General features: G+C 32.7%; 3 protein-coding genes across 7 annotated transcripts; 2 read left to right on the forward strand and 1 right to left on the reverse strand.

The window, feature by feature from the left end:
- Positions 1-7,918: 7,918 nt before the first annotated feature.
- Positions 7,919-22,568, reverse strand: LOC127730283 (cilia- and flagella-associated protein 77-like). 5 transcript variants are annotated; one of them, XM_052238590.1, is made up of 7 exons: positions 22,363-22,568; positions 15,805-15,910; positions 14,560-14,803; positions 14,137-14,239; positions 11,182-11,208; positions 9,258-9,368; positions 7,919-8,799 (listed from the first exon to the last, which is right to left on the reverse strand). In XM_052238590.1, exons 1-7 carry the CDS (start codon positions 22,456-22,458, stop codon positions 8,671-8,673), a joined length of 816 nt encoding a protein of 271 aa, XP_052094550.1. In that variant the 5' UTR covers positions 22,459-22,568; the 3' UTR covers positions 7,919-8,670. The 5 variants fall into 5 exon arrangements, with proteins under 5 accessions (XP_052094550.1, XP_052094551.1, XP_052094553.1 ...); XM_052238591.1 differs by lacking the exon at positions 11,182-11,208 and adding an exon at positions 13,633-13,653; XM_052238593.1 differs by lacking the exon at positions 11,182-11,208 and adding an exon at positions 13,738-13,755.
- A 7,687-nt stretch (positions 22,569-30,255) lies between these two features.
- On the forward strand, positions 30,256-40,827 carry LOC127730284 (D-beta-hydroxybutyrate dehydrogenase, mitochondrial-like). The gene is made up of 6 exons (XM_052238595.1): positions 30,256-30,522; positions 34,369-34,563; positions 36,267-36,419; positions 38,029-38,222; positions 38,933-39,184; positions 40,606-40,827. Exons 1-6 carry the CDS (start codon positions 30,327-30,329, stop codon positions 40,705-40,707), a joined length of 1,092 nt encoding a protein of 363 aa, XP_052094555.1. The 5' UTR covers positions 30,256-30,326; the 3' UTR covers positions 40,708-40,827.
- Positions 40,828-58,902: 18,075 nt separating this feature from the next.
- Positions 58,903-70,152, forward strand: LOC127730285 (D-beta-hydroxybutyrate dehydrogenase, mitochondrial-like). Its single transcript, XM_052238596.1, has 6 exons — positions 58,903-59,190; positions 63,386-63,580; positions 65,725-65,877; positions 67,600-67,793; positions 68,689-68,940; positions 69,960-70,152. The coding sequence occupies exons 1-6, from the start codon at positions 58,995-58,997 to the stop codon at positions 70,059-70,061; spliced, it is 1,092 nt and encodes a 363-aa protein (XP_052094556.1). The 5' UTR covers positions 58,903-58,994; the 3' UTR covers positions 70,062-70,152.
- The last annotated feature ends 1,937 nt before the right edge of the window (positions 70,153-72,089 follow it).

The raw sequence follows: 72,089 nt of genomic DNA on the forward strand, positions 1-72,089 counted from the left end.
ATGATATTTCTGTTAAAATATTTTCTAAGGCCGGAAATACAGTGGTCGGAAAGCAGAAAGATAATCAAACACTGAAAACGATTTTTCTGTAAAAAAATCTAATTTCATTAATAGATACTACCAGACTAAGAGAATATTCATTGTTAAGGTAAAACTGAGACTGAATTTATTCCTAATATTTATAGAATATAATTAAAATTGTAATGTATATGTGCATTATGTCTCACAGGTTTGCATGGTTTGATCAGTCATTACATTTATGAAAATTATATGTAACGTATGAGCACCAATGAGCAGGGATGCGTACCCAAAGTTAGCTAAATATCTAAATTTTAAACGGTCGTGAATGAAAAAATACTTGCGTGGTTTCAATTCACAAGGATTTTAAATCCTCGCATCTCACAACAAATTCGTAAGGGTTCCGCGGAACCCAGTGTCTCGCCTACTTTTTCTGTTAATCGCAGGCTCAACAAAAATGAGGAAGTAAATCAATAAAAATATTCCTCTTGATACTATCTTTTGATTGTAAAAAGCTTCTGTCCAAGTTTGGTAAAAATCCAGGATAGTTTAATTATGAATCTAATAAATGTTTAAAAACTTTAACTGCAGACTAAATGTAATGTTAACTGGAAGAAAACAAAATTTCCTTCTAGATACTAGCATTTGATCATAAACAAGCTTCTGTCCAAGTTTGGTACAAATCCAAAATAGTATAAGAAAGTTATTAAAATTTTAAAAACTTTTAACCACAGAGTGAATATGTTGTTTCCTGGCAGAAAATCTAAGTCCATTTAAAAGTAAAATACGGAAAAAATAGATTTATTTTTTTTACAAAATTTCCTTCTAGATACTAGCTTTTGATCATAAACAAGCTTCTGTCCAAGTTTGGTATAAATCCAAAATAGTATAAGAAAGTTATTAAAATTTTAAAAACTTTAACCACAGAGTGAATGTGTTGTTTCCTGGCAGAAAATCTAAGTCCATTTAAAAGTAAAATACGGAAAAAATGGATATATTTTTTTACAAAATTTCCTTCTATATACTATCTTATGATCATAAACAAGCTTCTGTCCAAGTTTGGTAGAAATCCAGGATAGTTTAAGAAAGTTATTAAAATTTTAAAAACTTTAACCACCGAGAGTGAATGTAATATTTCCCGGCAGAAAAACTAAGTCCATTTATAAGTAAAATACGGAAAAAATGGATTTTTATTTTTACAAAATTTACTTCTGGATATTATCTTATGATCATAAACAAGCTTCTGTCCAAGTTTGGTAGAAATCCAGGATAGTTTAAGAAAGTTATTAAAATTTCAAAAACTTTAACCACAGAGTGAATATTTGTGGACGCCGCCGCCGCCGACGACGACGACGACGACGACGACGCCAACGGAATGTAGGATCGCTATGTCTCGCTTTTTCGACTCAAGTCGAAGGCTCGACAAAAACGTAATTAAAATTTACAATAATCATAACAAAATTTAATTACTATCATAATGTTAATTTTTTTTTTCATTTTTTTGTTTCTTTTATTAGTTCAACCTTATAGAATCTAAATATTTATACTATGGTACAGTTTTGAAAATTGTATTCATTGTGTTGGTCAGGGTTTCATGTCGATCCGGCCCCACGTCGATCCGGCCCCACGTCGATCCGGCCCAAGTCGATCCGTCCCACGTCGATCCGGCCCAACGTCGATCCGGCCCATATTTAAAGTCGATCCGGCCCCAATAAAAAAATATATTTATAAGGATTAAAAATAAAGATATATATTAATTGTAATTCATAAATGTTTATGAATTTTATTATAATGTAAAAGGTGTACGGTAAAAAAAATGGCCTTTGACAAATATATTCTTTAGATGAGTATAAAACAAGTAGGTTGATTATGTTTTCATTACAAGTTTTCAAGATTATTGGGTATAATTATAATAAAAACGTATATAACAGAATTTAGTACAATCAACAGACATCAACGTTAATCAGCAGTAATTAGCATTTTCTTTCAATTGACTGTGATCTTAACAAGTCTTTCATCCTGTGCAATAACAAATAGTTACATACACAACGGTACAAGGCGATCCCCAAGCTGATACATACAAACTTTGTTTTTGTTTTAAGTTCTTAAACTTCTCAAATTGAGAAATGTTGTTTGATTTGCCGAATCCTTTCTATAAAAAAGGAGACAGAATGCGTTTGCTTTTAATTTCACAATGGCTTTTCCTTGTGTGGTATGTGACCAACATGGTAGACCTCGGCAGCATGCACTTCAGTGTGAGCAATGTTCAAAGTGGCAACACCGTCTCTGTAATACCGGTAAGTTTCTATTTTCACTTTTTGCTTAAATATAATCAAACTGTAATTTTGTATATAAATCTTAAATATTTTTTTTTGTTTTCATCATTAAACCATTAATATGAAAAAAAAGTATATAGTTTTGTTTTAAATCTGGGAATATTAATTTGCGTGTTTTCAGGTGTAAAATGGTAAAAAGCTTATAAATTCTAAATAAAGATTGCTTTATTTATTCTTATTTGACTTTTGTACAAAACTGAGTATTTAGATTAATAAAATATTTTAAAGAAAATAGTAAAGCGTACTATAGCTATCCGTTTAAATATTTGAATTATATATTTGCATCATATATTTGTATTATATATATTCATGATATTTGCAGAAGCAGCACCTGAACCTGAACCAGAAGCAGTAAGTTAATAGAATTGTCTTAGACAAATACTACTAAGTTATATATATTGTATTTAAATCAACTATTCTCCTTGAAAAGAAAATCATATTATGTTGTTAACATCTTTATATTTAGCAAGGGAATAATTTAATCATTAAAAGTAAGTGCTATAAGGTTGTCATGTATACTTTGAATGTACCGTATCTTTTTGTATTTGAAGTGGTATAATACAGAATAATAAATTATGAAATTAAGAAGAAGACACTGACAGCGACTGATTTAATTAACACTGAGTGAACTGTATGGCTTGTATTATGTTAGTTCATATGTGGCTACAATCTATATGTTTATATAACATTTATTTATTAAATGCTTAATGAGTATTCTTTATGTTTAGAATAATATAGTGCGTTTGTTCTTGGTGAGCTAATCAAATTGAACCATTATAGTGCTGTACTGCGTATGATAGTAACTATATATGTTATTGTAGTGCTGCAAAAGAGGGACGAAAGATACCAGAGGGACAGTCAAACTCATAGATCGAAAACAAACTGACAACGCCATGGCCAAATAGTACAGATGACACAACATAGAAAACTAAAGCCTAAGCAACACGAACCCCACCAAAAACTGGGGGTGATCTCAGGTGCTCCGGAAGGGTAAGCAGATCCTGCTCCACATGTGGCACCCGTCGTGTTGATTATGTTATTACAAATCCGGTAAATAGTCTAATTCGGTAAGTCACATTCGTGAAAAGGGAAGGGTATTGTAGTTACGACATAAGGAACATATCCGATATCATCTGTGAAACGGTTATTCCATAACGGTCAACCAACTCGTGATGGCGTCCGTAAAATTTACGAAGTGATGATTTCAACTTCACCATTTGGAACTCTTGGCTTAAGTGTGACCCCTTTTATATTATGTAAGCGACAGTGTAACTGTCAGTGTAAATGATTTAAAAGTTATATATATTTATGTGAGTGTCAGAGATAGTGTGTTTGTTAGTGTGTACGAATTTATTGTTATATTATAGTAGTGCTGATATTATATTTTAGAGAGTGAAAATGTGCATTCAGTGTACGGTAATTATTTTGTTATTATCTTGCAATAAAGAATAATGGATACTCATATAACTTGTTTTTTTTTTATCTACACAGAACTATTCAAAATATTGTCAACTTTAAAAAAATATATTAACTATATTCGATATTACAAAAAAACAACATGTGTTATTGAAGCCTCTGATGTTACCTGAAAAAAAAAATACAATTAATTATTATAACACATAACACCAAAAAAAAAGATCAAACTATAAAGACCTTGCTGATTACGTAACTTTAATCAACCAGGATTTGATTGAATTAAGTGATTACGAGTGGCATTACCTTAGTTCACAATCATCAGACAATTGTTGAATAAACAAACCAATTATAGATTAATGATTTGATTAAACAAGTCATTATATGATGAGTTAAATTTTATAGGTTCCATTGGACTGTAAATATTTATTTAGCTATTCTGTGTGTGAATTAAATAAAATAAAAATCGCCATGACATTCAAAGTTATCATGGAAAATAACTTCATATTAATATGTTGAAGCTGCTATACAAACAGACACAACCACACTCAGTTTCGTATCGATTTAAATTAATTCTTTGACTGGTACACCAATACTTCACTTACCTGTTGTCATCCATCATCGATACTTTTTGCAAAATCAATTTATACTGTTAAAAATCCTCCAAAGTCAATATAGTTTATTCATATTTTATTATGGGGCCGGATCAACTTTGGGCCGGATCGACGTGGGCCGGATCGACTTGGGACGGATCGACTTTGGACCGGATCGACTTGGGGCCGGATCGGTTTGGGGACGGAACGACCGGATTCCTTGGTCAGCTACCCTACATGTCTTGATTCATTCATATTATACATCACCCTGTTCACACGCACACTATCGGTTTCCGTTCACAAAAATTCCGGATAAAATGTCAATGAATCCGGAGTCAAAACAATTGAGGTAGGTAGTTTGACATCCGAATTCAACTATTAGATTAATATATGTGATGACGCAAATGCGTATTCTTATCCAGAGTATCAGTGCGTATGCTTTCTATTTACTATTTCTTGCGCAAAAACACCACGTTCATGCATAAATATTATTTTCACTCGCGAATGCGAATTTTCGCTTTTCTTATCTAAATTCAGGACACGGCAATAAGAGCTTGCCATGTGACTTTCAAGCACGGTCATCATTGCTTAGGGGACGACCATTTGATATTCTGGGGGGGGGGCCAGGAGGATTTGTTTTGGATCGGTTATTTATTTTTGTAAACTAAGAGGACAGATTATCTATTTTCTGCACTATTGAAGCAAGATTTTTCATTTTCATTTAAGCAAGGGACGGATTATTTATTTTCACAACTATATTTATAATATTCGAAAACATACAATTTTTAAATTATTTGTTTATTATAAATAATTCATGTATAGTCAAGTCATTATGTACCATTTAATCAGAATTAATTATCATCCTCTGCAGAAATGAATCTTCTATATTCCCCAATGCATATACATGTATTGCATACATAAACAGTATTACAGTTAGGTTGTAACTAAGGCTCTTTTAAAAGTATTGGCAAACATGTTTCGCCGAGCGGAGCGAGGCAAAATTTTTTTTGAAGGGTTTTTGAACCGCTGAAGGCCAAAGAAGCTATAGAACAAATGATGCAAAATCATGCCTTCTGGGTGTTCCCCAGACCCTTTCTTAAACTTAAAATGCAAGTTCTGTTTTAATAATTTTATGACAATATTTTGGTCTCAAAGCAAAATCACGTTATAGATTCAGTGTAAGACTGAAGTTTCTAGGGACAACATCAAAAGACAAATATGCATGATAAAGCAAAAATGTAATTCACATAGTTGAGTCTGTGGCTGCTGTGTTTTTTTAAACTCATGATCAAGTTAATAATAAAATTACTAAATTACAAAATGAATGCAACACTAACAGAATACAGAAGGGCAATCAATGAACAAAAGACAAATAAATAAGAAACATTGATCCCGAAAAATCAGGGGCTACGTCTGAGGGAGAACAGAATTTGCTTCTTGCAAACACTCACGGTGAACACAATTTGATATGGAGACAAGCGTTTGGTTTTGAAATTTCCTACATGAGGCATTTGTCTCAATGTAGTTACGGCCCTGATTTAATAAAAGTGAGGTAAGTGTTCCCGAGACAATTAACCTCAAGTTAAATGAAACCAATTTTCTGACATTTCAAGTATATTTAAATAATATTTATACTTTAATTATTAAAAGATATGGGAAGTGATTCCCGATTTTTTTTGGAAAAAAGATGAATTTATGAAGAATCTGGTGCCATCTCATACTTTCGATTAGACCTGCTGAGTTATTTATTTTCAATACAATGCAAGTCCGGTAATTTATTTTCAAACTACCACAGAACAAACCATTTATTTTTGTGATTATCAAGGCTGAGTTATTTATTTTCAAAATCCTCCTGCCCCCCCCCCCCCCCCCCCCCCCAGAATATCAAATGGTCGTCCCCTTACTGTATTCTGACCTCTAGCTGTTTCTCTTTTGTTTTCTTTTTTGAGTCACTGTCCTTTTATAAACTTTGACATTTTCGAAATGCCAAGGATTTTCTACCCAAGGAATAGATTACTTAACTTCATACTTTATTTGGCCTTTTTAACTATTTTTATTCGAGCGTCACTGATGATTCTTTGTAGACTTAACTCGCGTCTGGCGTACAACATGTTAATCCTGGTATTTTTTTTATATCTACATAAAATTAAAATTGAGAATGGAAATGGGAAATGTGTCAAAGAGACAACAACCCGACCATAGAGCAGACAACAGCCGAAGGCCACCAATGGGTCTTCAATGCATCGAGAAACTCCCGCACCCGGAGGCGTCCTTCAGCTGGCCCCTAACAAATATGTATACTAGTTCAGTGATAATGGAGGTCATACTAAACTCCAAATTATACACAGGAAACTAAAATTAAAAATGATACAAGACTAACAAAGGCCAGAGGCTCCTGACTTGGGACAGGCGCAAAAATGCGGCGGGGTTAAACATGTTTTTTGAGATCTCAACCCTCCCCCTATACCTCTAGCCAATGTAGTAAAAACAAACGCACAACAGTATGTCTTTTTATATAAATTGGTTCTTTTGAGAGTATGTTGAGGTATTCATAAAACTTCTGAAAATAAGATATTCTTCAAAACCAAGTTTTTCTGTAAAATATTTGGATTGATTTAAGTAAAATCAGGAAATCCTTAAAATTTGAGATCTTTTATGAGACCAAAATAAGTCTATATAAGAGGTCCAAATGAAGCTGGTGTGTAACTCTCAAGAAGAATATATGAATCCTTCTTATAAGTTGCATGCCACAGGATTTCACTTCACATGAAAAATGGACTTTAAATTTATCTGTACAACATCTACCATGAGAACAGACAACTTCAATAACGAGTTGAGAATATGAAGGCATCCATGCAGGAAACAAAATATAAAGATGTGATACATAAAATAAATGCATCCAGATTATGAAGCAAACGGAGTGCTTAAATTTATATTGCGATTGGTTTGTGCTTTTTGCACTATACATCCGGTTTGTAGAAAGCCAGTGGGATTTGCAATAGGATTATAAAAAAATGATGAACAATCCCAAGTAATAAATGAAATAGTCGAGCTTTAAAATGTATATTCAAATAGTAGCTGTATATACACTTATCTATTCACACCTATCCAACATTGCTTTCAACTGACTTGTGCAAGAATGTACACACTATTACATATTTTTAATAAAGGTAGTTTAACTTCATCATTATCTCCTTCTATTCACAGTCAATTATTTCAATTCAAAAGCAAACAAAAATTCAGCAACAATCTTTTGGTGACCCGGCAGTCAGCGGTCTTAGGTTCACGTGTTGCTTTTCTTTTTTTTTTAAAAGTAGTTTCAGAGAAGAAGATTTTTGTAAAAGTTAACGGATGTCGTACGCCAAGTGATGAGTAAAGCTCACTTGGCCCGTTGGGCCAGATGAGCTAAAAAAGGAATTATTTTAAATTATAAAGAAAATGCAGAAAGTACAACTCCTGAATAGTCCGTCACTTTCATTGATGGACAGTGGTGTGATACTAGTGGTAAATAATTATGATATACTCCTAATCAGTTTGGTATAAATATCAAAATAACTCTCAATTCTTCACCATTTATTGATTAGTCAACATAAATGTGTTGCAATAAATAAACTATATTTTTTTAAAAACAATGGTGTTTATATTCACGATCAATTTTTTTGTGCCCATTCTAGCTGAAGTGAAGTAAAACAATATGGCATTCTCAGAACACAAATTGGAATGTATATTTATTCCAATGGGCTTATCATATCAATGAATAAGTATTTTATTCACAAAAACTTCTCTTTTACATAATTCTAGTTACCCTTGAACTGTGGATGAAATACATATTAACAGTACCTGTTACAGCATATTAGGGTGAAATTCATATGCATGTATATAAAGAGAAAGTACATATATTACATGGATTTAATTCAAGAAATGGTACATAAGTAGAGTATGCATCAACTTTATAAAATGAATGCACAATCCCAACCTGATGCATCCGAAATGACAAAAAGTGATGCAAAAAGTCAAACTATTAGCATAATATGTTTAAAAGTGCATACATTCCACAATACAGCAATATATATATATATAAAGAGAGCAATTTAAAATTACTTAGTACAAATAGAATAATTTAAAATCAAAGATTTACAATTTGCATACACAATACATAAAATAATTCAATAAGTTAAAAATACTGTTTTTTTTATAAAAGAAGACACAATTTTGGTTGGTACATATAGAAATTACATTGTGAACAAATTTATCACGTCTGAGATGTTTTAGTTATATCACAGGTGGCATTGATTTTAGAAAAAATATCTTTAGTTACAAGCAGGTTCATATACACCATGTCCAAGTTCTCCCTGTCTGGCTATTTGGTCTGACTGGAAGTTTCCATAGGCTGAACGTCTAGCTCCACCAGTTCTGAATGTCTGTAGAGATGGTTTGGCCTAAAGAAAACAGTAAATATAAAATTATCCTTTATCTAACAAATGAGACACAAATGTATTTAATGTCTTCCTAAATAAGATAAGAAAGAGAGGCAAAAGATACTAATGGGATATTCAAACTCACAAGTCGAAAACAAACTGACAATACCAGGGCAAAAAAAAAAAAAAACAACAAACAAATAAATAAAGTAAGTGAAGACTACCACCCTTAACTGAGAATGATTTTTCTTTTATTCAGAATCTCGTGCAAATCTGTTGAGGTTTTTGAACAAAATATGTTGTGGACAATTAAACCTGGGATATGAAAACAAATCACACCCAATATTATGCTTGATGCCAAATTTCATGATTTTGCAGTTCCTATGAAAAATACAATGACAATTTCATGGGACAGACAGACAAAAAAGACACACCAACAAAGCAGAGGTATAATGAAATTGTTTGGCCAATTGACATACCTTGTCTTTAAATCTTGGAAGTTGCCACAGAGGAGCATCATCTACAGGATTTTGATAGGTTCTTAGTAAAGAAGCTCTGGTTTCATAAACACAATTTGGATTTCTCCTCAGCTGAAATAAGAACACAATAGGTTTTAGTACATGGGAAAAAACAAATCAAATAAAACAATACATATATAAACAAAATACATTTTGCCATTTGGCAGAGTCACTAATAATAAACAATCCTGAATGCAATGGAAAAACTCTTTTTTTTTTCTTACCTAAAGTTATCAGAGGAGGATACTTGGAATTATAATAATTGTTGTGTTGTTAAGAGTTTAATTTACCATTAGGTGTTTTTTTTTTCTCTGCACTGCTGTCTTGAGATGAAAATTGAACTAAAAATACTTATACCTTGATATGATCTTTGTGACTGCCCTAAGTCAATCCATATATGAATGATTATATCATTTTATATTTCTTGTATTTCTAATATGGTGTTCATATTTAAGTACCCCTCTTTTATAGTTTCTTTAAACTCTTTATTGAAGTTTTCCTTTATTTAGAACCTTACTGTCAGAATGTTTATAACTGTTTCCTTTCAGTGCTAATTTAAATTTCAGTTGTTTTGTTGGATGTATTCATATAAACATTTGACCTTTATCTTTCTCTCATAATCCTCTGTCCCAAATCATTTACTCGAACTTTATTTCAATATACAAATTTATAATCTTTTATACATAAAAATTTCAGATTAAGTGTCAGAGGATTCTTTTCTGCTTTTTAAATGTAGAAAAAAAATATTCATTATTCGTATCTGCTATTATGTTTACTATTAAAACAATCAAAACAATTTAAATGTATATTTTTACATCAAGACAGAGACATATAAAGGTATGGTCAGGGTTCAGAAACAAAGAAATTAGGGTATATCTATATAGATATTTAACTACAAAGAAATTAAGGTATATCTATATAGATATTCAGAAACAAAGCAGATCATGCATATTTTTTTTACTTATTTGAGTGATTCTAATCCTAAAAGAATTTAACAGAAAAACAGAATATTTAACATTTTTGTCTGGACTAAAAAAAAACTAAGTAATCTATGTAATTTTCCTATAAACATATTCTTCTTGTCTACTTATGAAAAGTACAGGACAACTGTACAGTTGAACACATTCACTGTTTTTAAAGGAATAGATATCATTCAAGTATCAAATGTTTCATGTAAGTATAAATGGGTCAATTATATGTTATACTGCTTTTCCCTTGTAAACAAACATATACTGATAATAGTTCTCAGTAAATTGTGGCTAGCACAAATATCGAGTCAAGTTGATGTGTCATCATAAAAGCTGTAATGCAATTGTTTTGAAATGAGTGCAGATAAGCAGTCAGATGAGAATATGAAAATTTTAGTCTATTGAACTTTTGATACTTTTCTTTCGAATTGTATTTTATCATTTTCTAGTTGATTTCCCCCTTTCCTTGATCTTTTTTTCACAGTACGGTGTAATGTATTCTATAGAACAGAAAAGTTTTTCCAAGCTGACCTCTGTCCATCAAAAGCATGCAAAATGGACACTTGCTTAAATAAAAAAAAGTTCATGCATCCAGGGAATTGAGAGATGTAGAGCCTCTCTACATTGAGGACTCTTGTAGCAATTTTTTTTCACCCAATAAAAAATCTAAACATTTCATACAATTGAGAGTTCTTCATGAAAATCAATTAGAAAAAAACCTTTGAAGTTTTTGTTTGGAAAAAATATGTGATTTGTATGAAAAAGAAAGAAATGTTATTAAGTTTTTGCCCATGACTTATACATCTATGAAATATATCTAAGGTACATATTTATGCAATACACAATAGTAATTCATGCATTATTACAGGCATTCTAAGTTTGCCAGGTCTTATTATTTGTGCAATTTATCACATTACCCTCAATTCTTTCAAATGTTGTCTTTTCTGTTGACAAAGTAATTTAAAAAATGTAAGTAATTTGTGAAGAATTCACTACAAAATAAACTTTTTTCCAGTACTACAAACATAAATTATAAAAATGTGATTCATTCAGTAAGAACATAGTGAATTTATACATGTGCTAATGTATAAGAATCAAAAGAATTCATCACTTTTAATTATACACATACCACAAACAAATACAGGGAAAAGAATCAAACAGTTTAAGATGTACATACAAGGTAGGTAATTAATTTTGGAAGTTATGGATTAAAGATTGGTAAAGAGTTGTCTCCTCTCAAGCTGAAAAAACCTATATCACTTTCATTTCATTCTTCTCTTAAACTGTGAACATGGTGAACATTACAAATTAGATACAAAATGGAAAAATACTCAAACTGAACTGTATAAATCTGTTCAAAATTATTTTCAAACAAACCATTTCATAAATATATAAATAATTAAATGAATAAAAAGAAATCCACTGGCATCTTGTTATGAACATTTGATTCTTAGCATATGATATCAGTGGTTGATATAGAGAACAAGTTAAAGGCACTGAGCTTCAGAAAACATCAACACCCAATTTTTTCCTTGTAATTTGAGGATAAAATTCCATAATAATTTCTATGTTATGAAATCCTGGATCCCTAGTCTGGGGATTTCATTAATTTCAAGGAGATAAAACCAAACTGACCAAAATTATTGATTCTGCCTCTGAAACTATAAATATTTTTTGAGAACTTTTTTAAAATATGTTCAACCAAACATGCAATTAATTCCTTATAAAAGCTACCAAAAACATCCCTTCAAAGCCAAAATAAAGCTCCATTCAAAATTTTATGAAAGACTGAACTGCATCAAAGGAAAGATACTCCTAGTTCCACCTGATATTTATTAATTCATGTATATAGCCAATTACCTGGCCTGTTACCTTTGTTAATATGTTAATTGCAAAAAAGTAAGGTAAAGTCTTAGAATTTATGCTTACATGTAGTGCATATTTAAATTATCCAAAAGTGAAGTTTTAAGAATCGTAAAATTTTATATCTAGATGAAAATATATTACTGAAGAAAAAATCAAAATGGTAACTGTACAGCATTTTTGGTTTGAGTCATTTACGTCAAAATAAGAATAATATATTTTTAAAACATGTAGACAGAATTGTTAGTGATGTAACTTCCAACTGATCACATTCATTGAAAAAATCCCTAAAATCATGTTTACTCACTAATTGAAAAATTTTGATTTATTTAATCTGAATTAACGCTGATTTCGATTTCTGATAACCATTTACTGTTAATTCCTAGATTTTCATCACAATCACAACATTTATTTAAACAGGCCAGGAAACTATGAAAAATTCACGTTTGGGACCTCAGAATAGGAAAATCACACAGGTGTGATCAGTTTTGTAGATGGAAGCAGACCTTTATAAAAATTCAATTATCAAATAATGCTTAAAACTGGAAAAATCTTCTTCTTTTGTAGCTATTAATATCATACTATCTAAAACAAGCATATTAAATGTTTGTTTAATTCAAATTTTCAATCTTAAGTTCTGTAAAAGATTAATTTTTAGATTAGATATGACAGAATTAATTTTAGAGCCAAATTTAGGCCTTCCTGGTCCTATTTCTTTCTTATGCCTTACAAAATTTCGTAGTTTTTATCTCTTCTGTAATGAGCAATCAAGAGCCTTTATTGAAATATATTTTGATTGAAGGTTTCTTATCAAGTCTTGATATCATTCAAATATCTTATCAAGAATGACTTTTGTTATTAAAAATATCTTTAATTTCATCAACAAAAACTATTAATTAAGTGAGCAAGCTTTAGTAATTTGCTATGTTAATTATATCATTATTTCAGTTTTTGCAATAAAGTGGCCAGATTATCTCATTTTTTCACAAAAAAAAAACAATTTAGAAAATATTCAGTATTTAAAACTGATTGTGATTTAAAGTAGTTTTGAATTGGAATTACAAATTTTAAAAGCAAGCTGATGCAAAGACTTACATATAATTAGTTACTCCTTTAAATTGATATTGAGGAAATCAGATGATTGCATTTAAAAAAAAAAGGCCACTGATCCGAATTTCAAATACCATAATATTAGAAAAAATGTCAACCTCCTACTTTCATTATGTAGTATTACTAATTAAACAATAAACAATTTTCAAATAAGAATAAATATTATCTTCTTTTTTTTAATTGATAATTGAAATACCCCACTCCAAAAAAAAGAAGAGTGAAGACCAGAGAATGATGAAGATCTAGGAATATATTTATTTCATGGTTTATAAAATAAAATAATAATTTGAAATTTTTGCTGTAAGTCACCATAATGATGCTCTAAACTATTAAGGCTGAAATTGACGTACAAAGGAGACACATGTTTATCACATCTGTGATGTATTAACACTCACTGTTCCAGAACTGCATCCACTCTGAACATAAGAACATTAGATATGTGTATAAATTCCATCAAACAAAATCATGATATCAAAGCTATTAATGTTTTATGACCATACCTGATAACCATCTTCTACCTGCTAAAAACCTTGTCTTATAATTAATTTGAAAACTATAGGGTCAATAGTACTATTGACTCAATACTTCATTTCCTTATTGCTATATTTTGTAGCTTTTAACATACTAATATCTTTTGAAATTTTATCAGAAGCAAATTCTTGAAAACATGAATTTTTATATACATGTATCAACTAAAATAACTTTCAATTTAAAAAGTTTGCATGCATGTATTCTGCTGAAGATAAACATTCGTTGGGGGTAACCTAGGCTAAATCAAATTGGCCATATAAACTCATTCAATAACAGTTGTGACAGTAATAAAATTTTCAAAACATTTCTGCTTTTTTAGTAATTTTTATAATCTAGCTATCAGCCAATATTTCCTGTGTACTATATACCTTTGTTTCTTCATGTCTTTTTGATACTTCTAGTTTACGCCTGTCTTGTAACCATTTATCCTGGTATTTGTGTTCTAATAAATCAAAAATTGGTGTTGAAGGTCTGAAAAAATAAAATAGCCATAAATATCAAACACAAAAAAATAATGTATCTGTGTAACTCTTGTCATCAGACAGGGACAGAAATAAAAGGTACTTTTGGCTATTCCTGCGATGAAAAGGTTTTATACAGGACAAGCTATATCCAAAGTCAACTTGCCGAATATTAAAGCTAATTTCTTTGAGAGTTAAAGTAAATTTCAGTGATCTCAATATAAAAATTAGAAACTTGAGATGGGCATGCAATCACTAGACCATTGAATATTAGTTCCAAACTTTTAAGTACTAATCCTATTTTTTCATTTTAATATTTTTATGTTATACCTTGTTGAAATACCAAACACCATAGAAGGAGGTATCCGCCGAGTTCTCGTTCTTGTTTTCTCATCACCAGCTGTCTTCCTTCTGACATCATGTGTTGCTCTGAATTCATAATTTTCATTGGCAGTTACCAAACCAGTTTGAACAGCAGCTCTGTTTAGAGCCATGAAATCTCTCTCTGATTTTTTATCTTTACTTTTAAATGGTAGTGTTGTTGTTGAAAGATTTCTCGGCCAGCCATGTAAAGCTAAATTAACAAAACAAAAACATAATGTTAGTAACATTTTTACAAAAATCCAAGATAATAAAAAGAATACATATTCTGAAACAAGGTTGAACTACATGAACTAGGTCTCAGAACTTTTTTAAAGAACAGTCTTCAAATGAGCAATTGCTTTTGAATAATTTCTGATATAAATTTTGGGGAATCAACAACAATTCAAATTTTATATAAAAAGGGAGATACATGTATATAAATGTATAATGATAAGACTTAATCATATATACATGTACATGTTTGCTCACATTTAAGAAAAAAATATCCCAATAACCAAATGACCTCCATCTACATCCAATTCTAAGAATAAGGGAATACATACAATGTAGATATGACATACAACAACTGCTGAATATATTCCTAACTTGGGACAGGCCTATGAAAATGTGGCCGGGCAAAACTTGTATTTTTGGTATTTAGACCTTCCCCAAGTTCTCCCTTTTTATTCAAATCTGTACATATATGTGTATGTTATCAAATCTAAGAGAGTAACTCAGTTACACTTTCCCTTAATATTCTCATTTTTCATTTCAGACTAAAATTTAATTATAATGTAAAAATTTCCTTCACATTCCCTGATTTGCTATTGATGATGTCAGAATTAAGAATTAAATTATTATTTAACAATCTCTATATGCTTGCATGATGTTTTCTCAAAGGAAAAGCACTGTATATCATTAAATAAAAGATTATAAGAAAAAAAAGAATAAACCACTGTATCTTGTGGGCAGGTGGGATACAATATGTCTCCACTTTTGACAGTTTAATTTATAAAACTGTCTATATGCATGTACACATATATCATGTATATATATATTTCTATTTATGTAAATTTATAAGACAATAAATTTTGAAAAGTTCTTCCTGAATTTTATTTTTTGACCACACAAGGAATAAAGATAAGTTACCTCCAGGTGTTGAAAACACTAACAAAACAAAGTATGTACATAATCAGTTAGTTGTATAATTACCATCATCAGCCCCACCAAATCGTTCTTCATTGGGTCTACCAAACACAAAACTCCCATCTTTTGGGACCTGAGTATATGCCCTGTTCTTTGGTCTTCCAAGTTCGTTCTGAAAGTTAAAGTCAAATACATTCAATATGTAGATTATATAAGAATTAAAAGAGATTATTAAAAAAGGGGGTATGGAAATATCTATATCACCTATGAAACCTAAAAAATACCTGAGTATGTACTATTCATCTGATGGATACATGTATTTGCAACATGCAATGTTAAATTACAAAGAATGCTAATTTGTTTGAAAATTGATCTTTTAGCATAACAACTTCCCAAATAGTGAATCATTAGTGTCCCTTTTGTGATTATATATCAGTTAAAATTTTCAGATCATCAATGTCTTATTAACAACTTAAGTCTGTAATACATGACATTAAAAATGTTGAAAACAACATTCCTTTAACACATTTGTTCTCAACTCAGCTATTTTTATACGCTATACAGATATTTTGAATTACTGGACCTAAAAAGGTAGAATTTTTACATTCATCTTAAAATGTGACCATAGTTAAAATACTTGTACTGGTAAACACCAATTATTGTTTAATCTTTTTGAGTATGTGGCTTGTATTGGACATGTCGGCTACAATATATTTCATGGAAAAAGTTCAAAAATGGAGATATTTCCTGCATGATTACTATATTTTGGACTTGGTTAAGAATATTTATAGATTATCGTTTGTCATCTCAACGCTTTTTCTAGCTTGAGCCTGTACAGCGAAAGTGAGAAAAGCAATGAGTTGAGATGACCATTGATAATCTGTTTAACGCTATTTTACCTATGCATCGTTGTTCATTTCATTGACAATGGCACATGCACCCTTTGTTTCTAGCGATAATTTTTCATATCACTCTACTGTGCTGAGAAAGGAAATTATCAGTCAGTATTAGGTCCGAGGACACAGTTATCGTCCTTCGATGTCTACAAATATAGTCCCTAGTGTGGACAGTGTATAACATGCAAATTTTTTTCATACACTTTCCAAATTTATTTATTTATATTTAATGCATGAAATATTAAGTAAGGGGATGAAATTACATGTTAAAAAAATTTGGGTGCTGAATCTTTATGTTAAGTAGTGATTAGGTCCAGTTTAAAAAGGTCAAAAATTAGTATGTCTGAAGCTGTCAAACTGAATTTTAGACCCCCTTAACATAGAATTGTCAATATTTTGAGTTAGAGCTGGTAGACTTTTCTATAATTTTGATATTATTTGTCCCTATAGTAGTACACTACACTGTAAAAATCTTTTTGAGATAGAGCAGGTGAGATTTTTTTAATTTGACTTTATTGTCTAAAAGAAATGCACTACGAAATAACTGTGTTCTCTGGCCTAAGAGATGAATTCAGGAAATGTAGATTCTGTACTTTGGCAACGTCCCTGAATAGTTTGCTGGTTTCAATTTGTCAAACTCAATAAAAGTAAAGGATTTACATCTTTATTTGAAAGAAATTCTGTTAAAATGTCCCATTTTGACATTATACGGCTAAAATAAGCATTTTGAAGCAGTTTCCATTTTAAGCCTAAGAGGCATGCTGACTTTCTATCTGACAGCTTTTTATGCTTTGATATTTGTGTTTCTATGATTAATTCAAATTCTATTAACCATTTGTAAACTCTGAATATAGAGAAAAGTAGATTATCACAGAAAAAATGTGCAAAATGTGTTGTATTTAGGCCCTGGTAGAACGGCCTGTTTAATGTATGTTCAATGTGAAGAGCTTTGTACATAGAATGTGTTGTCCATCATAAAAATTTCACTAAATCTGTAAAAAAAGCACTTGACAATGATCTGTGCACCTTATCCATTTCATATACTGCCTTTATTTTCTTCTGTAGGATAGTATGTGGTTCAAATATATGCCAGTTGAGACTAAAACTACATGCAAGTTTTCCATTGAAAAGTGAAAAAACTGTGCATCAGACCATACTGTCTGCAAAAAAAGTTGAATGCAAGAGACCTTTTGCAATTAGACTTCTTGTATCATGACATCTTAGCATAGAAATGAGCAAAAAGTAACAAATTTTCATTTCTTATAGCTTCTGTATGCATTTTTATATGTAAATATGTGCTACGGCCTAAATTGAAACTAAATAATGATCAGTCTTACATAGCCTAAGATCATTTTATACTCATTTGGTATGCTTTTTGTAACTTTTCTTTCCATTTAAAGTACATTTAATATATATGAAAGAATAATTTATGGTAAAAAACTTCAAAAACTTCAAATTGGTTGAAAAAAAATGCATGTTTATGTAAGGCTCCCCTTAATTTGAAAATCTCTATTTTCAGGCACAGGCTCATATAAATTTGACTTTTGAATAATTGTAACAAATCTGATAAACCAAATGAGTGGTCAGTTGCTTTTAATACTTAATATATTATATTTAAGAGCATTTCAAAAGCAAATTTTTGCAATATTTAAATTTTTTAAGCCCAAATCTTGATAGTTGAAATTATTTGATTTAAACGTCAAAATTAAACATTCAAATTTCAATATTAAAATTGCCATAGTTTCTATAATATATATCCTATGGCCATGAAACTTGGCAAACTATCTTATAATTGCCTAAGCTTAGGTCATGCAAAGTTTAATTAGAATTGGTCAAGTCTTTCTATACTATTAGGTCCGAGGACACAGTTATCGTCCTTCAATTTTCGTTGTCTACAAATTTAGTCCCTAGTGTGGACAGTGTATAACTTGCAAATTTTTTTCATACACTTTCCAAATTTATTTATTTATATTTAATGCATGAAATATTAAGGGGATGAAATTACATGTTAAAAAAATTTGGGTGCTGAATCTTTATGTTAAGTAGTGATTAGGTCCAGTTTAAAAAGGTCAAAAATTAGTATGTCTGAAGCTGTCAAACTGAATTTTAGACCCCCTTAACATAGAGTTGTCAATATTTTGAGTTAGAGCTGGTAGACTTTTCTATAATTTTGATATTATTTGTCCCAATAGTAGTACACTACACTATAAAAATCTTTTTGAGATAGAGCAGGTGCGATTTTTTTAATTTGACTTTATTGTCTAAAAGAAATGCACTACGAAATAACTGTGTTCTCGGGCCAGTAAGATCAAAGGAAAATTTCATAAAATAGCGACAATTCAGTTTATTCAATATCTTTAAAATATAATGCTGCTTATTAAGGGGAGATTGACAATAAAGATTGCAAATACATTTAGCTCACATGCCATGGTTCTTTACCATGTGAGCTAAACCATGCTACCTGTAACATTACATTTAGTCTCTATATACATTGTACATGTACTCAAGTATACAATTGTGATTTGGTATTTATCATCTCTATTGAATATTGGATGAAAAAAGACTGAAAACTTAAATATTAGTACAAATCTCAAGTGTTTGTTGTGCATTGTTAGTTAACTTGTTGTAATGTTTACTTTGAAATATTACAGTTAAAATACTCGATTTGTGCACTAAATATAAACACATTCATTCACTTCAAATCTCTTTAATGTCTCAAATACCATACTGATTTAAATTTTCAAATAAATTAGCAAATGATGACACATAAAAAAAGTAAAATAACAAAAATACTGAACTCCAAGGAAAATTCAAAATGGAAAGTCCCTTATCATTTGGAAAAATCAAAAGCTCAAACACATCAAACGAAAGGAAAACAACTGTAAAGTATAATTACGTAAGTCCTCATTATATTCTTACCTAAAATTGAATAAAGCAGGGTAGCTAATAGTTTTAAATCCAAATATTTATTTAATCATTGCCCAATCAAAAGACGCACTCGATCTACATGCTCTATATAACTATATTCAAATAAGAATATACTTAATCAAAATTCAAAATGTACCCAATTAAAAGACCCACTCTACTAAATATGTCTATATTCGAATAAAAATATACTTAATCAAAATTCAAAATGAAATACATTTGTTGTACTTGTTAAGTCTGCTGTTCAATATAAACATGATAAAGAAAGAAAGAAAAAATATTTCAATATGAGACCATTTGACAAAACTTTGCTGATCTTATGTTCCAAATTATTCGAGACTCAGTCCTTTGAAATGGCTCCAGTTTAATACAAAAGGTGCTGCTTTCATTTGTTTCCCTCTTGAAGTTGATAACTTCAACAGATAAGTCCAATTTACAAAAAAATGTAGTTTATGAACCGCAATATCCAGTCAACAAAGGTCTTATCCCAAATAAAATAAAACTAATTCATTTGTGTGATTCATATAACTATTAATGATTTTTTATTTCTTTGCTAATTACAATGATTTACCCCAAAAAAATGTACTGTACTAGTCATTTATACACCTTATCGCTATTCCCAGCTGACCTGAGAATTTGTCCCGCTTGAACTATTGACATCATACAACAATCACTTTTCCATTGTGGCGTCAGATATTTTGTATTATGATGTCAAAATTTTACGGGAACCTGTGTGATGTCCAGTAATGGCGGACAAATAGCGATAAGGTGTATTATACATTGTACATGTAATATACTCAGTAATTGCTGATTTTAGCATGTTTAGGACATCACATATAATTTTTTTTAATAAGGTTTAACTTTAAAAAAGGTGAAGTTTTAGAGTGAAAAGTGGTTATTTGTGGTATATGTTATGTAAATCAATAAATTTTGTCAGCCTTATTTTTTTAAGGTGAACATAAGGGTTTGGGTTAACTTAGACTAAAGTTTAAATAAGGTTTGTTTGAGGAATGGTTAAGCATAGCTGTACATTTTTGTATGTGAGTAAGAACCCCTAAACATGCTAAAGCTAAAGACAAATTTAATAAAATCTTGAATCCAAATACATTTTTATAGATGCTGTCTATTGTCTTATTCAAACTGGTTTCAACATGTATTAGCTCTAATCCATCCTTCACCTTCATGGTAAAATATATTAAAATACAAACTTCAATTGCAGAAATTTGCTTTTTGATTTTACCACAAACTATATAAGGATAGGAATTATAGTTATCTCGTACCATTGTAAACTCGTACCAATGTCAACTCGTACCAATAAAAAAAAACTCGTACCAATGCATACTTGTACCTCTGCTTACTCGTACCACGGTAAATTCATTCCATTGTAAACTCATACCAACTTATTTAAATGCATTCAAATGATGTTTAATAATGAATATATACTTTAATTTCACTCAATACCTCTTAAGTCTGTAAAATGTATATAATTTGAAATTACAATGACCAATTTGTAGCTACCTATATTTCCGCACTTTCTGTGTTGCCATTTAGAACATACATCACACTATATTGCTTCTTGTCTGGGTCTAACCAGAGAGTGGCACCATATACAATTGTTGTCTTTAATTGTGGTTATGAGGAACCTCACAAACATGCCCCAATTTTTGAGGAAAGTGGGCTTTGAGACAACTCATGTCAGCTTGTGTTTTGATAATCAGGAATTTCATTTAATAATAAACATTATAATACATTTAATTCCAAGCTGTTAAATTATATAACAACAATCAAAATTTAATAATATGGTTAAACAAGTTGATTTTTGTCTAAGTTTTCATTAAAATCTGGTATAAAATTCAAAGATATTTTAATTTTTTGTAAAAAGCTTAAAAAAAAATAATCATAAAACATTCATATTTTTGTCTAAGTTTTCATTAAAATCTAGTATAAAATTCAAGTAATTCAACTTTTTTTATTAAGTTTACCAAAAAAAAATCATAAAACATTCGTATTTTTGAATATATTTTTAATGGTACGAGTTTGCAGTGGTATGAGTTCTGATTGGTACGACTTCCCAGTGGTACGAGTTTACGTTGGTACGAGTTAACTTTTTTGGTACGAGTTTACAATGGTACGAGGTAACTTGCTGGGGGAGCTATTGGTGTTATATTATATACATGTACAAAAACGTAGTTATAGCAATGTGCAAGATAGACCATGATAGACTATTAGCATGATAAGTTGTAGTGTACAGTAAATAAATTTGAACAGGGGCAGTTTTACCTTGGAGTGGTCCAAAACTCCATTGGAGAAAACAGAATAGTAACATACAGGTATCTGTTTGCAAATTATTCTTTAAAACCTGCAAATCAATACTATAATATTCCATGTTAAGCCAAAGGATCCCAAAGAACTTACAGACAGTACTTTGTATCTGCCTTATTTGACTATTAATGTCATTAGATAATTACTGTCTGACCATCATACAATTTCTGTTGTGACAGCAAATTTGTATAAACAATTTTAATGTTTTTAACTTTTTATGGGGAAGAGAAATATTGGACAGAGACCTGTAAAGATCTGTAAATTTGAAGGTTGTCAATCTGATAAGAGTACACAATTATTGTCATGTATTTTATTACTGTTCATTTTTTTCTTCCCTTTAAACTTATCCTATGTATTTTGCTGTAAAATAAACCCTATAACAAAATGATGTGCGTGTAATACATATACATTTTACATGTAGTAGATTTTTATCTAAACCGTGAAATAAATTAAATTTTAGAGCACTCAGTCACAAACTCACCCTCAATAACAATTCATTATACAGCATTGATTCTCTGTGATTGCCGAGTTCACCAGCTGCTGTCAGGTGAAATGGATTTGAAAATGAAGTCGCCATTCTTTAAATTTGTTCTTATCTTTTAAACTTTTATTTAAACCACACTACTCTACAGTTGTTAACAAGCTAGCAGCCATGCAAATCAAATCGTCATAGTGACAGCAAGCAAACATTACTTCCGGTAGAACGACACCTATAAACAAACAAACAAAGGGAATTAATATTCTCCCGCTAAAAATACAAATCATTCTCAGTCTCACTATACAAATCCTTGTTCTTGTATAAATAAATGGAACGACCATTTAACTTTAAAAGGATGGGGCTTGAAGAAATAATTATATGCTGTTTAAAGTGAAAGAAAAAAATAAATAAGCTGTCGCAGAATTGACTAAAAATATATATATTCTGTTTTACAAAACTATCGGAAAAACCGTACGACTATTATAGGCCGTGATTTAAACATATTTTTTCTAGAGATTATTAATGTGTAATAAACTGGAGCAATTAACTCACAAACTGAATGAAAGTCAAGACTATTCATGTGATTTCGCGGAATTTTATTTTATTATAAACATTTCTTCAAGCTCTAATGCATTATTTCTCAGTTTTGTGATGGCGTGAGTAGAAAAGGAATAACAGTTTTGTAGTGTTTTTACTTCAACGCTTCAATTTTCTTGGAACCCCAGGATCCAATTATCTATGCTACGAAAGAAGTTTCGGCAACATCGTCTATCGAAGTGTAAACCGGGGCAAGGGGGGATTCTAACGGACCAATCCCATTTAAGTATTTAAAGAAAGGCAAATCCATGATAGAAGAAGTTTTTTGATTTATGTATCTAAATGAATAAAAAATCCCAAGCATTAAAAGAAATGCTTTAGACATTATTTACATATATATATATGTATGAATCGACAAAGGTTTGTGCACTGAAGATTCAATGGATCGTATTCAAAAATTTCTTTGAAAATAAGGTTGGTCTCCCACAGGGAGAGATTCTATCGCCGACATTATTCTCATTATATGTTAGTGATTGCGAAATTTCTTTTCTGAATCCCAAAAATGATGTCTGCCATATGAACTAGCAGATCTCAGTCTCTTCTTATTGATGTATGCGGACGATATGGTGTTATTTGCGGAGTCACCGGAAGGTTTACAATCTATGTTTGATTCTTTAGAATCTTACACAACAAATTTCGATTTAACTGTAAATATTGATGAAACAACTTGAAACAGTTATATGCCGTAACGGTGGTATCATTCGAGAAGACGAAAAATGGTTTAACAACAGCAAAACCATAGAAATAGTGGACAAGTTTTGTTATCTATAGGATTTATTTTAAACTTCAACGGAAAATTTACAAATGCACAAAAGAAACTTGCTGAACAACTGGGACTAATATACTATTAGTATAATAGTCCCAGTGAACAAGGAAAACATCGGTGTTTGCACTGTTTTTTTTAATTGCATGCAGAAACTGCCATCTTGATGTACATACTCTTTTGTCGCGTTTTGATATTCATGTTGATAGTGTTTTAACTTATGCTTGTGAAGTCTGGGGATTTTCCAAAGCAGATGAAATCGAAAAAGTCCCGATGATTTATGTTTTTGTAAAAGATTACTCGGAATAAAGCAATCAACCAATACTGATATGGTGTATTTTGAGCTGGGACGAATTCCATTAATAGTGAAACGTATATAAACTGCAGATTTTTAAATATTGGCTCAAACTTTTGAACACAAATAACTCTATTCTGAAACGTGTCTGCGAGGATCTTAGAGCTTCTTGTGCAAATGCAATTTGCAGGTCGATGAATTGGGTAAATCTGATTAAGGATGAATTATACAACATGATATTAGGTGAATTGTGACTACGCAAGACTGAACTGACATTTGAAAACGCTTTTTCACTAATAAAAAAGCGTCTAATAAATGTAAAAACACAAGAACTACTTTCTTTGCTAGAAAACAGTAGAAAGTGTGTTATTTACAGAAATATCACCACAAACCTAGATTTACAATCATTATATTATTTGAATAAATATATTCCTCCTTTATACCGAAAGGCTATTACAAAAATAAGACTTTCTAAACATTCATTAAATATTGAGACTGCTCGTTTTCTAAATGTACCTGTAGTGGATCGTTTATGGAAAGTATGTGGTCAATGTATTGATTACGAGTTCCACTTCATTCTTGTGTGTTCGGCATATAGAGACTTCCGGGTAAAGTTTATAAAACAATACTACTGGTATATAACGAGCGTATTTAAACTAGTACATGCAGTTGTTTAGTCTACAAAATGTTAAGCAGTTGATTTATTTTGGGAAAATTTATTATCCTGGCTTTTAAAATTAGGGACAGTATTTTACAAAAATAACTAACATTCTCTGTCTACATGTTTGATTGCAATTATAATTGTTATTTCATGTTTACACCGATGAGGAAGTATATACATACCTGATTTGCTATACTTTGAACTTGAAAGAATTTCTTTGGTCCAGTGATTAATTAAGTTAAACTTGGCAAGATTGTTACTTTAATAAATATACATAATGGATGTACATATAAAATAAGAAGATGTGTTATGATTGCCAATGAGACAAATCTCCACCAGAGACCAAATGACATAGAAATTAACAACTATAGGTCACCGTACGGCCTCTAACAGTGAGAAAAACCCATACCGCATAGTAAGCTATAAAAAGCCCCAAAATGAAAATTGTAAAACAATTCAAACGAAAAAAACTAACGGCGTGATATATGTACAAAACAATGAACGAAAAATAGATATAATATACAGCAACAAACGACCACCACTGAATTACAGGCTCCTGACTTGGGACAGACACATAAAAATTTGGCGGGGTTAAGAGGGTTTGCGTGTGCCCAAGCCTCCCCTAACCAGAGAAAGTGGTTTAACAGCACAACATATGCACAAACTATAGAGATCAGTCTAAAAGGGCTGAACTCATCAGATAGATATAAACCAGAAAAACAGGTAACAAAAACACAGAGTGGACGTGGCAGGGTATTTATACATCTCTACAACAACAAAAAAAGACACTAAGTACAGATCTGAGAGTACTCGCAGTTACTGACAACTATATAGTTCAAAGCCAATTACAACTAATACAAAAATCATTGTATCTAAGACTAAAATGTCAATCAGTACACACACAACATCCAATGTATTTAGTGGAAAGACGTCATTAACAATCAGAGAAAAACATGATCCTGTGCAATGCCAAAGTACAGGTATCGACAGATTGTAGAACCTTGAATGTGCATATGTATATGTACAGTGGAGATCACTTCTAACCTCTCATTAGAACTGTCAGAATAATCTGTCATAGAACTGTTCTAAACTGTCCTAGAACAGTTCTACCTAGAACTGTTCTAAGTAGAACTGCCAGAATCAGTTCTAGGTAGAACTGACCAAATCAGTTCTAGGTAGAACTGACCAAATCAGTTCTAGGTAGAACTGTCAGGATCAGTTTTAGGGTAGAACTGTCAAAATCAGTTCTAGTCGTAGAACTGTCAGCAGAACTGACTAAATCAGTTCTAACCGTAGAATTGTCAGCAGATAGAAATGTCTAAAACTGTTCTAGCCGTAGAACTGACCAAACTTGTCAGGATTGTAGAACAGTTCTAAATGACGTCACTGCAATTTTTTAATATATATTATATTCTTTTGACTTATTTATATTTAAGACAAAGAGTTCCTAAAACTGCTCTATGGATAGAACTGACTAAATCAATTCTAGCCGCCGTAGAACTGACCAAATCAGTTCTAATCGTAGAACTGTTCTAGCCGTAGAACTGTTCTAGTCGTAGAACTGACCAAAGATTTGGTCAGTTCTAGGTAGAACTGTCTAAAACTGTTCTAGGGTAGAACTGTCAGGATCAGTTCTAGGTTAGAACTGTTCTAGCTAGAACTGTCTAAAAGGTGTCAGGATGACAGTTCTACATACTGTCCTAGAACAGTTCTCCTGACAGATTCTGACAGATTTGATGAGAGGTTAGAAGTGATCTCCACTGTATATGTTTATAATAATAATATAAGATTGGTTTTAATTTACTGATAACACAAAATCAATATTTATACCAATAAAACAATATACAAAAATCTGAGTACAGTGTTGAATTGATGACCTTTTAGAACATGTACATCCAACCTAATGACCAGTGGCGGATTCAGGTGGTGTAGATGGGTTCGCCCCCTTTGATTGGAAAAATACAGGGTTTTTTTTTTGCCTTAAAATAGTCAAAAAAATTTACACTCGGTAGATATTTTTACTATTTTTGATAATTATATACCCACCCGGGCGTTCCTCAGACCCTTGATCCGCTCCTGATGTCTTTCTACTAACATCGCAGATACTATGTAATTTTTGTATGATGACAAAGATAAATAAACACATTTCAACTAAACCCTTTGCTTAAAATATATGTTATACAAAGAATTGCTGTTTCATGAATATCCACCTATATTTATACCATTAAACTTTATTTACTGCTAGTGATTTCATAGGTATACACCTTTTACTTTCTGCATAGGCATTGAAAAAACATTTTTTCGACTTGGTAAGAAAAAAAAAGTTGGTTTGATTGTAGTTGAACTGAAATTAATAAAAATGTGAACATCTGTTGAAAAAAAACTCAAACCAATATTTGAACTGTACACGTATATATACCTAACAACAAAATTATTTTCATTTACCTGTGTTTAAAGTAATTGCAAATGGCTGATATTTTTGTTCAAGCATATTGTTTTTCTTAGATTGTTTAACATTTCACAGCGTTATAACATGTTACTTTAATTATTCTTCCCTTAGTTTATTTATTTTGTATTTACATTGTATCATAGATCAAATTTATTTGTTCAGTGTATGTTCACTGGTGTCTAATATGTCTTTTGATTGAGTGAAGCCATTTCAATTGATATTCTATAGTGTGTCTTTCTATGTTATGATGTTACACTATTGTTTCAGATAAGGGTGGAGGTTTGGTACCATTAAAACGTTTAAACCCGCTGCAATTGTTTGCACCTGTCCTAAGTCAGGAATCTGATGTTCAGTAGTTGTCGTTTGTTGATGTGGTTCATAAGTGTTTCTCGTTTCTGGTTTTTATATTGATTAGACCGTTGGTATTCCCGTTTGAATGGTTTTACACTAGTAATTTTTGGGGCCCTTTATAGCTTGCTGTTCGGGTGAGCCAAGGCTCCGTGTTGAAGACCGTACTTTGACCTATAATGGTTTACTTTTATAAGTTTTGACTTGGATAGAGAGTTGTCTCATCGGCACTCATACCACATCTTCTTATATCTATTTAAAAAAACATACTTCCATCTGTCACTTTTGAAGTTAAATGATTGTTCCCAAAGTCCAAGACATTTTATATGACAATGACGAAGAAAGTTTCTTTTACAAGTCATATAGAAGTAGTTTATTACCGTAAATGCATTAGTAATAGATTGAAATTTTCTGGAATCTGTTTTCGGACAAATACAATCTGATTAAAATACTGATCCGGTGGCAGCGCTTTGCGTAAATGGTGATTAGAACAAAAAAGACTGTACAACCATTTGACTGATTTTACCATTTCTGGGTACTAGTTTTCAGAATAATATCACTAGAATTCGATAATGATAATAAATAAACAAGGATTTGCGTACTAGTAGTGAAATATCTTACTATGACAAATCCTTGCAATCAACAAATCGAAACAGTTGGGAACAACAAAAAAAATGAATTCTAAAATAATTTAGTTTCGAAAGACCATGAACTTGATTCGGCAACTTTCGAAAATAATACGAATGTTAAGATGTTATTATGAACAGACGAAGACTTAGTGAAAATGTAGTACGAAGGGTCAATATTGGCCCTAAAATTCCACGAAATTTTAATTCAGTAATTATAGTAAATATATGATAAACAAATGTGTAAAAATATCTGACGCATACAAAATCAACAAGCAGTCTGACGCATTCCTCTTCCGAATGTGTATTCCACTTTATTATACATCCATTAAAATAAAATTATTCTTGTTGAATGGTGTGTCCAATGTTTTTCTGATGATACACCCGATTTACGATATATGAATCATGAAATTTAACTGTATTAAAGCCCCGGTCACACCTTACCGGATAGCGCCAACGGACGCCGAACGGATTACTTTTTTCTATCCGTTCATGTCCGTTAGACGTCCGTTCTTATCCGTTAGACGTCCGTCCATATCCGTTTCAAGTACCCGTACAAGTACAAGTTTCCAATCTCAACCTCTCTCATGTCCGTTCAGCGTCCTTTTTATCCGCCCACGTCCGTTCTGTCCTGTGGAAAATTTCAAAAAATTCAACGGACGTCCAACGGATGAAGTGTCCGTTGCACGTCCGGTAGGCGTCCGTTTTTTACGGTACTCGTTCCGTTTCCGTTTTGTATCCGTTATTGTATCCGTTATACATCCGTTGGAGCTCCGGTAGACCAATTCACCAACGGACTTCTACCGGACGTATAACGGATAAAACGGATGTGAAACGGACATTTACGGAAGGATAACGGATAAGACGGATACGTACCGAATGTAAAACGGATAAATGCCAATTATTGGTATGTCAGATTTCTTGAGTGTCATGCCTTTTCCACCCCTACTCTTTGGCGGCATTTTGAAAAATAAACTAAAACCAATTACACGGAAAAATTTTAATTATTTAAAAGGTCACGTGTATGTAATTGACATGTATTATTATTGCCGCCTTTAATTTTCCGCTTATCTTGTTCATCCGTTTTATCCGGTACGCTTCCGTTAGGTGTCCGTTTTATGCGGTACTCGGCCGTTGGATGTACATTCGACATCCGTTCTGTCCGGTACGTTTCCATTTCTCGTACGTTGCGTCCGTTAGGCATCGTTACGCGTCCGTTTTATTTGGTCAGTACACCAACGGACTCCCAACGGATACAAATTTTGTTAACGGAAAACTTTTTTTTCATCCGTTCGGGGTCCGTTCGAGCTATCCGTAAATGACTTAAAATGAAAACAAGTAAAGCTGATACAATATTTAAACAACTGACATATTAACATTTACAAGTGTTACATTACTTTACTTAACATTACACCCATGTGAAATATTGAAACTTAAATTACTATATTACATTATCAACAGAGGCGAACATGCAGAAAGTAAAATCATGTTATATCTTATATGTCTTATGAATTTACATGTCTAATTTGTGACTTATCAGTATTTCTTCTTCATAGTTATAGATCCCTTTATCTTGGTCGATGTCATTCCGTAACAATATATCATAATATCTCTCACTGTATCGGCCTTTTCGAAGATGACATGCTATTGTAGGGGTAAATTCAGTAAATAAATATACGTCATCAGGGACCGCCCATTTTGGGGGAGAGCTTTCTGTATAACATTGAAGTCCTGTGCTCTTCTGAATGATAGATACTGTTTGTAATAAAAAAAAAAATAAAAAATAGATAAAATGAATGCTGAATGCACTGAATTTTTTACTACAGGGTTGAAAGTAATGGGGGTCAGTATAGGAATTAAGTGTGAATCTACAGTGTTTGTAAAAAAGGCCATGTGAATGCCCAAAAATGCCGCATGACCCTATGTTTTTATTGTTGCAAAAGATGGGGATACATTTGTACTTTAATGAATGATATATGAAAGCTTCTGATTTCTAAAGGTAAACCAGGTATACATTTAATTCATGACATAGATTTGCATTAAAGCCATTAAAGTCAATGGGTGATTTTTTACTGAATTTACCCCTAAAATGAAATACAGCATGAGAAATGTGGTAGATCGACGTTTTACTGTAATTTCACCATGTTTACACACAATTGGCCTTGACATTTTCACAACTGTAGAGATAAGTATAATTTTGAGATAGACTAACATTATTGTACGTTAAAATGAATACAACTATAGTTTATCGGATGCTCATGTTTATTTTCTTATCTTTTTTGACGATCAACATTTGTATTGATTACTATGTGTACATTATTTCTTTGTTAGTATTGAAAATAACGTACAGTTATGTTGAACCAAAGTTTAAAGAACTTTTGCCTGTGGATAAGAAAGCTGTTCTAATTACTGGATGCGATACGGGTATGTCCATAATCGATACAATTATAAGGGGTATATATATCAACTATGATAGAAAGGTTAATAGGGTCAAATATGTATATACCAGATAGCATATTGTATTTTCTATAGTCTTTCTTAAATAGATTAGACGTATTATAATAATTATTCATTAGCAGAAGTTACAGCTTGACATTGGAAGCAGTTTTCCATATAGTTTGTTTGCTGTGCTTCCAGTGGATAACATTCCACACATATTCAGTACTATGGGAAAAGTATATTACTCTCGAGCTCCTAACACTATTAATTGGATTTAACGTCCACAATTTTTGATCGGACGTGGCTGCGTATTTGTAATACAACACACAGCCAAACGGACGTGCCAATTTTAATATCAAGAGATTTACTTACGGGAGAAGTCCAAGGAATGGCCATATTTCTATATTGCAGTCAACAATATGTGTTCAATAACCATGTCACATATTATAAGATGTCAGTTGGGACGAAAGTAACATTTAGAAATTAAAGTTCTTAGTGGCATTACCATCGAAAAGGGGTAAGATAAATTGGCAACAGTATGAGGACTATATATTTGCCCCTCAACTAGTACTTTATCAGCAAGATTTTTTTTAAATTTCACCGATTTACAGTGCCAGAGGGTGTGTCATCAAATACAAGACAGTTCGTATGCAGATGACTAATGTAATGGAAAGTCAACACCACATAGGGACTAGATAGGCAGCAACAATGAGATAGTAACTGGCTGATGTCTTTCAACACTGCGCATCACAACAGACACAAAGCACATGACAGAACCAGAAAAACTCATGGACCAAAAAGACAAATAAAGCCAAGGATTTCCTGGAACGCAGCACCAGAACCTGTCCAATTAAGATCATAGAGGAGTGTTTCAGAACATTAGTAAGATTTGTAATGGAATACTCCTCTTTAGTATGGGATCCCGAGACAAAGAAGGACATCAACACAATCGAGATGTTAAAGAGAAGATCAGCTCCTTTTGTAAATGTTATTTTACAGGATAACCTCGATGCTAGAGAATCTCCAGTGGGAAACCTTACAACATCGTAAAATATCTGAAACCTGCAATGAAGTGTAGGATTGTTAATTGACTTGTGGCTATACCAGAGCAGCCGTTTTTTTTTTTTTTTTTTTTCTATAAAAGGCAACAACCAGAGGTCACTGTTTTCGATATCAAATACAAAGAGTCCATTGCCATCATCAGGCATTTTAGACGTATTATAATAATTATTCATTAGCAGAAGTTACAGCTTGGGAAGCAGTTTTCCATATAGTTTGTTTGCTGTGCTTCCAGTGGATAACATTCCACACATATTCAGTACTATGGGAAAAGTATATTACTCTCGAGCTCCTAACACGATTAATTGGATTTAACGTCCACAATTTTCAACAGTATGAGGACTATATATTTGCCCCTCAACTAGTACTTTATCAGCAAGTTTTTTTTTAAAATTTCACCGATTTACATAAACGATTTCAGTGCCAGAGGGTGTGTCATCAAATACAAGACAGTTCGTATGCAGATGACTAATGTAATGGAAAGTCAACACCACATAGGGACTAGATAGGCAGCAACAATGAGATAGTAACTGGCTGATGTCTTTCAACACTGCGCATCACAACAGACACAAAGCACATGACAGAACCAGAAAAACTCATGGACCAAAAAGACAAATAAAGCCAAGGATTTCCTGGAATGCAGCACCAGAACCTGTCCAATTAAGATCATAGAGGAGTGTTTCAGAACATTAGTAAGATGTGTAATGGAATACTCCTCTTTAGTATGGGATCCCGAGACAAAGAAGGACATCAACACAATCGAGATGTTAAAGAGAAGATCAGCTCCTTTTGTAAATGTTATTTTACAGGATAACCTCGATGCTAGAGAATCTCCAGTGGGAAACCTTACAACATCGTTAAATATCTGAAACCCGCAATGAAGTGTAGGATTGTTAATTGACTTGTGGCTATACCAGAGCAGCCTTTTTTTGTTTTTGTTTTTTTTTCTTTAAAAGGCAACAACCAGAGGTCACTGTTTTCGATATCAAATACAAAGAGTCCATTGCCATCATCAGACATTTTTCCTATCAAATAAACGCCACTCTCAATTAAGGAGCGTCTGTAGCAACACCAATCAGCATGTTGTATTAAGCCAATATAGACACAATGAGTTTTTTCTGTAAACATGGCATACGTTTTGGTACCATTTTGTTCCTGGGCATGTGCCGACCAGCGATAATGCACTGAGGGCGGTATGCAGAGAATTAAAGATATATGGATAGATTTAAAAAAAAAATCATAATTAAAACTAGAGATTCTAACACATTAATACAGAGGCCTTGAACATTTCCTAATCAATTGACCACAGGCTTTCTCATGAACCTAGTTTTGTCTCCCTAAAACTGACACGTGCGAAATTATTTTACATGTATGCTATAAAAATAACCACAAGCATTCACAATAAAGGCAAACAACAAATTTTCAGATTTCCAGTTTGGAAGTATAATTTTGTGGTTGATAATTTTTCTCTGCCTTAATTGTTTTTGATTGATTTCGATTTTCCCATGTGTTCATCCATTAAATCGCACAAGAATGTCACATTTGAGTAGATCAGTATGGACAGGGTTACCCCCGGTACCATTATAAAAAAGGATAGGTATGATTCCTTATAACACAAGTATCTATGGAGACAAAAAGAAAAAAAAATGCTTTTTACATTACATTTAGTTAATACGAACTATAAATACCATATATTTGTATTGAACAGATGTTTTTCTAATACATATATTTGTAACAGATGTTTTTCTTATATCCTTTACCTATTAAAATGTAAAACTATTCTAAAACATCGGTTCATCAATAGTTTACAAATCAATAGTGTCAGTGACAAAAACAAATAACATGGCTAATGAAGCAATAGAAGCAACAAACAAACAAATCCTTTGTTGCTAATTTGGGTGTCCATAGAGGCAGTATTTTACAATACAAACAAGTTCAGAAAGAGGATAAACAACAAACAATAGCAATAAAGTACTCATATAGTGACAAGTACAATCTAAAAAGGCAGAGCTCTGTATGTTAATTCAATGGGGTCAACAGCTGGTCAAATGTTTATGTACCTGTGTACATTAATCCAGTTTCAGGAATTTAATAAACTAGTAACTAATTTAAGTAAATAAATATGTGATTATAAACAGACATTAAAGCTAATGCATTATCATGTTTTGCAAGGTTCAATTTCTCCAGTATGTGGACAGTCTCTATTACTAACGTCTTATTAAAGATTAAACATTCCAATGACTCATTTATTTTCCTGTTGTTTGTACAAAATGTCTGTCAATCAGACTCGAATCTTTTTCGTTGGCAACATAACTACTATGCCACTAGTAAAAAGTAATAAATAGAGTTTTGAAGGTACACCACCATGCAGATAAGTTTGGAACAAAATATGATTAATGGACTAACACATTTAAACAATTTCACTTAGCAATTTTGCTTTGCAATTATTGTGATCCTACAAGACGTGTCCCTGAAAAAAGTACGAAACAATTACTTTCAAGTGGGGCTATGGATGCTTATTTCCTTTGAACCACTAAGAAAATATCATAGCTAAGATTTTCAAAGATTTTTCGTAGCTCATACATAATATGATGTTGATAAGAAGATAAAACGGTTATCTACAGCAATATATTATTTTGTCGTTTACATATCTGTTTCAATAACTATAATATGTCCATATTAACGTATACATGTGCTCAAATTGTTTTATATTAAATAAGACACCAAATACAAATGTACATTGAAATATCCGTATTATTCCATATTTTATAGGTTTTGGACACTTCATTTCTATTCGACTAGCTAAAGATGGTTTTATAGTGTTTGCTGGTGTATTAGATATAAATGGTAAAGGAGCAAACAAATTAAAGGATAGAAAATTACCAAATCTGCATTTAATACAGTTAGATGTAACAAAGTCCGTGGAAATACAGAAAGCAGTGAATCATGTACAGAAAACATCCGGAGGTAATGGCTTCTAAAATATTGTTTATGGAAAAGTGAAGTTTAGGCTTGTGCTTGACCGGTAGAGCTGTACTTTGTATAAATGCCAAATAAGTGCTACAGGATTTGTATTGGTCCTTTCGTTTTTATACTGTCAGACGTTTTATATTTATGTATCTCCAAGCGTACCTGATGAAAGTTATTCCTGAAACACGTGATATATTCAAGGAAATCAAATCAGGGCTTTTTTCCGACCAGAACTTCTAGTTTGTAAATAAGCAAGTTTGCGTTTAAATGACATTGAGTTTATTTACTAAGAAACAGTTTAAAGTGCACTAAGACATACTTTGTCATAAAAAATCACTCTCACATATATGTATAAAGCACTATGGAGTCCTCTTACCATGCTTACAAAAGGGAAAACATACTCTTACGAACTTTACAATCCTAACTACTTTTAAGAATTTTGTAATAGTCTGAAGATGTGTATACGTAATATGTATGAAGTGTAAAGTATTGTTCTTTACCAACGTTGTTGTGTGCATGAGTACCACTTATTCTCAAAATGAAAAGTTCTAAATAAAATATATTATTTTGTAACGTACAATGACATTGCAATCAACAGTGATAACAGTTGTAGATAGTATATATTGTGAATAGAATGAGATGTTGAGTATACACAATTGAGGTAGCAACCCAACGAAACTGACTGCTGTTGATCTCTGTACTTTCATTTTACCTATTGTACATTGTTTTAATCACATAATTTGTTCTTTGCACGGACCTAAATTTAAAAAAAATGTATACTATAGTACTGAATTTAAGATTATTTTTCGTTGGTGAGTGTAACTAAAAGTCGCACATGTTACAGCAACTACTCATCAGCTTGATTTATGGATTACCAAAAAACCGAAGGAAAAATAATTCGCCGTTTCAGAATGCATTCTTGGTAATTATTTTCAAAAGCGTACACCAAAACGCTGTGATTGGCTTACAACGTCTAAAACAATTGAAATTCAACCAATGGCGTGACGTTGTTATCATTTTGGGGTACGCACAACGAGATTACCCATGGTCCTTTAGATTCTGAAACGGCGAATTCAACAAAAGACAGGTGTCTATGCAATATGCCAAGTCCTGAAAGGTTCAAAGTCCAAAAGATTGTGAATACAATTAAGAGACTATCAAATATCTAACACCATAATTCCCAAAATGAGCCTCTCTTCTGAAAAAAAGAATGAAGAAACGTTATGACAAAAGACAACAGTATACATGCGCTACCTGAACTTATTTTTAAATGGTTTAAATAGCAACGGACAACGCAATGACCATTAGACAAAAATTATCACAAAAAACTACATAAAAAACCTAGACTGAGCAACACGGACCCAACCAACAACTTGCGTGATCTCAGGTAACCCGAAGGGTTAATCAGATCCTGCTCTACTAGTGACACCCGTGCTGTTGCTCATGGTAAGTTCAAGTTGATCTAAGGATGAAATACCCTTACAAATATCAAATAGAGTGTCTACAAGTGATACGCGGAATTGGAAATATCTTCATTTAGTAATTGAATGATTTATTTGGACCCTGTGATCCAGGGGGAAAATAGCAAAAAAGTTCTTTGAACATTTACTTTGTTAAATGAAAATGTAACAATTGATGCAGTTGATAGACACATGTTTTCATATCACAATGAATAATAACGCTATATATTTATTGTACAGGGTTATGGGGAATTATAAACAATGCAGGATTTGGGATACCCGGTGACATCGAGTTCTGTTTACTAGACCATTATAGAAAATGTCAGGAAGTTAATCTAAATGGTCAAATCGCTATCGTCAAAGCTTTTCTACCAATGATTCGAAAATCGAAAGGTAAGTTCCATTTCCTTGTTCCGTTTAAAAAATGTATACAAAAACAAATTGTGAATAAATATATTACCAACATGTCCCTATGTACGGAATCATTTATTTCTTCATAAAAAAGAAGAAATTTGTCTTCATAAAAAAGAAAAACTTATGCTTACAAGTTCTTCAAAAGCGTTTGGACTGGCTAGTGGCGTATTCAGGGGGCACAGAGGACGTACGCTCCACCTTTGACCGAAAATATATCCTGTGTTTGCTAAAAATCGTTGAAAAAACAAATTTTTACCATTTTTGACAATAACGCCTCACTTACCACGGACACTGGATCCGCCCCTGCTGGTAAAGGAATTCATCTTCAGTAGCCAACAAGCTAACTAAGGTATAGCTAGTTAATGAATTAAGGCTTGCATTCATGGACTATGATGTGATTATGCATCTGGTTTGCATTTTGGGATGTATAAAATCCGATATCATGTCCGTCCTGACTGCGAATATGCATCAAACGTGTGTTTTGACATATTGTCACGCTGTATAATATGTAAAGATATATAAAGAATTTGAACATCGAAGTTGAAGGTGACCTTTAGTGAAGCTATTTTTTTTTCAACGTAAAAGTTATTCACATGTTTTCCAGCGATATCACCCGCCACATCTCCCTGTTAACTCAGTTAGCAAGTCCTAACAAATTGATATATTGAATACAATATGAAACCACACATCCAACAATGTTGGCTTCATGAAATCAAGTAGTAGTTAGTCGTACAGTCAAAACAGAGGAGACTGTAGATTAATGAGTACATAAGAAATTATCTTATTTTTTTATAGTACGAATTATAATTTTTCGTTACACGAGTTACATTACAATATAAAAGTAAGACCCTGATTCTCATATATTAGGCGAATAGAAAAATGCTGAGATAAAATTTAAGTCTTCTTTCCTTCAAGGAGGTTTTGTTTTAATCTCAGGTTTATACTTCGTTATCGGAGATGCATCTATGGATTGCGACTTGTGATAATAAGAATTATAATTCATATTCAAGACTGGAAAATGTAATTTTTTGGTTTAAGGGTGTGAATTTATTTTTACCATATCTAACCATCATCTCATTTTAGACTTCATCATTATGCATAGAAACAATTTTGAAATGTCCATTTTGGGTAATGGTTAATAATTATAGACATGAATGGACGACTCAGACAGATTCATATTTTATAATCTTGATATCTACATCATTCGTAGATGTGCAGTGATTTTTTATTTTGTACAAGAGTAATTTCTATAAATGCTACCGATTTCAACGCGCAAGGCGCATGTTACTGAGTGAAATAATTTCCTACAACATGTACAGATAATACATGGGCCATAGGAATATATATATGGAAGAATGTATTAATTATTCTCGTTTTCAATATATATACATATAGTATTTTCCCTATGAAAATACGATTTACCCTAAGGTTTGACTGGGATATAGAAATATATGTCACTTCGACTCAAACCGTCCAGCAATAAAATCCGTGAACAATTTTCAAATGTTGTGAGAAAGCAACCCAACAACACAACTCAAGGAAAAGGCTTTGAAACTGTTTAACACATATAAGGCCTAATCTTTTTCAGGTAGAATTGTGAATGTATCCAGTGTAATGGGGAGATTTCCATGGCCAGGTCGTTCAAACTACGTTATTACTAAACATGGAGTAGAGACCATGACGGATTCCTTACGATTAGAAATGGCAAAGTTTGGCGTTGGTGTATCTATGATAGAACCTGGAGCGTATTCACACGCTACTGGATTTACGTCAGATGAAGTGGTAAGACAAGGGTTTGTGACATTGTGTCATTAAATGTAGTAATGACGATTTTTTAGAGGAGTTTATTGCTCAGTAACTAAAAAAAGTCCGATGGACTTTATTTAAATATAAAATTATGTGGTATGATTGCCATGGACAGCTATTCACCATAGACCAGCATATAGCCCCTTCTCCTTTACACATCAGATTGTGAGAGAGTTGACCGGGTTTACACATCAATAAACTCCGTAGAATTATCCTGTAAAATTATTTTCAATTCCAATAAAATGTACTTAACATAATGTCAAGAATAAGAAAAAAATGCATTAAGACTTAGAAAACTATATCATGTGTAATTGGGAACTCCATATTCGCGACGTCATCACATGTAACGGAATTATGCATGTTGCAATGACGCTTACCAATGCAAAAAGGCTTGTAAGAACACACATCATTGAAATTATTTCCTGATGAAGTAGTCATCTATGTATCAAAATAGATAAACAAACAGCTTTGAAAGAAAATATACAAATTGTAATGGAATGAAAAGAAATCTCGAGAAATATGACCAAACAACAATGACAAAAGTAAAGTGTACTTGTAATATATTCTATTCAAAGATGTGAGTTAATGATAAGTGTGTTAAAGCCAAGCAGAAATATTTACTTTTCATTATAAAAAAGTTATTAACATGAAAAAAAAAGCATACATGAAATTGATTTTATTTCTAGTGTAAACAGTTGAAAAAATATGTCGATGAAATGTGGAATGCATCTACACTGGAAATGAAAGAAACCTATGGTGAAAAGTACGCTTACTTGGTATACGAGATGTTCTTAAAGTTCAACGCCGACTACAATGACTCCAATGCGGAGAAAGTTGTCGTTCCTATAATGGACGCCATGGTTGATGCCTTGGTCAATATTCGACCTAAACCACGGTATCTTGTTGGTGGCGGAACTGGCTTGTGTGACATTTTTGCTGTAAGTAAATAATTTTACAAGTTGTGTTGTAAGCTGGTATTGTAAAATATTAGCTGGTCATAAGAAAAGGGACTACCATTTGATGTTCAAGGGTGAGGTGGGAGGAGTTTTTTTCGCGGACGGAATAATTTTTCATCTGTTGCTTGACCGGCTTATCTATTTCGCGCAAATCTTCTTTTCGTCTTTTACACACAATTATTTCCTGTATTTTGTGGGCCAAATATTCATTTTCTTCCGGTCCTGGTCAAGATTGTTATTTTTATTTCAAACCATGGTTAGACTTTCAATCCCCCTACTGGGAAATCAATGTGTTATGCTCTTATCAGCTGGCACTATGATTGCAGACATAATAAACATGAGTTCATGTATACTTTCACAGATGCTCCAACTTCAACTAAAAACAAATGGCCGATCGACATTGTTTTAAAGACAGGATTTCAATAGCCGTGTGATATATATATACCAAGTTATGAGTGAACGCCAACAAGGAGCATTATCATAATTTTTATAGTAAATATACTCGCTTTATCCACTCAGTTCTGTCTGTTTAAATATAATTTTAACCGTACAGATATCGAAAAGTTCGAAAAACCAAAAGTAAAAATGTACAAAACGTTATCAACATGAAACTTGGTGCACATTTTCTTTATGATGTGAACAATATATATGTCAAATTAAGCAGTACATATGGTGTCCAATGCAAACATTTTCTTGTGTTTATATACTAGTATATTGCTTTGACGTTGTACCGATTACCCCCAATGATAAAAATAGATTATGCTTTCGATCATACAAAAAAATGATGTAATAATTTGAACTTAATATAAAATAGAGAATGGAAAAGGGGAATATGTCAAAGAGACAACAACCCGACAACAGAACAGAAAACAGCCCAAGGCATAGACGGATCCAGGGGGGAGGGGGGAGGGGGGGTGCTGGTTGATTATATAGGGAGATCACTGAAGCATGACTGTAGCGGCCCCCTCCCCCTTATTAAAAGTTCTGGATCCTTCACTGCAAGGCTACCAATGGGTCTTCAACGCAGCGAGAAAATCCTGCACCCGGAGGCGGGCTTCAGCTGGTCCCTATTCAATAATATATACTAGTTATCTATAATTATTTAGTCATATTTCTGTTAATTTTATCATGTTTAAAACGTAAACATAAACATACAGTTAAGATATGAGAAAAATTACTAACCTCAAATGTATTTTACAATACTTTAATTGTATTGAAAATAAGACAAAAGATATATTTAAATGAAAAATGAAATATGATCGATTATTCACCATTATCGATTATGGTTTTGTCCGATTACCAGTACTTAAATAGATAAACACAAACACATTTTATATGACATGTCTTTGTATTTGAAATGACGACTGTTTCCCGTTTTTTATGTTTTTGCTTTTATTTTTCAGCTTTATGCACACTTCTATCCATATTTGCCCGAGTTCATCTCAGATTATATCATAAGCCGTCATGCAGGATGTTATAAATCCATAGCTGAACAAACCACTTAGTCTGTAATAATATGCTGATGTTAGTGACGATGTTAATAGATATACACGACGATCATTAATAATGTAATTGATAAATAAATATAGAAAGATAGCGGCAAATAAATAGATGAATTGATACAGCACCAATCTTGTCTTCAAATATGTTTGTTTGTCTGTATGGATGCATCTCATCTTACATGCAATGGTCCCATTGTATTCTTCTCGGAGTGTGCATGAATGCGTGTGTGAATCTTATAAAGTTCCGTGTTCAAACAGTTTAGAAATTCCTTGATCATCATTCCGTGAGACCTTACAAACAAACTCAATATACAATAATATAAAGGTATAAGTAATATTCACCAAATGTATAAATAATAAATAAATAATAAATACAATATTTATACAGCGCATTATATAATAACAACAATTACTCTAAGCGCTTCACATTTGAAAATAAATAAAATACAAAAAAACATAAAACATAAATTACAAAGCACCAACTTACAAGAATCAAACAAGCATATAAAAATTAATAAAATACTAAAAATGAAAAATGCATGTACCCTAAAATATACAAAAAAAAAGAAAAAAAAAAGGCTAAAACTAATGCAGTCAATTATAAGTATATAAAATCTACAAGAAATCCTTAAAAGCAGTCCGAAATAAGTGAGTCTTGAGTTGCTTTTTAAAAACATCCAAAGAATTTACACTCCGCAAGGACGATGGCAAACGGTTCCAGAGTGTAGGTGCAGCCTTGTCAAAACGCCTCTCACCGTAGCTTTTCGTTCGGACGTCATTCGGAGGATGTAAGAGCATACAATTTTCCGACCTGAGGGATCTACTGGGTTTGTAAGGCGTAATTAAATCTTGAAGGTAGCTAGGAGCCTTGCCATTCTGGGCTTTGTACACATATAAAAGAAGTTTATATTGGCAACGGTAATGTATGGGTAGCCAGTGTAACGATATTAGAACAGGCGTAATTGAGTCAAATTTCTTTTTTCGTGTAATCAAACGTGCTGCTGTATTTTGGACCCGCTGTAACTTACTGTTAATGTTGGTGTTAGTACCGTACAACAATGCATTGCCATAGTCCAGCCTTGATGTAACTAGGGAGCATACTAGTGTTTTACAGGATTCTACTGAAATTAAAGATCGAATTCGACCAATATTCCGAATTTGGTAAAAACAAGCCTTAGTGATCGCACTGGCTTGATGTTCCATGTTGATTGTTTTATCAAAGTACATGCCCAGATTTTTCACACAAAAAACGTCACTTAACACAGTTCCATCAAATGTCAGACGGAAATCGGAAAGATGCTTCAATTGATGCTTTGGTGCAAAAATGATTAATTCTGTTTTGTCTTCATTAAGAGTCAGCATGTTGACACTCATCCAATCACCAATATCAGACAAACATTTTTCTAGGCGTTTGGACAAATCGCACCAGTCTCCTTGCGGTCTTATGATTTGATAAACCTGAGTATCGTCTGCGTATGAATGGTATGACATTCCGTGGCGCCTACAAATTTCACCTACTGGTTTTGCAAAAATACAATACAGTTTCGGCCCTAAAACCGAGCCCTGCGGTACACCAAAATCGAGTTTTATATCGTCAGATTGTACTGATCCTATAGCAACACGTTGAGTCCTGTTCATAAGATACGATTGTAACCATAGCAAAGCATCTCCGGTAACGCCAAAGGAATATTCCAAACGATCAAAAAGAATTTGATGGTCGATGGTATCAAAGGCGGCCGATAGATCGAGCATGAGCAAAACGGCACAACAGTTATTATCTAGTGCATAGGCAATATCGTGATGAACACGTAAGAGAGCAGTTTCCGTGGAATGACATGCACGGTAGGCTGACTGAACAGTATCATGTAGAGAATGTGAACTCATGTGATTTTCCAGTCGACTGTCGACAACTTTTTCCAGTGTCTTTGAAATGAAAGGTAAGTTGGAGACTGGTCGGTAGTTTTTGAGCACCTCTTTATCTAGACTTGGTTTCTTAAGTAATGGTCTCACAACAGCTTGTTTGAACGACAGTGGTACACATTGTTCTGATAGCGACGTGTTAACTATATCTGTGATTGACGGCAACAAATGATCCACACAAGGCTTAAGAAGTTTTGTTGGTAACGGATCAAGTTCGCAAGACTTTGTCGGAGCAGCCAAGATAATTTTACTCAAGAACGGTAAAGGTGATGCTACCCAAATGTGTACTTGTTCTGAGTTTTGTGGTAATAAGCATTGTACATAAGTTTCATAAAATTTGGTTGAGGCAAACTTAAGTTAGAGAACGGAAACGAAAAATTCAGCAATTTTTCCATTTGTAAAGGGGCATTACTCTAGAACGGTAATATCTATACGAATTTCCTTACAGCATACGCAAAAAAACGGAAAGTTGAAGATTTTTGTTCATCGAGTAGCCCGCATGGAGTAGCCCAAAGACGTCTTGTGTACAAATCTAAAGTATTTTCCCTAACCGTTACAGTAGAATAGAATAGTGTTGTATTGCTAATCAAAGCGCCTAAAGCTTAGCTGAATAATTTCATTAAATTTATATTCAATAATTCTTTAAAACAATTGAGAAAAAAATCAACAACAAAAAAATCAAAATCAAACCATTCAAAACAAACAATTGAAAATAATAAAAAAAAAAACAGCTGGTACATTATTCACAATACAGTATTCTAGTTGACTTTAACTTATGGCCGACTTCATGTCCGTTTTTCCATTATGAAGCACAGTAAACTCAAGCTAAATGAAGTGTTGGAAGAGAAGAAACAAAATGAGTTATCCAAATAAATTGGTTTAATCCAAACATATGCTATGACTATTACAAATACCAAAGTAATTCTTATGCCCCGCCGTAGTGGAGGGGGCATTAAGTTTTACCCTTGTCCGTCTGTTCATCCCTCCGTACGTCCGTCCGTCCGTACGTCCCGAAATTGGTTTCCGTTCACTAACTTTAGTTTGCCTCAACAAAATGTTATGAAACTTATACAAAATGTTATTACCACAAAACACAGATCAAGTTTGAATTTTGGTGGCGTCACTTTTACCGTTCTAGAGTTATGCCCCTTTACAAATGGAAAAATTGCTGAATTTTTCATTTCCGTTCTCTAACTTAAGTTTGTCTCAACCAAATGTTATGAAACTTATACACAATGTTATTACCACAAAACACAGATCAAGTTTGAATTTTGGTGGAGTCACTTTTACCGTTCTAGATTTATGCCCCTTAACAAATAGAAAAATTGCTGAATTTTTCGTTTCCGTTCTCTAACTTAAGTTTGCCTCAACCAAATGTTATGAAACTTATACACAATGTTATTACCACAAAACACAGATCAAGTTTGAATTTTGGTGGCGTCACTTTTACCGTTCTAGAGTTATGCCCCTTTACAAATGGAAAAATTGCTGAATTTTTCGTTTCCGTTCTCTAACTTCAGTTTGCCTCAACCAAATGTTATGAAACTTATACACAATGTTATTACCACAAAACACAGATCAAATTTGAATTTTGGTGGCGTCACTTTTACCGTTCTAGAGTTATGCCCCTTTACAAATGGAAAAATTGCTGAATTTTTCGTTTCCGTTCTCTAACTTAAGTTTGCCTCAACCAAATTTTATGAAACTTATGTACAATGCTTATTACCACAAAACTCAGAACAAGTACACATTTGGGTAGCATCACCTTTACCGTTCTTGAGTTATGTCCCTTTATAACGTTATATTCAAGCGGGGGCATTTTCTGTGTCCCATGGACACATTCCCCATTTATTTCTTTTCCATTGTCCAAAACACTGAAGACCAGGATTGGTGTCTTATGTAAACTTACCGAATTGATATAATAATTGTTGTTTGTTTTGTGGAAAATATTAAACGTATATTCAGGACGAGAACACACTTATTGTTAACGGTAGGCTCCTCTAAGTGGGTTGCTTTAGATGAAGGACTGCCATTTGGAAATGAGGGCGAGTTGGATAGGAACAGACCTTATGCTTTACCATGCAAAGGTCACGTATGAAGACATAACATGTTGTTGCAATGGATTTTTAACATGCTGACAGCATGGCATTGACATTACTCGACGCAAATTTTCTCGAGCAAGCGTAACCAAATTCTTGATCGGGCCTGTTTACGACTTCTACCCGACCGCTATCCGACCGTACACGACTCCAACTCGACCATTCATTTATTCACGATCTTTACACGATCTTTAGTCGACTAGCTAGACTAAATCAACTTTACTCGATGTTAACACGATCTCGACCAGACCAGATCGACCTGATCGTATAGAGGTCGTAGGGATAGTGGGGAATTGGTAGGATAAGAACAATTTCAGTTTAAAAACTGAGATTTTTTTTGGAACAATTCAGTAGATCACAGAAGCTCTGCGTAAAATCATAAATTTAAAATATATACATGGAGATAGAGCAGTTGCATTTGCAGTCAAGGTGGTTAGAGCTCCAGAAAGACAGGTCCATAGATTTGACGGAGCTTGAAAAGGAGCGTAGAAGACGAACAAGAAGGCGTAGACAGCAACGGCGCTGAGAATTCTTGATGAGGCAGTTGCTGACACGGCGACCACTGTATGGGCAGTATGAGAATCTGTTGCAGGAGCTCAACTGAGAGGACCCCAATGGTTAAAAAAGCTTCCTCACAGTTGACGCTGATATGTTTGGGGAGCTTTTAAACCGTATCTCACAAAGAATCTAAAAACAGAACAACAATATTAGGTAAGTTGACATGTTTATGCATTGATAATTTCATCCGAATGAAAGCGAGGTAAAATTATAATATCATTGCAGGAATGACATTTATAAATTTTTAAACTTTTTATATTTTAGAGAAACCATAGAGCCTGGAATAAAACTGGCTGTCAGTCACCCTTCGCCATCTCACAACTGGCGCTTCTTATACAGAGCTCATGTATTCATTCTGAGTGGCTAATTATAAAAACACCCTTTGTTTGTTCGTTCCGGAAGTTATGAACTAAGGACTTTAATAGAAGAAAACAACCTCGGTATGCCGTCACCTGACCCACTGCCCGGCGATGAGAAGAACATCCCATACTTCATGGTTGGAGATGATGCATTCCCACTGAGAACCTTGATGATGAAGCCATACTCCAGGCAGACGTAAACTAACCGACGACAAGCGCATATTAAATTACAGGTAAGTCTTTAATGAAAAAGTTATGAACTACCTTTAGCAAAATTAAGTTAGTTATAAAATATCATAAGCCTTATGTTATCTTTTGCTGTTTGAGGGTATCAATTTTTAATTTTTTTTTCATGACAATTTTTTATCATGGTATTCCCATTTTAGCATCTACCGGTACTGATGAAATGCAGGAATTCTATTGGTTTAATAAAACATCGGAATTTCAATTGCTTTATTGCTATTAATTTGCTAAAAATATTTAAGTTATCAATTACATGTGATAATAGTCTTGCATTTGAATAAATTTTGAATAATTACACATTGTATATTTTTATTTTGCAGACTTTCCCGTGCAAGGCGAGTGGTGGAAAACGTATTTGGTAATGCGGTTTCAATGCCTGCTTGGCTGCTTGAATCAGTCTACAAAGACCATTGATTCCATCATTCTTGCATGTATTACACTGCATAATCTTCAAAGAATTCGGAGTCCTTCTATCATACGCCAGGCCATCGACCATGAGGATGAGCACAAACAACTACAACCTGGTGAATGGCGTCATGGAAGGCAGATGGCAGATGGTGATCATACCCATGGAAGAAATGCTGTGAAATCTGCTGGGGTCCATCAAACAGACTATCTTAAGCACTATTTCAATTCTTCAGCAGGTTCAGTTGAGTGGCAAGAGAGTATGATTTAGTTCAGCAGTATAATTATACAGTTACTTGTATTTTCACCGTGAAACCGCTGATTTAGTTGTTTTAGTATGACATCTTGTTCTCATGCGTTATAAAAACTGTCAAGATTATTTTGAAATAAAGGGTTATTATGTTTTGTTTTGTTTAAAGTTTAACTTTAGGTTTGGTTTATGTATTGCCTTTTTTCTGCGTTTTAAAAAATGTAGTTTCTTGATGATTGCATGTTTTTAAGAAGATCCTTAGAGTTATGGAAATCCTTGAAATGATAATAATGATACTTTGAACCGTTTGTATTTTCTTATTAATAAAATTTACTGCTCTTTTCTTGAAAATGAGATTTGTCACTGGATTGGAACCTACGTTTTGTTTTTGACCTTCCAGTTTGATTGTTCCTTTGGTATCTTTCGCCTCTCTTTTAAAATTTTAACCCTCCTTGTAAAAGTACAGCCAAGTACTGTACATATAGGAATGTTTGCGGAGTTAATCTTTTGTACAGTTTAAAAAAACAGTGACAATATATTTTTGCGGAATCAAGTGGACACCACAAACGTGAAAAAAGACCATGTAGATAAACTCAAGGTTGGAACAATACACAAAAAGATCCAAAAAAGTAGCTAAATCCAACTAAGGATGTACAACTATTTTTCCATATACCCCACTGGTTTCTTTTCAAATTAGGATGGTATGATACAAAAAATTAACTTTAAATATCAGACTTTATAAAACGAGGCAATTCAATCTGCACACCCTTTCAGCAGTCATGTGTACTCGTGTATGATCGAAAAGTGGTCGAATATGGTTGAGTAGAGGTCGGGTATTGGTCGAGATGGTCTAGGATAAAAAAACAATAGTAGTGGCAGCGATCGGGCATTGGTCGATCTCCACACGATCCTTTCCCGATCAATTCGACCGCTACTCGACGAATTCCCGATCTCTTCTCGAGCGATTGGCCTCTGGATCCCGACTCGATTTTTTTTTTGACATGTAGAATAAAGGCAACAGTAGTATACTGCTGTTCGAAATTCATAAATCGATTGAGAAAAAAACAAATCCGGGTTACAAACTAAAACTGAGGGAAACACATTAAATATAAGAGGAGAACTACGACATAACAGAAACACAACATTAAAATGTAACACACACAGAAAATTGTCGAGTAGAAAATCAGAGCGATGACGAGCAAGGTGGATCACTCCGAACATTATTGTCGAAAGAGTCAGACCAGTCTCCCTTTCGCTAAATCTGTCTTGATCGGGCTAGATCGAGTTGATCTGATCGGCAGTGTGAACCTAGCTTTAAGCTTTATTTGTTCTTTTACTGTGTCGTTTTCATGTTATTTCGCCCGTTTTTGTTTTTATTAGCATGAACAGTCTGTGTTTGCACTTTTGTATACTTCACGGAAACCTAAAAACAACCTTACAGGTCAGGGAATGGAGCCAACTTTGATGTCCTTGTGATGTCTTTCTGTTCTATATATATCGTCAATTTAGTTATTCATTATTATAAAGATTCTCAAAATGGTTATTTGAATAAGTTTGAGTAGTGATATATCCGTTAAAAAGACGACCGTTTGTGTATTATCGAGGAAAAGAACAAGATATGAAACAGATCTTTCATTTTCGGTAGTATCCCTAATCAAATGTTTATTTGGATATATGAGATGCAAGTACTCACTGAAATGTGTGTTTTTAGTGATAGGACATGATCAATACATATAAACGTGAAATTAAAGTTTTTTCTTTTTGTCTTTGAGAATGATTTGTATGAACTCTGCTTTATATGATTACATACAGAAATCAAGTCGGTAAGTAGGGGTGCATAAAAAGTATCCATTTGAATACCGACTGTCTGCTGACATATCAAAATAACAAACTCAACAAATATGCTGTCGATCAACGAATCCCGTTTTTTGTATTAAAAAAAACTAGCTTTGAAGCATCTGTGTCGTGAGAGGATAATTAAAGTGTAGGTGATAACGAAATTAATTTAAAGCTCAAATGCGCATTTCGAAAATACAAGTCCGATCAGTGTACGCCAAATATTGGAAAACCTACATGTAATAAACTTTGAAGAGGTTCAGAGTAAATAATTCATTCTACAGCATCATACATAGTGCACAAAATCATGATATTTTGTGCGAAATTCATTCATACATTTTGTAAAACAACATAAGTGAATATATAAAGTTGATGTTCAAATGATTCAATATGCACAGAATATACTTCTAACCAAAAAAGAATTCAAATGTTGAAAAGTATTCGTCAAGTAACCGAACAACACGTGAATTCACGAATGCGCTTAGTGAATGACAGAATTATCATTGTTAGGTCACGACTTGACTTGATTTGACTTTATCAATATTAGAAGTTTTTGATAAGTTATTCATTGTGTTACATTGACTGTTAAAATATAAGAAAATGCAAGGAACCATATCTGTTTGTCCTTGTTCTCCATTCGTTCTGAAACAACGTCATTGACAACACTTACATATTCTTTGTATGACATCAGAGTAGTAAAATTACAGTTATTGTTTCACACGTTAAATGTCGGTTTTATTTGAATGGGAAACTACAATATTTCATTGCTTCCACTGAGTTAATGAACATTTTTTGGGCAATTGTATTCTAACATTGTCCGGCTATAATGCATACTATATTTGACAGGTTTGACAAGAAGACAAACCTGAGGTGCATGTTGTTCATGTGTTAATATGGAACACTCAGATAAGCTATGATATACATGTATATCACGGTCAGACTAGAAAAGTAATACAAAAATTTATTTATATAAAAAGTTAAATCGCTATTTGTTCTTTTCTCGATACTTAATGAGGACAATGGTGTTTCATCTTGTGCTATTTTGCAAAATGCAAGTTTGCTAAGTGTTCGCTTCTTTTTTCAAATCAACGCGCAGTACATTAATTTAAAGATATAAACATAAATATAACATTATGATCAATAGAAAAATTACCAAATTAAACAAAGCAGGCAACAAAAAATGCATAAAAAACAAGATTGAGCAATACAAACCCATCAAAACCTGGGGGTTTGACTTAAGGGCTTCGGAAGAGTCAATAATTTCTACCAGCTAATAATACACAGAGTACTCACATAAAGATCCAGTTTTGTTTTTGTTTGTTTGTTTGTTGGAGTTAAACACCTCTTTCATCAATTTTGATTATTTCATGGCGGCCAGTTATTATTGGATACGAGGCTTATAATTTGTTAATACTCTGGAGTTGTAACAGAAAGACGATAACCTACACTGTTTTGTGCCTATTTGTTTACTTTTATACTATAACAATTCTTCAATTATAACAGTAATTATTTTAAGAGGAGAAAAAACCGTTTCAATTAGTACATTTAACCTACTGCATATGTGTCAAAAAGTCCAGTTCCACCGTCAATTATGTATCTTGGTTTAGGTCGAGTGTTAATTAAGGCATTCTCTATAGCTTCTGTAACAGGTTGCACAGCTTTTTCTGTATCAAGTGTTAGAATCAAATACAGCATATAAAAATGTGGTAGATCTACGTTTTACTGTAATTCTATACACTATATGGACATTTAAAGATTTAAATTATAGTTTATACAATTAGATCATTTCTGCATACATCATATAATATATTTTTAGAATATAAAATGAGATAACAGAGATATTTTTAGAACATTTTTTGCCAATCAGATAGGAGATGTAAGGAAAGTGTTAATCAGCTCGTTTTTAGCTGCCAGTTACTCAAATTAAGTTTTTCATTAAACAATCGGCATTCAAATGGGAACCAACTGTGCTCCTCTTCTGGCCGACTTGTTCCTTTATTCATTTGAGGCTGACTTTATACAGGAACTTCTCAGGAAGAAAGAAAAGAAGTTAGCAGAATCTCTTAACTTCTTACTTTTCGCTATATAGATGATGGTTTCTCACTATTACGAATTAGCCGCAAAACAGAGACACTAACTTATGCAACTCTTATTGTTAACGTCAAAGACTGTAACGTAACTAAAGTAACGTATTGTTACGTCATATCATTATTACGCTTATTGTATGCATAACGTCTCTAGTCAGTATAGTAAACAGAGTTTGAAATATACACACGTCTTTCTATAATTTACAGAAGCGAAGTACTACCACTAAACCCAGACATTGGTGCCGTGACTTATGGAGAAGATAAAAGATATACGTGGCGGACACAGAAGCGCCGTCACCAGACTTATAAATAGAACAGATGAAAAAATTGCCGAAAATTACATTTCTAACCAGGAACTATGTGCAACAGTTGAAACACTTGAGAAGAAAAGGGACGTTTTACAGGATTTGTACAACAAGATTATTGACATTACGGAAGTCGGAGAAATGGAACAAGAAATATTAGATACGGATGACTACACTTTTCAGATGGAAATCACCATTCGCAAATTTAAGGATATACTGTTAGACTCAAAGGCAAGTGTACCACAACAAATGGTGAGTGATTATGCACATTCTTCATCGCATCACACTACTAATACTATACTCAATCAGAATTGTAATCAAACTCATGAAGATTAGAAACAAACCCGTCACAACACATTCCCGTTATCCCCTCAAACTTTTATAACAGGCTACCCAAACTTGATTTACCGACATTTTCCGGGGATATCGTAGCATGGCAAACCTTCTGGGATTCTTTCCAAACAACAGTGCACACAAATCCGTCTCTCACGAATGTCCAGAAATTCAGCTACTTAAAATTCAAATATTTCAGGAAGCGGAGCAATGTATTTCAGGACTAGCTCTCACTAGCGCCAACTATGAACAAGCAATTCATCTATTAAAGGAGCGTTTTGGACAAAAACAAAACATTATCAACGCATACATGCAAAACTTATTGGAATTGCCCAGCCCGTCACTATCGCCAACCAATCTAAGACATTTTTACGAAAAAATGGAAACTAGTATACGGGGATAAGAGTCACTAGGACAATCTCAGGATACCTTTGGGTCACTACTTGTACCGATTATATTTGGTAAACTTCCCACTGAAATGCGTAAAAGTCTACTTCGGGAACATTGTAATAACAGCTGGGATATTAAGTCATTGAGTGAAGCCATTGGAAAAGAAGCATATGTACAGGAAGCAGGAAATTTCAAAATGTCCGACACTTTGACACCTACACAAGCACTCACTAAATAATTCAAAATTCGGTGACTATGTTGAACGCATCTATCCCATCGATATTGAGATAAAGGATAAAACAGATACAGTTAAGTCTGCCTCATATCTTGACTTACATCTAGAAATTGACAATGAGGGTCGGTTGAAAACAAAACTTTATAACAAAAGAGATGATTTCAGCTTCCCAATTGTGAACTTTTAATTCTATATAGCAATATCCCAGCAGCGGCTGCATTAGGAGTATATATCTCCCAGTTGATACGATATTCTAGGGCTTGTATTTCCTATCATGATTTTCTTGATAGAGGGTTGCAACGGATGTGTTTCAATTGTCGTAACTACAACCCCGTACCCTTTTCCCAAATTTGACCTCCCGAATTAGACATATCACCGGGTTTGTACTATTATGAGCAATACGACGGTTGCCATATGTGGAGCAGGATCTGCTTACCTTTCCGGATCACCTGAGATTACCCCCAGTTTTTGATGGGGTTCGTGTTGCTCAGTCTTTGGTTTTCTATGTTGTGTTTGATGTACTGTTGTTTGTCTGTTTGTCTTTTCTGTTTTTGCCATGGCGCTGTTAGTTTATTTTCGACTTATGAGTTAGAATGTCCCTTTGGTATCTTTAGCTTCATTTGTACTCGTAGCAGATTTTAATTTTGTTTTTATTAATCAATTTTAATCAAAAAAACTTGTGGAATATATCAACTTGCCTGTGCTATGAAACAATAAGAGTTGGATTATTTTGACTAAAGCAACTTAAAGAAGCTATTTTGTTTAATGTGTAACAATCTGGAAAACGATCATGGTAATTTAACTTTCTGACAATCCACGTTCGTTTGTATTCATACGAGATGTGCTATTTTATATTTGGATTTGAAGTTTATTATTCATAGAACTGAGGACTGTTTATTTGTTACTTTTTCATTTATGTTGCATTTGAACATTGCATTATTACAGGTGTACTGACATAATGGGTCCGATAAGGAGAAAGAAGAACTATACTGTTTATAATCCTACATTGCTTGAAAATTGGACAATTGCTAGACTGAAAGCAGAGAAACATGATATCGAATATCCAATCACTGCAAAACGTATTACATAAGTACGTATTTTGAGACGATACAACAATGGTGATAGTTACGGTATCACATCAAACTCAACAAACGCTCGTGGTGAGGAACCCATAACTGGTAGTGCGGTATACCACAATGCATTGCCATTGCAACACGCTAGTGATGATGAGAGTGCACAATCCCATGATGCATCTAGGACAAACAATAACAAAGATAACACGCCCGGTAATGACAATCGATTTTTTATTGGAACTGTTTCTAAATTATCCACAACAGTTCAATCACTTCAACAGAATCTTTCTGGCTTAACAGTTAATTCATTACTTCAAGCCAGAGCAAATGAAAATACTAGCATAATCGTGGAAACAGGTATTTTTCCGTTGGATAGTGCATCCATAAACAAAAATTATAAATCCACATATTCTAATCAATCTTGGTAAAATTTGAATTTACAGTTCGCATACAATGCATTGCAATTCGCCAAAACTGCACCGAACGCAGTTGCAGAAAGTGAGGAACAACTTTCAAATGTTGGAACCTCCGGGAATATGGTGAAAACAGCGCACGGATATTCGGCAGGAAACAATTTCACCTCAGTTAAGAAATAATATAATATCAGGTATGGATATCAATCTTACATCATTACTAATACCATACTATTTTGATTTAGGAATCTGTGAGATTAACTAAGGTGACGATAAAAACAACAAAACCGACCCTAGATGTTCAAGATCCCTGTCTCTGGGCGAGTTTGGCATTTAAAGGAATATCATGTGAACTGCTTTTCCACACCGCCTAAGTGAGCTTGATTTATACGAACGAGATTTGGTAGATATAATAATAACTTATTTCATGAAATAGAAAACTATCAAAATCATGAATTCAAGAACTACATATTTTCTGGATTAAGACAATGATTTTTCACAGGTATTACAACATTACCATCTGTTTCTATTGCGTTCAAAAACTTAAAAATCAGCGTTATCTCAACCAGAATATGTTTTGAGATTAATAGAGTCGAAAGTCTACTTAGAAGGACCGTTTGATTTTATTTCATTTGAACATCAGCGCATTAACCCTATCGGTATGGCAGAGGGTAAGTACAATAAAAAGAAGCGTTTAATCGTAGATTTGTCAGCGCCGCATGATCCAAAAAATCCTAGTTTAAATGAACTTATCGATAAGACGAATTTTCTCTGCAATATGTTTCAATTGATGATGCTATGATGATGGGGTTCGTGTTGCTTAGTCTTTAGTTTTCTATGTTGTGTCATCTGTACTATTATTTGTCTGTTTGTCTTTTTATATTTGGCCATGGCGTTGTCAGTTTGTTTTCGATCTATGAGTTTGACTGTCCCTCTGGTATCTTTTGTCCTTCTTTTAGAACTATTAAAACGCTAGGTTTTAAATGTTGGCTATTAAAAGCAGATATAACCAACGCCTTTAAAGTTATGCCCCTGAGGCCAATATTATGGTCTTTTCATGGAATCAAATGGGATGACAGATATTACTTTTTTAATGAATTAGTGATTGGGTGGAGGTCTAGCCCAAAAATATTTGACACCAGGCATGGGTTAATGCAAATTTGTAATAGTAATGCATGGTAATGCATACAATATTCCAAGTAATTGCATGTAATGTGTTATGCAGCAATGTTTGCATTACATGTAATTGTAATTTAATGCATTAATTAAGCAAACTGTTATGTAATTTCATGCATTACATTGCATTACATGGCATTACTTTTACATATGTCTTTAACAGATAGTTGAAGATTAAACTAAAGCAGAATTAATGATTTTTTGATTAACTAAGAACATAATCACTTGAATATTGACTTTCTATTTTCTATTTATTTTTCACACTTTACATAAATCACTAGATGGAATAACACAACACTGTATATCAGATTGAGTTTTTTTTTATTTCATTTTATTTCATACATTTTCCAGCATAAAAAGATTGATATTTGAAAAGCATTATTTGAAATTAATTGAAATTTTGTTTTTACGTTTTAATAATTACAAGAGTTATAGGTTTTACTTTAAATTAATTACTAAAAAATTTTAGCTGCAAATTTAAAAAAAATAATTCCTGTATTAGTGCTTCATATATATGTTTTAAGTGTTAACAAAATCCATGTATATGCTAGAGTTAAATGTGGTGCTGTTTTATTACTATATATTTGCATGCTGCATGACTTGTTTTATTTGTTATTGCATATGTTTTTATATTCGATGAAAAGCTCATTAGAGCTTATGTTGTAGTATGTTTGTCAATATGCCGAATCCAAATAAAGTTTTACTTACTAACTTACTTACTTATTACTGTAAAAGTGTTCCATTGTTGTCAAAAGATCAATGAATACCTTGTCATGATTAAATATCAGATAATTGAACATTTTCATAAAACACTAATTAGTTTGTTTTACAATCAATCTTTTCACCATTTTGACACTTGGTCATAGATTAAGCTCTATGTTTATTATGTAATTAGGAAAGAAATTCTCAGTGAATATTTTGATTGAAATAACAAACAAAAAAGCAAATGTATATTTATAAAAGTAAAGTTAACATTAAGTTAAAATAAGTATTAAACTTCATCTTTGTAATTTCATTTTAGAGACAATACAGAGATGTATACCTTGAAACAATTAAACCAAAGATAAGATAGAAGAGCAATCAACTTTCGTAGGTTTTGTGAAACAGTGGGGTAGTCAGAAATATCACTTGAAAGTGTTCAGGCCTGATAGAATGTGCATGAAGGATGAAACCTTTCGAAACCCTTATAATGTTAAATGTAATAGTCGTACTGACTAGACTTTTTTTTACATATCTACTTAAATTCAATACATGGAACAGTTACTACATATGCTAGAATCTTTTGTGACTTCATGTTATTTTTCAAAATGTTTGCTTTTTTCACTTGATAAAAAATTTACAAAATGTAATGTGTAATTCAATGCATTACTTTGCAAAAGTAATTGTAATTTAATGCATTACTTTGATAAATGCATGTAATTGTAATTTAATGCATGGTTTTGTCAAAGTAATTGTAATATAATGCATTACATTGCAATGTAATTCGTCCCATGCCTGTTTGACACACTTTCACAATTTATTTGCTGGATTGCTCAGAACAATTACAATATAGAGCACATTTTACATGCACACTTACTAGATGATTTTTTAGTTATTGTACCAGAACAAGATAATGCTCAACAGAATATGAGTACATTCATAAATATTTTCAAGTCATTAGGTGTGCTCCTTTTGGTTAAGAAAACTGAAGGACCATGTCCTAAATTAGAATATTTAGGAATATATTTAGATACTATAAATATGGAGGCTTATCTCCCTTTAGAAAAGGTACTAAGAATTCAAGAAATTATACAATCTTATAAGCGCAATTATTGTACCAAGAGAGAGTTATTGAGTTTCTTTTGATTTAGATTTTGCCTGCAGAGTTTTAGTGCCAGGAAGATCATTTGTTTCACATTTGATTACACTGTCTACAACTGTTAAAAAGTTGTATCACCATGTTCAATTGAAAAGCTGTAAGCCTGATAATGTAATGTGGTCAAAATTAAAAAAAAATGGAACAGTGTTTCCTTCTTTTTAAATGATAATATAACAAATACTGCGGACATTCACTTGTATACTGATATCGATGTTACACTGTCCTCATTTGGAAAATTTATGAAAATGAATGGTTTCAAGGTGACTTTCCATATGACTTATTGTCTTGTGAGAAAACATCTATGGCGTTTTGTGAATTGTATCCAGTTGTAATGACATGCGTACTATGGTGAGATAGATGGACAAGGAAACGTATATTATTTAATAGTGATAAGTTAGCCACTGTTAACATTATAAAAAAGGAAATCTTAAGATTCAAAGCCCGATAAAGTTAATCAGAAAGCTTACTTATCATTCAGCCATTAATGTTTTTGTAGTGCGTTCCAAACACATTCCTGGTATAAAAAAAACTGTAAAGCTGATCCTCTTTCTCGTTACCAGATGGTGAAGTTCAGAGCATTGGCACCACACGCCAACGCGATACCAATTATTTGTCTGCATCCCTCAGAGATGATGATGTTTTGAATTCAAAAACAGAATAATTATTGGATGCGTCTATTAGCAAAAACACAAGACTGGCATATAAATCCTCTTTTAAATGTTTCAGATCATTTTTAGTCATGAATGGTCTATCGTGCCCCGCAATCGACCTTCCGCATGTACCAGAAGAGTTTCTAGTTTTTTCGTTACTTATTGTAAAAAAAAAACACTTAATCTTAAGCACCAGACTATTAAACTGTATCTTGCCAAAACACGCAATTATTATATAAGAATTTTAGGATATGGTTCTATGGCGAAAGCTATCAGATTACCCATTATTCTGTGAGGTATAAAACATCACAGAACAATGTTGTTCAAGAAAGATTGCCAATTACATCCTCAATTTTGAATAAGCTTTGTGAATTATTATCGAATGGCATCTTTTCACCATTGCTAGACCTGGTGTTAAAATGCACTTTTAAAATGGCATTCTTCAGTTTTCTTCGGTGTGGAGAGTTCATCTGTCCGTCTTACAATGATAATTCCAGTACAGTACTTTTGCAAAATATCACTGTGGATCCGACGAAACAGTTTTCCATTTTTCACCTGCGATCACCAAAACGTGATCCTTTTTGACAAGGGGTTAATTTTACTATTTATGAACATGACACATTTTGATCAGTTGATACAACTAGTAAGTAACTTTCTCTCAGACACAACATTGGCGCTTTACCAAAATCTCCACTTTTTGTCGATGATGAATTACAATTATGGCCGATAAGTAGGGACACATTTATTTCTTCATTGAGAAATCTATTAGACACACTTGGCTATAATACTGTAAAATTTTGTGGTCATTCCTTTCTTATATGTGCTTCGGACGCATTAAATTTATAACGTGTTGTTTTTTATTTTTTATAGGAGTAGTTATATTTGCAGCAGCATGTGGTGTCGAGGATCATATTACTCAAACTTTGGGCAGTTGGTCGTCAGCCTGTTACATTCGATACATACGAATTGATGCCAAAGCATTGAGAAGAGTTCAGCACGCTATGTGTCTTCATACTTAATTACCATTGTGGTTGTTGGAAGCATTGGAATTATTCAATTAGAGAATTTGTTAAGAAAGTATTATCCATATACTATTTTCTTGTAACATTAAGTTGATATTTGAATGGTGAACCATGAGGACACTTTTTTTTACAAATCATGTTGGATTTGATTTGATTTGATATTTATATTTAGTTTTTAAAACTGAGTATTCTATACATGCGAGAACATATAAGCATCTGTACACATTCGTTAATAATTTTACGTAAATATTATGTATCTATCTTGGGGGCTTTCACTCATTTAATGGTATTGCATTCGATCAATTTGGCCATGATAATTTCGGGAAAATTATATTGTACCCCAAAGTCAATTATACATCAGTATAGTAAAAATTATTTTGGTTTCTAAGCTCAACCGAAGGGGAATTAATCCTAGACCCTGCTGCTGGTATCCACCGCAGCCGAAAACCCAATGCTGGCATCCACCGCGGCCGACACACTGCTGCAGGCATCTACCGCAGCCGACACCCTGTTCCGAATATCCAACGCACCCTATAGTTTAGATGAGATTTATTCATTGAGTAATAGTAAAAATTGTTGTTAATGTTCGGTAGATTTTTGTAAAAGTGAGTAGCCCCAAAGAAAGCAAAAACGTAGATACGATAATTGTTTACTGTATTGTAATATTTTAATATGTTATATCATGTAGGTTTAGCAATTATATTATGTTAGTAGTAGTATTTTATTAGTTTAGATAATACATGTATACACATCAATATGTGATTATGATATTTATTGTTTTGACCCGTTTTTATTTGTCAACGGTATCAGTCCGTGGTCTTGAATATAAAGTGAGGTGGTTTAGAAAGGACTTCAATAACTATAGAAATTAGCTTCTACTTATTGTCACTGAGAGAACACATGTGCTGGTACATATCAAATGGAACGTTTAGGGTTGTCGTCGTTTGTCCTTGGATAATTATCTTTTCTGAGTCACGTACACTAGCTCAAATATGTTTGTATAAATGGCATTGACATTGTTTTACACATGTACAGATAAGTATAGTCTTAAGATAGACAAAACATATCGGATGTTAAGATGAATACAACATTAGTTTATCGGATGCTCATGTTTATTTTCTTATCTTTTTTTACGATCAACATTTGCATTGATTATTATGTGTACATTATTTCTTTGTTAGTATTGAAAATAACATACAGTTATGTTGAACCAAAGTTTAAAGAACTTTTGCCTGTGGATAAGAAAGCTGTTCTCATTACGGGATGCGATACGGGTAAGTCTATAATTTATACAATTGAGTTTAAGGGGGTATATAGATCAAATATGGTAGAAAGGTTAATTGGATCAAAAGCTGCGTATACCAGATATACATATTGTTTTGTTTCGTTAAAAAATTCTATAGTTTTTTTTAGATAGATTAGAAGTATTATCATTTATCAGCAGAGAAACAGCGCTTGGGAAATAGTTTTCATATTGTGTGTTTGCTTTGAGTGTAGAGGAAAATATTCCATGCATATTAAGTACCATGTAGAAAGTGCTTTAACATACAGAGAGCGTGGTTCTCCCGGGCTCCTTACACGAACAGTTGGATTTAAAGTCCGTATTTCGATCGAACGTGACTGCGTATTTACAATACATACCACACAGCCAAATGGACGTACCACTATATCACGAGATTTACTGTGGGACGGGAGAAGTCCAAGGAATAACCGTATTTCTATATCAGAGTCAACCATAAGTGTTTCATAAAGTCGACAATGATCACATAAAGATAAAGATATTTTTATTTTTCTAAATTAGGTCCCCAGGGGGGGCATATACATATAACAAATATAATCTTTTACAACATACAATATTTTTACATGACATTCATATAATAAGCATAACTATTGATATAGAGGCATACAGACTATTATATGTTAAATTAAAAAGTATGTAATGGTTGCCACACCAGAGATGTGACAAATGTCCTCTCACTTGATTTTATCTACAGTTATTTTTACTTTATTTACTTCATTCTTTATATTTGCTGGAAATGTATACATATCTGATTGTTTAGTTGCAACAGGTACCACGGGACTATACTCTAGGATTGTGAGCTTAAGAGCTCTAACAAACCTTCTCGTACCTAATGCAGTGAGAAATCTAGGGACAAAAATTTACCTCCCCTGTAATGTTTGTCCCGTTTTAGCAAGAACGCTATCAAATATAAATTTACGTGAAAACGTTCTGGTAAATAGTAAAAATAAAAATAAGTTGAAATAAAAACAAAATTTCCATTACTGTTATCATTAATTTCTCTCCTTAAATAGCAAACAACTAGTACAGAAGATTATAGGAGTTTGATACAAAATTAGTTTAAAATATTGCTATGCGAATAAATTAATGGAGTATAAACTTCAATTTAATTTTCTACTTGCTGTATACCTCTCTGGAACATTTCAATTATCTGTATATGTATGCAGCTAGATCAGAGAAATTAAGGAAAAGAACTTCCAAAAGAATCGATTGAAAATATTAACACTTGTGAAATTAAGTTACTAAGGAAATTCAAACGGACCTTATCCCGATGTAAACATTGAATGTGAATAAATCAAGAAGACCGCAAATACATGTACAAAAATCGAGACGATCTTTTCTTAAAATTATATACAACGATAGTAAAAATCGTTTACCTGATAACCAACTTTATAGAAATATTTATCTTTAATTTTTGAACCTGCACAGAAAAACTTTTAAATTTTCATATTCACGAAAAGACAATATTTTTTATATTAAATGTTCAAGTGACAAGAGCAGACCGGTGTACTCGGAAACTTAGCTGTGAAAAATAGATACTGTTTTGGGAAATTTCACATGCTAAGGACTTTATGGAAAATTCCGACATTTTGTGACCTGAAAGATCTTTAGATTTTGTATGTACATGTTTCTTTCCAATTTATTTTTATCAATATGCAGCAAGGATTAACATTTTTTAGATTTCAGTTTCACAATATTCTTCTGCAAATAAATACTGAACATAAAACATCGTGTATTTGTATGTATATTTCTAATAACACAGTTTAGCAAATACTTTCTTTAAAATGTACGATTGTTGTTTAGAACAACTTTTTGATCAGTATCGTTACCTGCATCGTTTATTAATGATTTTCTCGACTTTATCATAAGAAGAGTGAATTTTCTATTGTTCTCGGTCACTAGGTTTTCCACTGCAGAGAAAGAAACACAAAGGTAACAAAAGTGCAAGGTTAATCACAGCAAATAACATATACTGCAGTAATAAGTTTTTAGAATCGTGTAGGTTTTCTTACTACTGCAACAGACACCAAAGGACGTTGTTGAGGGAACTGTGTAATTCAGATATCAGTTGGAACGAAAGTAACATTTAAGAAATTTAAATTCTTAGTGGCATTAGCACCGAAAAGGGTTTAGATAAATTGGAAACAGTAGGAGGCCCCTCAACTGGTATTTTATCAGCAAGATTTTGTTTAGATTTCCCCCATTTACAGAAACAATTTGATAAAGGGTGTATCATCAAATACAAGACTGTTCGCAGGTGACTAATGTACAAGAAAGTCAACGCCACAGAAGGATTTAGATAGGCTGCAACAATGAGAAAATAACTGGCCTATGTCTTTCAACACTGCGCATTACAACAGACACAAAGCACATGGCACAACCAACAAAATCAATGGACCAAAAGATGCACATAGCACCAAGGGTTTCCTGGTACGAAACTTCAGAACCTGTCGAAAGAAGGCCATAGAGGAGTTTTTCAGAACATAAGTAAGATATGTAATGGAATACTCCTCTTTAGTATGGGATCCCAAGACACAGAAGAACATCAACACAAATGAGATGTCGCAGAAAAGAGCAGCTCCTTTTTTATATGAAAATTACAGGACAACCAGCAGTGTACATCTGCCTTAATTGGTTTTGAACGATTTTGATTTGCCCGTTTTCTCATTCAACAAATCTCACAAGAAGTTCACATTTAAATAGATACATATCGGCACGGATAACCCCGGTACTATAATTATAAAAACAAGGAGATGCATGAAACCTGATAAGACAAATATCCATAAAAACCAAAGGAAAATATGTGGACAATTACAATTCATCGTATGGCCTTCACCAATGACCAACACCCATGTATTATAGTAAGCCTCGAAAGACCCCGGTGAGCCAGAGCGTGAATCATTTCGGAAGAGAAAACCAACGGCCTTATTTATACCTATGAACGAAAAACAAATATGGCAGACATACAGGAAACAGAGTATTCATATTAGCTGATTAATAATATTCTACTCTTTCGGTTCAATTACCAAGGTCTCATTTAAAATCGCAATGACATAAGTTTTAAGATACATGATTGTTTGAAGTGAGTCTTTATATAACAATCTGGTAAATGTATGCATGTCTTGTCATCCCATTTTTAAAAATGACATGCTAGTAATACATTTTATTTTCATTCAGTTTACTTGAAGAAGCTATTATAATTCTTCAAAACATTCAATGATTGGCAGACAATTTTTTCAGAGAGTTTGACATATTAAAAATTTCCGATTTGCCATGGATGAACTTACTATTCAAATGACATTTAATTACAAGCTATATTCACATATTTGTAACAGGTGCTTTTCTAGCATTATTACTTTACTCTTAATGTTAAACTAATCTTAAACATCAGTTCATCAATAGTTTACAAATTAATAGCGTCAGTGACAACAAAAAATAATATTGCTAATGGAGCAATAAAAGAAAGAAAGAAACAAATCCTATATTACCAATTTGGGCGCCCTTATAAGCAGTGTTTATAAAATAAACAAATACAAAAAGAAATGGGGAAAAACCAAAAAAAAACAAACAAAAAACAACAACACTTAAGTGTTCATCATGTTTTGCAAGTAACAGTATGTGAACAGTCTCTATCATCAACGTCTTAAAGATTAAATATTCCACTGATTCATTCTTTTTGTTGTTGTTTGTTCACAATATCCTGTCAATCAGACTCGAATAATTTTTGTAGGCAGCTAAGTTATTATGCCACTAGTAAATGTAATAAAAAATAGTTTTGAAGTTACACAATCAGATAAGTTTGAACAAAATATGATATTTGGAAAAAACATGTTTAAAAAAAAAACACAATTTGACATTGCGATTATTGTGATCCAACAAGACATGTCCATGAAAAAAAAAAGAAACATTTACTTTCAAGTCGGGTTACGGATGTATACTTCCTTTTGACCACATACAAAATATCTTACCTGAGATTTTCATAGATTTTTAGTAGGTTATACAGAATGATGTTGTTTCAGAGGAATAACGGGTTTTCAGCAGCAATATCTGATCGTGTCCTTCACGTTTCTGTTTCAAGCACAATGATGTGTCCATATTAACGTATACTACTATTTGATATAAGACACAAAATACATTGACATATGCATTTATTATTCCATATTTTATAGGTTTTGGACACTTCATTGCTATTCGATTAGCTAAAGATGGTTTTGTAGTGTTTGCTGGTGTATTAGATATAAATGGTAAAGGAGCAAACACATTAAAGGATAGAAAGTTACAGAATCTGCATTTAATACAGCTAAATGTAACAAAATCCGTGCAAATACAGGAAGCAGTGAATCATGTACAGAAAACATCCGGAGGTAATGATTACTGAAATATTGTTTATTACTGAAATTTGGAATCGTCAGGTATACGCCAATGAGACAGTGAATAAATTAAACAGAGACTATTAATTCAAAACTCTGTCGTCAACTACTAATTAAGAAAAAAACACACATTAAACTATTACATAAAGTGACCACTGACAAGGTTTCAGACATAGGATTTACACATTACTATGTGGCGGGGTTAAACTAGTTTGTATACTTTACCGGAATAACAGACGAGGTGCAATGTGTTTTAAGAAACATACCATCTCCTGATATGTTTCAAAAAGGTAGAATCATTTGAAAGACTTCAGATTATGGTTTAAGTTCTGATATGATCTCCCAAAATTGTTACCAAAGTGTTCCGTGAACCCTGTAAGAAGTACTTACAGTTATCACGCCATGCGTGTTCGTATTTCTGGAATCTTTAAAGGTACGTCTAAGGCCTATGGTTTGGCAAGCAACAACATACACATTTTCAAAGGGCATTTCCACAAAACTGACCTAAACAGAGGAGCCAAAATCGTTTACGGTCACCATTTGCCTGAGTTATTCAGTTGCAACCTTATAGTTAATTACAGTAAACTAATCAATAAACAGGAAATTTACAATAAAACATTCCTTTAAAATGCAAGTACTGAAGCACTGGATACCTTGAGTATGATAATCTAGGGGGAGACAGTCCACAGCAGTGTTAGGTAGAGCTGTATTTTATTTAACTGTTATATAAGGGATAATTGTTCTGTGTTGGTCCTTTTGGTGTTTATACTCTCAGACGTTTTAAATTTATGCATTTCTATTTTTTTGGCCAAGGTTAAACCAGAAACACTGGTCATATTCACGGAAATCAAATCATGGTTTTTGTCACCATCACTTCTAACTTGTAAATAAGCAAGCGTTAAATGACATTGAGTTTATTTACTAAGAAACGGTTTAAAATGCACTAAGACATACTCTGTCATCAAAATACTCTCACATATACACGTATAAAGCACTATGTAGTCCTATTACCTGATAAAAAACATTATTCATAAGAACTTTACAATTCTAACCTTGATATTAAGACTACGTTTAAGAATTTTCTAAAAGACTGAAAGTGTGTATACGTAATATTTATATAGTGTAAAATATTGTTCTTTACCCACGCTGTTGTGTGCATGAGTACCACCTGTTCTGAAAATGAAAAGTACTAAATAAAATGTATGAACTTTTTTATGCAATGACTTGAAACCAACTGAAGTAGATAGGATAGAATGTGGATAGCATTGCCAAGTTAGGTATACGTCATTGTACTCTCGTTTTACTTATTATACATTGATTTAATCACATAATTTGTTCTTTTGAACTTACCTGAGTTAAAAAAAATGTATACTATAGCACTAAATTTTAGATTATTTCGTTAATGAGTGTAACTAAAGGTCGTACATGTTAAAGCAAGAATTAAGTACTCATCAGCCTGATTCATGGATTACCAAAAACCGAAGTAAAAAATAATTGACGGTCTTCAACAAACGACAGGTGTATAAACAATATGCCAAGCTCTGAAAGGTTGTGGATACAATTAAGAGACTTTCAAATATATGACATTAACACCAAAATCCTCCAAATGACCCTCCCTCTCCTAAAAAAAGTGGAAAAACGTAAGTTATGATAAAAGACAACAGTATTCATGCACTACCTGAAATTATTTAAAAGTTTAAAGAGCAACGGACAATGCCATGATCAAAAATCAAATGAAGACCATAAGTAACAAAGTCCACAAAAGACTACAAAAATATCTAAGACTGAGCAACACGAACCCCAACAAAAACTTGGGGGATCTCAAGTGCCCTGGAGGGCTAATCAGATCCTTTTCCACTAGTGACACCCTTCATATTGCTCATGGGAAGTTAGAGTTGATCTACCGATAAAATACGCTTTCAAGTATCAAATAGAGTGTCTACAAGTGATACGCGGTATTGTAATTATTTTCATTTAATAATTCGAATGCTGTCTTTGGACTCTGTTATCCAGGGAAAAAGATTGCACAATGTTCACGGAGAATTTACTTTGTTTTATGAAAATGTAACCATTGATACAGTTGCTTGACACCACATGTTTTCTTGTCACAATGAATTAAAACGCTCTATATTTTACAGGTTTATGGGGAATTATAAACAATGCAGGATTTGGGATACCCGGTGACATCGAGTTTGTTTTACTAGACCATTATAGAAAATGTCAGGAAGTTAATCTGAATGGTCAAATCGCAATCGTCAAAGCTTTTCTACCAATGATTCGAAAATCTAAAGGTGATTTCCATTTCTATGCACTTGGGGCCTTTTAAAAGATCTGTTATTGTTTAAAACGTAAACAAAAACAAATTGTGAATGATAACATATTCCCAATATGTACTTATGTACGGAATCATTGATTTCTTCATTAAAAAGAAGAAATTATCTTCATGAAATAGAAAAACTTATATTTACAAGTTATGCCAAAAGCGTTGGGACTGGCCAGTGCCGTTTTCAAGGGGCGTAGATAAAGGAAACAGTAGTATACCGCTGTTAAATAATGAAAGTACGCCCCACTTTTGATCACCATTTTACGCCCGAATTCCTCGGACACTGTCCAAGCCCTGGTAAAGGATACCATCTTCAATAGCTGACAATTTTAAGCTTACTAAGGTATAGCTAGGGTAATGAATTAATGATTGCATTTATGGACTTTGATTAGACTATAAATCCGGTTTGCTATTCCGGATGTATAAAAATCTGATATCATGTCCGTCCTGACCGCAGAAATTGAACATGACTTGTGTGTTGACAAGTTGCAACGCTGTATGTGATGTATAAAAAGATTACTAAAGATTTTGAGCAAAGTTGAAGGTGTATGTTAGTTAGTTAAGCTTAATTTTTTTACCGTTAAAGTTATTTACATGATTTCCAGAGATGTTATCCACCACATCTCCCGGTCAACTTAGTTTTCAGATCCTACCAAAGTGATGTATTGAATACAATATGATAGGAAAACAAAGGATATGGACATCAATAACACACATAAAACATGGGAACAGCGCTTTTACTGCTGTTCTTCATCTCAAAATCACAGAAAGGTCTTCAACATGAAGCCAAATAAAAAAATTCTCTCACCTCACTGCAAGTTTAAGACGGCCCCTAGCACCGGCTTGAGCGAAATTCTTTGGGGAAAAAAATTCGGATAGACTTTGTAAGACACCACATATTAGGGTTTTTAGTGTTTGAATTTACTTTTACCATATCTGAACATCATTAGGTTTCATTATTGTAAATAAATTTGGAATGGAAACGGGGAATGTGTCAAAGAGACAACAACCCGACCAAAGAGCAAAAAAAAGGTTCATCATTGTGCATAGAAACATATTTTGAAATGTCCATTTTTGGTAAATGTTTATAAATATATTTTGGACCACTTTCAGACAAATTCCTATGTTTAAAGCCTTGATTACTACATAATTTTAGATGTGTAGTGAGTTTTCTTTTTGTACAAGATGAATTTCTGTATATGCTACCGATTTTTAAACGCACAGGACGTGTTTTACTGAAATAAATCCCTTCAATATGGACATATTATACATTGGGTTATATGAATATATTTGGGGGAATGTAGTAATTATTCTTGTTTTCAATATAGTATAATATCTATGAAAATACGATTTACTCCAAAGATTGACTTTAATAATAGAAATAAATGTCATTTCGACTTAACCCGTCCAACAGTAAAGTTGATGCCAAAAAGCGACATCCATTTGACTTTTAGGGATGTTAAATTTGTTTTCGTCCTGAATATTTATAAGATATTTCCACTGAGCTTTATGCAAACAGCAGCTAATTAATCAATCAACAATACGATTTAAAATGTTGTTGATCACAATTTTGAGGAAAATCTGGGTCATCCTATTACCTTTTTATTACTTTGTTATATGTCTTGCTATATCAGTAAGATGTACTCAGGGCACTTTGTGAAACTGTTTAAAACATAGTTATCTCTTTTAGGTAGAATTGTGAATGTATCCAGTGTAATAGGCCGATTTTCATGGCCAGGTTTTTCAAACTACGTTATTACTAAACATGGAGTAGAGACCTTGACGGATTCCTTACGATTAGAAATGGCAAAGTTTGGCGTGGGTGTATCTATGATAGAACCTGGATCGTATTCACACGCTACTGGATTTACGTCAGATGAAGTGGTAGGACAAGAGTTTGTTATATCGTGTCATTAAATGTAGTAATAACGATTTTTTAGAGGAGTTTATTTGAGTTTATTCGGCTCAGTAACTCAAAAAAGTCCAATAGACTTTATTTAAATATAAAATGTTCGCCAAAGACAGATATCTTCCAGGGACCAAAGGAAAAGGTTTTAAAGCTTGTTAGTGCGAGCCAAATTTTCACACCATATTGTGGGTGAGTTGACCGGGTTTACGCATACATCATTAATTTCCGTAAAATTATCCTTTATTACTTATAATTCCAATAAATTGCACTTAATCATAATGTCAAGATAAAAAAAATGTATTAATACTAACAAAACTTCTTCGTGTGTAATAAGAAACTCATATTCGTGACGTCATGTAACGGAATTATGCATGTAAAAAACGTTTTTGTTACCATGACACTTACTAATGAAAAAAGGCTCGTCTTAACATACAACATTGAATCTATTTCCTGATGAAGTAGACATCTATGTTTTATCAAAATAAATAAAAAAACAGATTTAAAAGAAAATATACAAATTGTAATGTCATGACAAAACTTTTCGAGCTACTATACGTCGGAAAGAGAGAGCAGACTCCAAGGGGGCAATAAAAGAGCAGAGAACGACGCCATGACCAAATGAAAATAACAAAACACTACTCCGAAATCTAAATCTAAAGATTGAGTAACACGCCCCACAAAAAAAAAAAAAAAACTGGGATTTAACTCTGACAGGATTAATTACAAACTAATTCAAACTTGTATTATAATCCATTCAAAGATGTAAGTCAATAATAAAAGTTTTTAAGCCAAACAGAAATACATACTCTCAGTATAAATAATGTATTAGCATGATAAAAATTAATAACATGGATTTGATTTTTATCGTAGTGTGAACGGTTGAAGAAATATGTCGATGAAATGTGGCATGCATCTACACCGGAAATGAATGAAACCTATGGTGAAAAGTACCCGTACTTGGCATACAAGATGTTTTTAGGGTTCAACTCAGACTACAATGACACCAATGCGGAGAAAGTTGTCGTTCCTGTAATGGATGCCATGGTTGATGCCTTAGTCAATATTCGACCTAAACCACGGTATCTTGTTGCTGGCGGAACTGGCTTGTGTGACATTAATGCTGTAAGCTGATATTTTTACAAGTTGTGTTGTAAGTTGGTATTGTAAAATATTAGCTGGTCATCAGAAAAGGGACTACCATTTGATATTCAAGAGTGGGGTGGGAGGAGGATTTTTGTGTATTGAATATACATTTCTCACCTGATGCTAGGCTTGCTTATTTATTTCGCACGATAATTTATTTTCACCTTTGCACACAATTATTTCCTACATTTTATGGTGCACAATATTGATGTCCATAAGAAGAATTCATGTATACTTTTACAGATTCTCCACCCTCAATTTAAAAAAGAATACCGATGTTTAATACTTCAGGATCCTATCGATCGACATATTTTTTATTCTAAAAAGAGAAGAGTTGAATAACCTAGGGATATACACTAACAATAAACAGGAGCATTGTCTTATATAGTTATAATCGTTTTATCTACTCAGTGCTGGCTGTATAAATATCCTTTTAACAGTACAGATAACGAAAAGCTCGAAAAACCAAATGTACAAATGTACAAAACGTTGTCAACTTGAAATTCGAGTGCAAATTTTTATTATGATGTGAAAAATATATGCCATATTATGCGCTACATTTGGTGGCCAATGTAAACATTTTCTTGTGTTTATATAGAAGTATATTGCTTTGACGTTGTAACGATTATCCCTGATGATAATAATAGATTATGCTTTCGATCATCGAAATGATCAAAATTGATGTAGTAATTTGAACTTTATTATATAATTATTTAGTCATATTTCTTTTAATTCTATCTTGAAATACAAACACAAAGTTAAGAAATGAGAAAGAAAACAAACCTCTTCTTTTATATTATAATATTTTAGTTTTATTGAAAATAAAACAAACTATGTTTATCTATGAAACATGATAGATTAATTGCCATTTTCGATTATGGCTTAGTTCGGTTGACAAGTTCTATACTGAAATACTGAAACATATCACTTATGACATGTCTTTTGTATTTGAAATTACGGCTGTTACCCATTTGATATGTTTTTACTTTTATTTTCAGCTTTATGCACTCTTCTATCAATATATGCCAGAGTTCATCTCAGATTATATCATAAGCCGTCATACAGGATGTTTTAACCCCATAGCTGAACAAACTAGTTAAAATTTGCTGTTGTTTGGGATGATGTTAGTAGACAATTAGTTTGATAATTCAATTGATAAGTGAAAAGATAGATAAATTGATACAGAACCAATCTTATCTCCAAATATGTTTGATTGTGGGTATGCATGCGTCTCAGCTTTTTAACCTGCATTGTCCGCATTGTATTTTTCTCAAATTGTACATATACCTTCAGCCTAAGCAAAGTTATATAACTTCAAATTTAAAAAAAACAATTTGAATATGTTTCATATACCTGAATGGCTAAGTTTTACTGTAAAACAAGCATATGTGAACATTCTTGAAAAGAAAATCCTTTATAATATCAAAATCTTCATAAATGTACTGCTAAAGAATAATTGTCTTCACGTACACTAATTTGCCGATATACTTGACCTCCCGTTAGAACTTCGACCACCGCTCAGCGCAGGTACGAGGGGAAAACCGTGGTGAAAGAATGTAAACAAACGTACACTGGAAGGTAAATAGTAATAACTGATTCTGTAAGAACAAATAAGATAGACAAAATCATTTAACAACTGTTAAGGAAAAGTTTTATCAACAATTAGGAACACATGGAAAATATAAAAAATTATATCATGGCCCTATCAATTCCCATATTTTTGACGTGCATCATGTGCTCTGTGTCGATTGTCTATCAATGTCATGGCCCGGTAATCTTCGGCAACAAACTTGAAAGTTAATTAGTTTGCAATCAACAATCACTGAATGAAACATATTTGGTCGATAGTACGTTACATATTCGTAATAAATGTTAAAAAAAAATGCATAGGGGTGCGGGATTTTCTCGCTGTGTTGAAGACCCATTGGTGGCCTTCGGCTGTTTTCTGCTCTTTGGTCGGGTTGATGTCTCTTTTACACATTCCCCATTTCCATTCTCAACTTTATAGAAGACTTGGTTTAGTATATATGCTTGCATTGGTTCAATAATTGCGATAACATTATAATTACAAGAAACTCGTTTCATATGACTTATATTCTAGTAAAAGGTGACCATGGGGAGTTTGAAGTTATGAAGTATTATCTTATGAATTACTTACATCTTAATCAAAGAAGCTGGAAAAGAATGTACAGATTTTAAACAAGATCAAGGGAAGTTGGCAGATTTGAGTGCTTTTTACATATTTCTGATTCTGATTCCTTATCCGGGTTCGGCTTTACTTTAGATTTGATTAGCCATTCAACGTAAGTGTTAGGTTTTTGATTTTGAAAATTTCTGCCTGGAGCATCAATTAAGAAACATTAATTGTCGAAGTACGCATGCATCTGGTGAAGTAAAATTGGTATGCCCAACTAAAGTCTATTTCACTGCTCTTATCGACAAAGTAGGAAAATATTTACGTCTGTCAACCAACCATACGCTCATGTTTCGTGTCTCCATTGTAAATATGGACCAATTACGTAATACTGATTGGCTGCAGGTCGTTGTAGCTATAATGTGCGCAAATATTCCGCAAAAACGATTTGTTTTTCTCATTTAATAAAATAAACAGAACAATAGGTATTCTTTTGAAGATGTTGGAGACGTCTTATGATTTGCATACAGAACAAACCCCAAATTTAAAAAAAATATGGAAATATACACTTTGGAGAGCACATTTCCGTCATAAAGAACCTCTAAAGCAAAGGTTATCAAAAAGTAAGGCAGATTAACAATTTTCCTTTGCATTTTGATCGCATTTGGAAGAATATAACCTAGTTATGACGTCGATTCATATTCGAATTCAATTGAGAGACCCAACTATTATAGTACCATGTAGCCAAATGTTGGAGAAATGCATTGTTAGACCATTCTACATTGTAGGTTAAAAAGGAATAACAGGGGTCTTGGAATATTATTTGTTGCTTTTCTATAGGCAATCGGTATATACTATTTATGTACGAAGTATGCTTAATTGTTTTTAATTTCTAGATGACATATAAATGTATCGTTAGTATTTGTTTGTAGGTTGTATTGTCAATGTCTACATATTTAAGTTAATACAGTGTAGGTATACATATGTATACGGT

The sequence above is a fragment of the Mytilus californianus genome, unplaced genomic scaffold (assembly GCF_021869535.1).
Source record: "Mytilus californianus isolate M0D057914Y unplaced genomic scaffold, xbMytCali1.0.p SCAF_2, whole genome shotgun sequence".
NCBI lineage: Eukaryota > Metazoa > Mollusca > Bivalvia > Mytilida > Mytilidae > Mytilus > Mytilus californianus.

Bases quoted from the DNA above. Each gene is read 5' to 3' on its own strand.
- LOC127730285 (XM_052238596.1), top strand. From the start codon at position 58,995: ATGAATACAACATTAGTTTATCGGATGCTCATGTTTATTTTCTTATCT. The intron at 65,878-67,599 runs GTGATTTCCATT...TATCTCTTTTAG, and splicing joins AATGATTCGAAAATCTAAAG to GTAGAATTGTGAATGTATCC. The intron at 67,794-68,688 runs GTAGGACAAGAG...TTTTTATCGTAG, and splicing joins GATTTACGTCAGATGAAGTG to TGTGAACGGTTGAAGAAATA.
- LOC127730283 (XM_052238590.1), bottom strand. From the start codon at position 22,458: ATGGCGACTTCATTTTCAAATCCATTTCACCTGACAGCAGCTGGTGAA. The intron at 15,911-22,362 runs GTGAGTTTGTGA...TTTAACTTTCAG, and splicing joins ATAATGAATTGTTATTGAGG to AACGAACTTGGAAGACCAAA. The intron at 8,800-9,257 runs GTATGTCAATTG...TGTTTTCTTTAG, and splicing joins TTCCAAGATTTAAAGACAAG to GCCAAACCATCTCTACAGAC.
- LOC127730284 (XM_052238595.1), top strand. From the start codon at position 30,327: ATGAATACAACTATAGTTTATCGGATGCTCATGTTTATTTTCTTATCT. The intron at 30,523-34,368 runs GTATGTCCATAA...CATATTTTATAG, and splicing joins AATTACTGGATGCGATACGG to GTTTTGGACACTTCATTTCT. The intron at 39,185-40,605 runs GTAAGTAAATAA...TTTATTTTTCAG, and splicing joins GCTTGTGTGACATTTTTGCT to CTTTATGCACACTTCTATCC.